General features: G+C 41.3%; 4 protein-coding genes across 7 annotated transcripts; 2 read left to right on the top strand and 2 right to left on the bottom strand.

Moving 5' to 3' along the window:
* Positions 1–10,467: 10,467 nt before the first annotated feature.
* On the bottom strand, positions 10,468–10,944 carry LOC110685265. The gene has a single exon (XM_021861763.1). The coding sequence runs from the start codon at positions 10,942–10,944 to the stop codon at positions 10,468–10,470; it is 477 nt and encodes a 158-aa protein (XP_021717455.1).
* Positions 10,945–18,928: 7,984 nt separating this feature from the next.
* Positions 18,929–19,695, top strand: LOC110685264. Its single transcript, XM_021861762.1, has 2 exons — positions 18,929–19,241; positions 19,337–19,695. The coding sequence occupies exons 1-2, from the start codon at positions 18,929–18,931 to the stop codon at positions 19,693–19,695; spliced, it is 672 nt and encodes a 223-aa protein (XP_021717454.1).
* A 22,860-nt stretch (positions 19,696–42,555) lies between these two features.
* LOC110685191 (farnesyl pyrophosphate synthase 2-like) lies at positions 42,556–47,810 on the bottom strand. The gene is made up of 7 exons (XM_021861670.1): positions 47,244–47,810; positions 46,429–46,453; positions 45,730–45,845; positions 45,536–45,622; positions 45,317–45,433; positions 43,950–44,255; positions 42,556–43,190 (listed from the first exon to the last, which is right to left on the bottom strand). Exons 2-6 carry the CDS (start codon positions 46,451–46,453, stop codon positions 44,145–44,147), a joined length of 456 nt encoding a protein of 151 aa, XP_021717362.1. The 5' UTR covers positions 47,244–47,810; the 3' UTR covers positions 42,556–43,190; positions 43,950–44,144.
* A 2,638-nt stretch (positions 47,811–50,448) lies between these two features.
* On the top strand, positions 50,449–67,405 carry LOC110685190. 4 transcript variants are annotated; one of them, XR_002503955.1, is made up of 6 exons: positions 50,449–50,713; positions 51,128–51,306; positions 51,392–51,638; positions 65,801–65,880; positions 66,024–66,107; positions 66,702–67,405. XR_002503955.1 is itself a non-coding variant. In XM_021861669.1 (4 exons), the coding sequence occupies exons 1-4, from the start codon at positions 65,250–65,252 to the stop codon at positions 66,847–66,849; spliced, it is 327 nt and encodes a 108-aa protein (XP_021717361.1). In that variant the 5' UTR covers positions 63,867–65,249; the 3' UTR covers positions 66,850–67,405. The 4 variants fall into 4 exon arrangements, 2 of the variants coding, with proteins under 2 accessions (XP_021717361.1, XP_021717360.1); XR_002503954.1 differs by lacking the exon at positions 50,449–50,713 and adding an exon at positions 50,946–51,043; XM_021861669.1 differs by lacking the exons at positions 50,449–50,713; positions 51,128–51,306; positions 51,392–51,638 and adding an exon at positions 63,867–65,264.
* The last annotated feature ends 4,199 nt before the right edge of the window (positions 67,406–71,604 follow it).

Below are 71,604 nucleotides of genomic sequence, written 5' to 3'. Positions count from 1 at the left end.
TTAATTAGCTCAAATTAATACACTTACTCCTTATGGTTCAACCCTAGCTTGCCACTTTCTTGTGTAAACTTGGTAGAGTAAGATTAGGAATATGAATTGTTAATTTGATCAAGGATAGTAGACACGACCTATTATCTGGCAATCACCTTATTCAGGTTTTATGTTTTTATAAGCCTAAAACCAATAGTGTGTTTAACACACAAGGAATCTTTATAGTTGGGTCCAAGTCTAAAACTTTTTTTAAACTGTATTTAGAAAAAAAGGGGTGTTCATTTCTTTTAAAACCTTTTATTCATTTTTATTATCTTTTTTAGCTTGTTAAAGAAAATTTTTTTTGCCCACAGTAATATTCCCTTTTTACCCCAGGAAATCCACCTAGACTCGTACAGGATCTAGGCTTGTCCGTCAAACCTCTTCTCACAGTTTACAATTCAATTCTGTAGCATTCTCCCTCGGTGACTCGATTCCAAGGGAAATTCATTCTCCACCACCGAGCAAAATGTCAAAGATTCCTAGTCGTGAAAGTTCGCTAAACCCTGATCTATCTAACGATCTTCGAGGAATGATGCAAGCTACCCTTGATCGTCAAGATACTATGGAACAAACAATATAGAGTTTGTTAAGACAGAGGGCAAGTGCCCCTCCTCCTCTTCATGATTCAGAGTTAGCTTCACCATTGCATTTAGGTGATGGAAATGGTGATAGAGTAACTCCTACCAAGATCGAGGAAGATGTTCCCAGGCTCCAGGAAGTACTAAAATGCATGACTAAGGCAAAACCATGGGTTGATATTCATGGATTAACTTTATTTTTGAAAGCATGGTTACCGTCTAGGTTTAAAATGCCGAATCTGACGAGGTTCGATGCTATGGAAAGTCCCACCAATTTCTTGAAACTTTACGTAGGGGCCATGAGTCCTTGGGGTATTGATGAACCCTTGATGGCACAACTGTTTCAACAATATTTAGATGGGGCTGCTGCTCATTGGTTTCTTAATCCGGAAAACTCAAAGAAATCTTTGTGGGCTGATATTGTGCGAGAATTTTCTAGCCAATACAAATATAATGAAGAAATTGATGTAACAAGGAGGGATTTGGAGGCTACTGCGCATAACCATAATGAGACATTTTCTGCCTTCATCACCAGGTGGAGAAATAAAGCTGCAGAGATGGTAAATAGGCTAAATGAAGAAGAATAATTACAGATGATTGTTAAGAATTTTCTTCCTGTTTATCAGGGATGAATGGCTTTCCTCAAGGCTCTCATATCAATAAGAGCCTTAGTGGATGATTTAATAAAAAAAGGGAGATATCAAGAAGGATGAGGGGAGCAGTAGTAACACCTCTTATAATCCTAAGTTTGGAGGCAATAGAAAAATCAATAACAATAACTCAATACTCTCAAAATCGGCAAACTTGTTACACAATATTGGTGTTGCTCCAGCATTCCAGCTCAGGCCACAGAGAAATTTTTCCCCTTTGAACATGACCTATGCTCAAGCCATCTCCAAACTAAAAAAGGCAAACCTTGTTCAACCTTTGAACCCAAGGCCACCCCAAGAAATCCTCCTCCCAATTACAACCTGAACCAGCTCTATGAATTCCATCAAGGGCTTGGGCATGATATTGAAAATTGTACGGCATTCAAGCACCGTATTTAAGACCTAGTGGATGGAGGAAGGCTTTTGGTTAGGGCATCCTCTGATAAATTTAAAAACAGCCAACCAAGCATCACTAACAATCCTCTTCCCGATCATAAACCTCCTTTCTGTATAAACACCATCTCCACCTATAGCAAGAATTTTGATCCAACATAACTAATGGTTTGTAATACTCCTCATATGTATGAAATGACATTGTTCGAAAACTATGTGTTTTTTTGTGTATGATCACTCCACTCAGCAAAGGGTCAAGGTTTTACCGTGCAAAGGTCCTAATTTTGTTTTCAGCAAAGACCTGCTCTCTGAGATGTGTGCCACCGTGGGTTATGATGGAGCATTTTGTCTAATAGACGACGATGAGGATGCTTCCTCTGTGTTGTCTATTGTTGAGAAGAACACCAGAGCACAATTTACTACTCCCTATAACATTCGACGTCCGACCTACCTTGATGATCTTAGTGATGATGAAGAAATACATATGGCTCTATTAACGCAAGTCGGTCGTCATTTCAAACCTTCATACCTTGAAGAGGAGAATCCTTTGGAAGCCTTGACAAGGAAATAAAAGGGAAAAGAGTTAGCGGAGGGGAGTAAGGAAGAAGATGACGCTATCATGCACATGAAGGAGGTTAATGCAAATGTTTCAATATGCAAGTTGTTAACCCATTAACAATCCCATCGAGTTGTCGTACTGAGACATCTTAATGAGGTTTTAATAAATCCATCCATAGCACCAGATCAAATGGTATGACTTATTCATGGGGTTGATCGCACTTTGATGTTTACCGAAAATGATCTCCCAAAGAGTGTCAACCATAATAACTCGCACATAACCGTAAAATGCAATGGATGGACAATACCTTGAGTGCTTATTGAAAATGGTTCTGCCATCAATGTATGTCCTTATCGAGTTATGTCAAAGCTCGGTTATCTAAAAGAAGATTTGACGCCATCAAGCCAGGTTGTTAAGGCTTACGACAATGCCAAAAGAGATGTTTTGGGATCAATTGAGCTACTTTTGGAATATGGGCCAGTGGCTAGAAATGTTGAATTCGTGATAATTGACATCGAAGCATGCTTTAATATTTTGTTGGGTAGACCATGGCTTCATGAGATCTAGGCGGTGGCCTCAACCTTACACCAAAATATGAAATTGCTCATGGATCATGGTGCAGTGACACTCGTGGGTAATCCAGAAGTTATGAATGTCTCAAGTATTGGAAAATCTACGCTCCACTTAGATGAAAGAGAAGGTAGTTGATTGGATGGATTCACTATTCATAATATTGGGTTTTATTCTATGGCTCATGGAAAGAAGAAGAAGAAACCGAAGAGGACTTGGAGGAAGAAGAAGAAACCGAAGAAGATTCGGAAGAAGAAGACAAGACATTGTGGAAGACCCAGAGGATGGATATCTTGAAGAAGAGCTTCTAGAAGATGACAATGACTTTGAGATTAATTCACGAGAAGATAGGGGTGGAACAAATGGTTCCGATGTATATAAGGCAAGAGAGGAGCCTAAAAATTTAAAATACAATGACCCTTCTTTTAAAGGAGAATCTTAGACAAGTAATTATTTTTAGACAGGGTCGTGATGAGGGATCTAAGAAAAGATCTAGGGATGAGGATATTGATTTGGATTTCGATGTTCTGTTCTATAGAAGGTTAGTGTACCCAGAAGAATTGATCCTTTACCCTAATTATAGGCATGAAGATCGTTACCATAATCTCCTACAATTTGAGAAATTCAATGGGTTGGGTGATCCCATTCTCCATTTATACAACTTTGTGAACACATTACATCCCTTACAAGTTCTAGAAGAGCATTTTCCCATGTTGTTCAACTGAAGTCTTGATGGACCGCATTATCTTGGTGTTATACTTAAGGACCAACAAGTAAAAGTTCCTGAGGAGAAGTTGCTCAAGCATCCAGTTATTGGGTACTTAAATTTCGACAGGCTGACAACCAAAAACTGAAGCTAGTGAATTGGAACTAAGTGACCGGGAACTATTTTCACATCTCTTTTCAAGATGCTCTTACATTCGGGCTCAACTTCGCTTTCCTATTACTAATCGAGAGTTCATGTTGATATTACTGAGGACGTTAAATGATTTTTATTATCGTCACATGGTCTCCGTCAAATACACCGACCTCTCTCACATGGAGAGACAGGGTTTCGAAATTGATGCCTATCGACTACAAGAAAGGAGACCTAAAGTGAACCCTCAAGGTGAAATGGCTAACAGGAGGATATTCACTCGAATTGACGAACCGTTGAGTGTGGTATATGATCGTTTGAGCAAAAAGGGTTTTCTTCTGGAAAAAAGCTACGTGTATTCATTACCACTACATGGAATCGACATGAGACAATATTGTAGCTATTGTCATCAATAAGGGCATAGAACAGATGTTTGTTATGACCTTAATTCTACAATCCTGGATCTCATCGATTGGGGAATCATCATTCCAGCCCACGCCAGGTTTAATCCACTAGAAACAAATCCGACGCAACCAGAAGGCTCTCAAGCTAATATGTTCCATTAACTGCTCGAGCAAGGTCTTATCAAACCAATTCCTCGCCGAGCAGGAGCTGATCATTTTGGGCTTAATCTCAACAAATATTTTCACTATCATCAGTTACATGGTCATGACACTAATGAGTGTCACGCCCTCCATTGATGCATGAAGCGCACAACTGGAATTTCTTGTCTAAATCAGAAAGAATCTATAAATTTCCTCTCCACTTCCACACACGAAGACGATCCCACTCTCTTGATTGTTCGTCACTATTCGAGGAAGATATCTCAACAAGATAATAAGAAAGGCTGCTCTGGGACCGTCGAAAACCTTGAAGCCTATGAAATATGTCTACTTGGGAAAGGAAACATCTGCAAATACTATAACAATATTGTGATATCTACCTTACCCTCCATAAAGAAAGATAAATTAGAGGGGTAGTAGGAACTATGTAAACCAGGCATTTTTTTTTTCTTCGTTCTTTATGTTTTCTTTTGGTACAAAGAACTACGTACAGCTTGATCCCCCAGAACACTATTTCATGATCATACACAAAAATTGTACTTGCACGCACATTGTTATTGGGGTACGTAGGCAACTCTAATTGAGTGCAGCTGTTTAAAAAAAAAAAAAAAACTTCCTCTATCATGAACTACGATGGGTCTGATTCTCCAAAAGTAAAAGGCAAAAAAAAAGTTTACAAGTACAAAATCTATCTTGGAGATACATAGACAACCTTATGGTGCAACCTGAAATAAATAAAAGAAATTTGTTTTAAGGAAATGAACACCCCCACTAACTTATCTAACTTAACAACGTTCACCGTATTATAAAGCCATTATTTAAAAAAAATATATGTGTATGTTTTCCCCGCATGCATTTTTTTCATTTATCATTTACATTTTTTTTAAAAAAAAAATAAAAAAGAAAAATAAAAAAATAAATAAAACGAGAGAGGAAATTCTGATCTAATATGTTTATTGTTTAGGTATCCTTTGCCAACCAATGACCAACCAAACTCAAAAGTCTAATCTACCTCCGGATTATATTAAAGAAATCCAAGACCTAATACCACAAACACTTACCAGAGGTCTCCAATTGATGTTAAAAATGGGTTACGTTCCAGGTACTGGTTTGGGACGAAATGGTGAAGGCATGAGACACCCCATCTCGATAACTGATAAGCGAAATCGCCATGGCTTGGGTTTTGATGACAAAATAAGTTCCCATGTCATGAAAAGGAAGCCTCTCACCTTGAAGGGGCAATTTGTGTTACAAAATGACACTGAGCCATTTTACGAGTTTCCCGAACCATGGTATGACTTGGATAAAGAACAAATCTCCCTGGTTTAGAGATTTTCTTTGTAGAGACAAGGAATGAGGAATTTATTAAGAAATGGTTTAAGAAAAAACCAACACTTAAAGAAGATATTGATTGGGCCGACCATTTGAAGCAAGGTGTTTTAAGACATCTATTTTCACCAATTTTTTTTATTATGAAGCCCAATTCGATACCACTGCTCTGATCACCCGAACAGAAACAAAAGTTGAAAACAATATCCAACCAAAAATTCAAGAATAGTTCCTTATAAATAATCAACAATATTTATCTTTCTCTAAACCGCATACCTTTCGATCCTCAACCTCAGACGACTATAAAGCTGATAGCTCGTCATCTAGCTAATCATTTATCCATACACTGCCCAGTATCTCATATCATGAAGATATCGAAAGAGTTTTTTATAAACATGTTTGCGTACAAGAAATTAAAAGAATATGTTGATGTGTTTGCATGGACTTATGCTGATATGCCTGGTGTTAATAATGATATTACTAAACATCGTATACCTCTTATAACACCCCGACCCCAAACAAATTAGGGAGGGGCCTATTGTCACGAAATGCGCATCAAGGACCAACAACTGTCATCACAGACCAACACAAGTCCTTCCGGCGCATTTTGTACTCACTCATGCGCACCCCAAGAAAACTTCCAAGGAGGTCACCCATCCCAAGGCTACACCCAGCCAAGCACGCTTAACTGTCGAGTATCTTAGCATATGAGCTCGCTAAAAGGAAGATGCACCTTGTTAGTATGAGTAGTATATTAAATCCTTTTAAAGAAATCATGAGGGGTATTACACCTCTCTACCCCAATAGTAAGTTAAAGCAACAAAAGCTTCGTAGAATGAAACCAAACTTCGCCATTTGATAAGTGGGTCTAAATGCGTTGTTAAATTCTTAAAACCTTATCAACAAATTTATAAACACTCGACCAATCCTAAACCACGAGGAATGGGAGGACGGTTACCATAGCCTAAGGTCAAGCTATTACGAAGAATAAGAAGGATGTTCAAAATGACTAACTATGGTCTCAAAAAACTAGACTAAAGAAGGAATTCAATATCAAAAGTACAAGGGATAGGATCCACATACAATCATGATGGTTATGACAATTAAGGGGAAATCAATTAACCAAATGTTGTAAAGGAGGACAGTAAATGCAATCAAGAGAATCAAAGGGTTATCTCCTAGAAGTCAAACTAGGTTTCCTCTATAAATGACTAGCAAGAAGAATCACAAACCAAATACAATCAATAATTGCAATCCCTAAATCAATGGTTCGGGTCATTAGAAATCACAATGCGATCTAGCTTGAAAATCAAGGTTCATCACTCCTTAACAATTCAACCACATGCACAATTCTAAGTAAATCGCAAACATCATCATCTTAAACTAAATCAAGGAGAAATTCAAAATCAATCAAACTATTACCCAAAAGATCAACAAGTCAAACAATCAATCATGAACCAAAAGCAAATTCAAGCAATGGAGAGGAATTAAAGGAAGAAAATCTCACTAATTATCATCGATTGAAGGAAAACCAAACTTGATTGAAGCAAATGTTGAAGTACAAATCAAAATCCAAGAGTTTATCTCTCTAAAATCTAAGAGCTCCCCAAAATAACTCCAAAAACTTCCCTTTCTAAAAATAGAAGGAAAACCTATATATTGTATAACTAACTAAGGAGAAATAAAGTGGACGTCCAAAAGAAACACATACAGGCACACCCTCTCTCCGGAATGCGCGGTCCCAAATAATGGGGTAGGGACAGAAAGATCAGGTGGCGTGCCCGCGCCACTGTAACAGGGTACTTCTTCCGTGCGTTCTTCAATGCATGAGGTGCGCTCCTCTTGATCGTCATTGGGGATGGAAGTCCCAAAAGGAGTTTATTGTGGGTTCAACACCATACTTTCATGTGAGCGCAGCATGAGGGCGCAAGCATCAAGTCTTGGAGTAAGACATCCCTTGCTTTGTGAGCTATATGAGAGCTTCCACCTTGCACTTGAGCATCTTCTAACCTGAAGAATCACCATAAAGGGCCTTGGACTTCACCTTAGATCTGAAAATAAAGAAAGGAAAACAAGTAAAAGGGATAAGATGATAAAATCCACGAAAAAACAAGAAAAAGGTATAATAGACTAGAATGAGACCAGCTAGAGAATAAAAGACTAAAACTAAGGGAAAAAGCATAAAGAAAGTAATTAAAGAAACTAAAATCATCCGAAAATAAAGCCATTTGAGTGCCATCAACGGCACTCATCAAACTCCCCCAAGCTAAACTTTTGCTCGTCTTCGAGCAAAAACAAAAGAAAGTAGGAGTAGGATGAAAGATTTATTTAAATAAAGGAAAAGGAAAAGAAGGGGACAAGAATATACACTAACTCACTTTCGTAGGAATCACGGTTTTGTTTTTAGCTACAACAAGCCCTTAAAACCCTAAAGTTGCCATTGAGGAAGAGTGAGGTCTCGTTAGGTTTTCCAAAGAGTTTAACCCATAACTCTAGTAACCCAAGTCAAGGCAAAGCAATAAAAATCAAGAAATCAAAAACGAAACGAGCTCTTGAGTTGGACAATTGAAAAGGAAGCAAATAACAATGAATGAGAGACGTCTTAGACAATATATGTATGCATGTTATAAAATGTCAATGGTTGATTGAACCATAGAACATACTAAGAATAGAGAACTATAGGAGACTCAATCCACCCTTGTCCGCACTAGTCTTACCGCGTTCTCTCCACTAGCTTCAAATCAACCCTTGAGTTAGCTCCTCATGATTCCTCGAAGGAACCGGAAAAATATAAGGAAATGAAAAACATGAGAAGGTTATACCAACGTCTTAGCTATACACATTCCTCTCTATAGGCTTGAAAACCATCTCCCTCCCCCAACTTGTGACTCAACCCTCTAAGGTCTAAAGGACTTTGAAAGGTTGTAATGTCATGGGTTAAGGTATAGGTGGGTGAAAAATAGAAAATTTGGTGGTAATTCCTAAGCGAAGCGAAAGAGTGGCCATCTCTCCAAAACAAACTTAAGAAGTCACCAATTATCAAATAAAAAAAAATTACATCTCCCCCAAGCTTATTAAACAAATACACCAAACTTTAACTCTTAAAAGAAAAGCAACTCTCCCCAGCTCCCCCAAGCTTAAACAAAGCATTATCCTTAATGCTTAAACTCGGAAAACGATCATAACAATGATATCATTGGTGTAATTCATGACATTTCACACTTATTGAACTATAACTTTTTTTTTACTTGTATAACACTCAAAAATAACCATTATGCACCCTTTATTTCACACTTCTTGTTCTTCTTGCATATATATCACAAACTTTCCATACATTCGAACTCAACCGCCATAAATTCAAACTATTGACAAACGAGTGTCCAACCAAAATAAGCTTCAAATTCAAACTAAGGGTAAAGGTCAATAGGCTTGTAATGTGGCTAGTAACCGAATAAATGGAAGTAAGCTCAAAGAGGTAGAAAGAGGGTGAATGTAAAAGAAAAACAGGAAAGTAACTAAATAAAAGGAACACAAAAGAACATGAAAAAAGCCTTTTTCCTCCCCTAAAGTGGCTCGGTCTCGATCTCGGGAGCTAGTGGACAAACCAAAGATTAAAATATGCATAGCCAAGGATCCAAAACGCCGCTCAACAAAGATGATGAAGGCTTGAACAATATACCTCTCAATGGATCTTTTAAAACAAATACTAACCCAAAGGTAACAAATCCACTATGAAAAGCAACACCATCTTACCACTTTTAGTGAACTAAGGCTTCATGGACCCTAAAGTTCTTAGACAGGCTACCTTAGCATGCAATATCCTAGAATCAACCACTAACACTCCAAATCATGCACACATGTACCACAAAGAAAGAAATCATTCAAATACACAAGACCAATGTTAACTGTCCAAACAAAGAGCGATAAAAAAACACATTTTGAAAAAACTACCTTGATTAAGGTTTCTTAAAAGAAAAAAGAGAAATAAAGAAGGAGTGAGAAGCTAAAAGGACATAAGCATGTGCAAGTAAATCCCAATCGACAAACAATGATCGTTTGACCACAATGTCAAAGATCCCAAACACACTAAGTGTTAATACCATACATCCTCGAACCGTTCAACTCCTCCTAAGCTAAAACTATCCTAAAGCAACCAATGAAAGAAAATAAAGAAGGGAAAATAGAAAAATCTCACCAAGGATCCAAGCTAAGCATAGAAAAGAAGCAAAGGGGAGCTCACACCTCCACGTAGCTCTAAGAAATCTACATTTGATCTACAAGACAAGATAAGGAAAAGAAATGAAAACAAACTATACTCAAAATACATATTAGTAACTTCAAAATGAAATCAAGTAATGAGAAAAGAAAGTTAGAAGGTCGGGTTGCCTCTCGGGAAGCGCTAATTTAAGGTCCCTAGCTTGACCTGCCCTCCAAATCACGGAGAGTCAAAGAAGACCACCTTGTCCAAAGTGGTGGAGAGGGTAAAGTCATTATTAATCTTGGGAAAAATCACATCACGAGACATATCATCTTGAATCATAGAAACCGGATCAAACTTGTTATGCTTCAATTTCTCTTTCGTTTTCTTGGGAACTCTCTTTTTCTTCCTTGATTTCTTCTTCCTTGGAGTTTGGAGCTCCACATGACCAACACTTGAAAAACTATTCTCGTCATCCTTCAAAGAAAGCTCAAACCAAGAAGGCATTTCAAACTCATTCTTAAGCTTTGAGGGCTCCTTAACTTCTTCACTAACAATCTTGCTTTCAACACATTTAGGAATATCATCACAAGATATAAGCATATCATTAGTAGAAGACACAAACATGTAAGCATCATCATTCAAGGGAAATGAATTAATGCACATAATTCCTTGCACATAGGATAGAGACTTATGCATCGACTTGAGTTTAAAACTTGACTTATCATTACCAACACACTAAGTAATAAGACCACCCTTCACATCAATCAAAGCCCCCAAAGTGGCTAAGAATGGTCTCCCTAAAATGATAGGAATATTGTCATCTTCCGCAATCTCTAGCACAATGAAGTCAACGGGGATACTGAATTCTCCTATCTTGAGGGGGATATCCTCAACTCTACCCTTGGGGAACTTAATAGAACGGTCGGCCAATTGTAGGGCCATGTTGGTTGGGAGGAGCTCACCTAACCTAAGCTTCTTGAAGACGGAATATGGCATGATGCTAACACTAGCACCAAGATCATAAAGAGCATTTTGGAACAATTTTCCATTAATATTGCAAGGGATGGAGATATTCCCCAGGTCTTTTATCTTTGGGGGTAGGTCATCATGGATAAGAGCACTACAACATTCCTCAACACTCACCGAATCAACCACATTGCACTCTCTCTTGCCACTAAATATTTCCTTAAGGAACTTAGAATAGTTTGACATTTGTTACAAAACTGAAAGGAATGGTGTCCTTCCAACAAGTGTATTCTTCCGATAGAGGGTTCAGAATTATTACAGAGCTAATTCTTCAATAAGGTCAAGTGATCGGAATGCCTAGGTGGAGGCTGCTTCCGATCAGTAATATCGAGGTACAATTGATATTACATCTTAATCTTAACTGAACCCTTCGGGTCGAACCCAATTGAATCACCGATCCGATACGACGAATTAATCCGAAAGGATTTAATGAGTCAGCAGAGTTTTACGAATATAGACGTCGAAAATCGAGCCTAGGGCGTCGAGACCGAACGTCGCAAAATCACCAGCAACAAGTATGAGCGTGGTCGTAGCTAGGCTAGGCTAGCTCGTCGCAAGCCTAGGCGCACCATGGTGTGCTAGGCACTATCGCAGCCTAGGCGCGGCCTGGCAGCCTATCGCAAGCAATAGGCGCACCTAGCAAGCCATCGCAGGTACCAAGCGCACCTAGCAACCCATCGCAAGCACCAGGCGCACCATCGCAGGCACTAGGTACTGCATGCGTGTGTGCCTGGCATGGCAGCACCATCGAAGGCACCAAGTGCTAGCATGGGTGCCTGCCTAGCACTGGCGCAGCATGAGTGCTGGCTTGTGTGCTAGCCTTTGCATGGCAGCACCAAGCATCGCATCATGCATATGCGAGGGCCTGGGCGCCAGCATAGTGCTAGGCCACGCATAGCAGCCCATCATCACCACGCACCAAGGCTGCTGTGTGATGCGATGGCGTGCGTGTGCGAGAGATGCTGCAAAGGTGTGTGCGTGGTGTGCGAGGCAAAGGGTACCAGCATGCGTGGCTCGCTAGCAGCACGCATGCTGGGTGTGCGAGCATGTGCGAAGGGTGAAGCGTGGATGCATGTGGTGCGTGGGATGCCAGGGGCAGCACCAGCGCCTAGCACTGGCACGCAACAGCGCCAAGCATCGCCCAGCACCAAGCAGCGCTGCTTGGCTGGGATGCGATGGCTGCTGATGGGCTGGTGCTAGCTAGGCTGGGCTGGCTGGCACATGCTAGCTGGCGTGCTAGCTGGCAGCAGCCCAGCACCCCTTTTAAGTGAGGTGGTTTTGTGAGGGTGGGGACCAAGGCTTTGGGAAAGCCTTGGGGAGCAAGGCAATGGTCCCCCCTACCCCTCCATGGTCCTCACCTAACCTTCTCTCTCCCTTTGACACTTGTTGCATTGTGATTGGATTTATTTATTAATTTATTTTAGAAATAAATTAATTAGCAAAATTATTCATTCTCCTACATTGGTTGGGGAATGAAGTTCAAGGGTTCATTTCCCTATAAATACTAAGCTTGGGTATTGGGAAATGAACAACCTTGAGTGGATTTAAAAAGGCAACTCTAAGAAAGAGTAAACCTTTGATTCGTAAAACTCATAGTTATTTTGTCCGGGTCTTGACTAACCTTCTAGACTTAGGACGCTCGGGTCGGGTCGAGGGTACGATCCGTCGGAGATCTCGTCTTTTCGGGGTTTTGAAGTAAGAGCTCTTTGGGAGCGAAGCACGCGTCAAAGGTATAATTCTTGTTCTTAATCTTGTTTGATTAAGTTTATTATGCTGGTTAATTGCTTTAATTAAGGGGCGGGTTTTGGTGGGTTTCTTTCCACGTAGTGTCGGGTCACTACGAAACGTTACAAAAACATCGATGAAAGGAATCGAAAGATGAATTTGCTTAAGCATCTCGATGAATTTCCTGAATTGTTCATCCAATTTGTGCCTCATGAACTTTTGGGGGTAGGGAAGTTTGGGTTTGATAACCTCATCTTGTATTATCTCTTTCTCCTTGCCATTCTCATTAGAACTCTTACTGTTCTTGCTAGGCACATCATGCTCATCATCACTAAATGAGTCACTCACCTTTTCCTTCTCTTGACTCCTTTTAGAAACTCTCTCCTCTAGCACTTTGCCACTTTTAGTGGTGAAAGAATAAACCGGTTCCTTGAGGTCAAGACCTTGGGAAGGTAAAAAAGAATGGCTTGCATTGTCTTTCAAAGAACTAACTAATTTGGATATTTGGTTCACTAACCGACATGTATGTGTTCAACAATTTGGTTTGAATTTCAATGATTTCCTCCAAATTAGACCTAGAAGAAGATGGTTGAGCATAAGAATTATCACCTTGACCTTGGGTCTTTGGAACAAAACCGGGTGGGGGACCCCTTTGAGCATTGTTTTGAAAGTTACCCCTATTTTTATTTTTGCCATAGCTTTGATTATGGTTACCATAACCTTGATTATGATGACCATAACCTTGGCTTTGATTTTGGCTACTATAACCTTGATGGTTATAGTTAACTCAGAAACCTTTGTTTCCATGGTTCCTGTAACCACCACCTTGGTTATAATTGTCAAAATCGCCTTGGTTGTAATAGTTCCTAATCCAATTGCCTCTTTGGTTATCAAACTTTGGACCATTGTTATTATTAGACACGGAATTCACATGCTCATTCTCATTACAATCAAAATCATCACATCCATCCGAAAAAGCATGAGGGAAATTAAAAGCATCATGATCATATGAACCACATACATCACAAAACAAGCATCCACTTGGAATGTTATTAGAGGAGGAAGGGGAATTAGAGTTAGAAGATGTACTTCTCCCCTTAAATTGGGAGGGAAGAATAGGTTGAAAGGAATGGTGTCCTTCCAACTAGTGTATTATTCCGGTAGAGGGTTCAGAATTATTAGAAAGCTAATTCTTCAGTAAGGTCAAGTGATCGGAATGCCTAGGCGGAGGCCGCTTCCGATCAAAAATAGTAATGTACAATTAATATTACAGCTTAATATTGACTGAACCCTTCGATTCGAACCCAATCGAATGACCGATCCGAGACGACAAATCAATCAGAAGGATTTGATGGGTCGTTAGAGTTTTACGAACAAAGTCGTCGGATATCGAGCTTAGAGCATCGAGACCGAGGGTCGTAAGTCGAGTCGAATTTAGAATTCAACGAAACGTGAAATCAATCAAGTTACAATTTCGAGTTAGGCCGTAGCCTCGCATTGGCCTAGCCATGCGAGGAGTAGGCTATCTCGAGCTAGCATGTGCATCACAATGCTAGCCACAAGCCTAGCATGCTAGGCGTGTTAAGCCCATGCATGCTAGCTAGCTAGCGCAAGCATCGCAGCCTTGCGTGTGTGCTAGCATGCCTTGCGCCCAGCCATCACAAGGCTAGGCCTTGCTAGCATGCTAGGCACTGGCGCACAACTAGCCCAGCAACCATCTCAAGGCTAGGCCTTGCTAGCATGCTAGGCGCTGGCGTACAACTAGCCCAGCACACATCGCAAGGCTAGGCCTTGCTAGCATGCTAGGCGCTTGCGCACAGCTAGCCCAGCAAGCATCGCAAGGCTAGGCCTCGCTAGCATGATAGGCGCTGGCAGCTGTAGCATAGCATAGCACCACGCACCAGTCAGCAGCGTGCTGGGCATGCTGGGTTGTGCGTGTGCTTCGTGTAGCAGCGCCTAGCATTGACGCACCAAGCAGCATACTATGCCTCGCCTAGTAGCAGCGCCCAGTATGCGTGGCTCACTAGCAGCACGCATGCACTGGCTGGCTACGTATGCTTCCGGCTGGCTGTGCGTGTGTGCTGGTTGGCTGGCCAGGCTGCCCAGCCTTGGTGCTAGGCACCAGCTGGCAGCCTTGACAGCCAAGGCAGGTTATCAGCCAGCCACTTGGAGGGGAGGGCTGAGTTTACTTATGGGGACCAAGGGTTGAAGCTCTGCCTTGGGGAGCAAGGCAATGATCCCCCCCCCCCTAGAAATGGTCTTCACCTAATCTCTCATCCTCCTTATGCCACTTGTAACTTATTGATTGAATCGCAATTTTATTTTTGTTTTGGTAAAAATAAAATGGGAAAATTGCAAATCTCCCACATTGATTGTGAATGGGAAATCAAGGTTCATTTCCCTGTAAATACCAAGGTTTTGGGATTTGGGAAGAACACTCCTTAGAAATGTGAGAAAACCATAAGTTTGTAAAACTCTAGTTTTTATTGGTTGGGTCCCGCCTAACCTTTGGGACTTAGACCGTTCGGGTTAGGTTCGTGGGTACGAGCCGTCGGAGACCTTCGCATTTGCGGGGTTTTAGTTTTGAAGTAAGAGCTTGGGATTCGAGCGAAGCACGCGCCAATGGTAAGATTGTATTTTCCTTCTCTCTCTTAATTGTTGTTTAATTTGTGATTGCATGCTTAGTTGCCTTAATTAGTGGGCGGGTCTTGGGCGGGTTTCTCTTCCGTGTAGAGTCGGACTCTAGGAAACCCAACATAGGTGCTAGAGACGAAGCACTCTCTAATTTGGCCTTGATAAAAGTCATCTCCTTCCCTAAATTTGAGATTTGTGACGACAAGTTGTTGATGGCATTAAGATGATCAACCGAGTACACCGAAGAGTTACTCCTGCTAGTTGACTATTTTTCACCGTCTTGCCAATCCATGTAGTGCCTCACTACATCTTCAATAACGTCCAGAACTTCCTCTTCCGTTTTGTTCATTATGGGCCCTTTGGCTCCCGCATCAAGACAAGACTTCCCTTGAGGGCTTAGGACACCATAAAAGATTTGAATGATTCAGTAGGTAGGAATTCCGTGGTGAGGACACTCTCTTCGATAATCCTTGTACCTTTCCCAAGCTTCATAGAGGCCTTCATTGGATCTTTGCTTGAAACTTTAGATAAGTGCTCTTGCCTTCGCCGTTTTCTTTTGGGAGTAAAACCGGGATAGAAATTCCTTGGTAACCACATCCCATGTCCTTAATGAGTTTAGCTTGACTTCTTTATCCAACCATTCCAAGGCACGTCCTATGAGAGAAAAGGGGAAAAGCTTCAAACGAAATGAACTCTTGTGAAACTCCGTTCACTTTGATAGTGTCGCAATACTTTTCAAATTCTTTGAGGTGGTTTAAAGGACTCTCATGCTTGTCCCCACTAAATTGTCGCCTCTCTATCAAAGTAATCATTTTCCGGTCTAATTTCAGAATCATTCGCCGGTGTTATAGGTGAAGCAATCCCGCTCTCGAACCTATATGCACCCGGAATTCTCAATTCCTTCAACGCCACTCTTGGGTTTTCTCCAATTCTTTCTTGTTCTTCTTCTTGTCTTAGAGCACTTGAGGAACGCCTAGTAACTCTTATCTTCGTAATTGTCCTCTCTATTTTCGGATCAAATGGCACTAGAGAGCGACCACGTGCTCTATGCATACCATCTCAAAAAAACTATTAGTAGCACGGCTACAAATGTAGCCAAAAAGGGAAAAATATTTTTGTGTTTTTCAAATATAATGAAATACACTCAACAACTATAGCAAAAAACTATGCCATTCCTTGGCAACGGCGCCATTTTATAAGTGGGTCTAAACACGTCGTTAAATTCTCAAAACTTTATCAACAAATTTATAAACACTCGACCAATCCTAAACCAAGTATAAGGTAAGTCAAAGGTCGAACCACGTGGAATGGGAGGAGGGTTACTATTGCATAAGGTCAAGCTATTTTGAAGAATAAGAAGGATGTTGAATATGACTAACTATGGTTTCAAACAAATTAATAAAAGAGGGAATTCAATATCAAAAGCACTAGGGATAGGATCCACATACAATCATGATGGTTATGCCAATTAAGGGGAAATCAATCAACCATATGTTGTAAAGGAGGACAATAATTGCAATCAAGAGAACTCAAAGGGTTATCTCCTAGAAGTCAAACTAGGTTTCCTCTATGAATGACTAGCAAGATGAATCACAAATCAAATTCAATCAATAATTGCAATCCTTAAATCAATGGTTCGTGTCATTAGAAATCACAATGCAATCTAGCTTGAAAATCAAGGTTGATCACTCCTTAACAATTCAACCACATGCACACTTCTATCAACTAAATTAATCACAACATTCAATCAATCAAAATCCATCAATTAGCATAATCCATCATTCATGCATGTTTCACCATCTCCCTAGCAAAGAGTCTACTCACTAAGCATATTGAAATTGAAGAACAAAACTAAGTAAATCGCAAACATCATCATCTTAAACTAAATCAAGGAGAAATTCAAAATCAATTAAACTATTACCCAAAAGATCAACAAGTCAAAATATCAGTCATGAACCAAAAGCAAATTCATGCAATGGAGAGGAATTAAAGGAAGAAAATCTCACTAATTATCATTGATTGAAGGAAATCCAAACTTGATTGAAGCAAATGTTGAAGTACAAATCAAAATCCAAGAGTTTCTCTCTCTAAAATCTAAGAGCTCCCCAAACTAACTCCGAAACCTTTCCTCTCTAAAAATAGAAGGAAAACCTATATTTAGTATAACTTACTAAGGAGAAATAAATTGGACGTCCAAAAGAAACACGTACAAGCATGCGCTCTCTCCAGAATGCGCGGTCGCAAAAAATGGCGTAGGGAATAGAGAGCTCAAGTGGCGTGCCCGCGCCAGCACCCTGCGCGCCCGCACCCGATGAATGCGCGCCCGCGCCATTGTAATAGGGAACTTCCTTCGTGCCTTCTTCAATGCAAGAGGTGCGCTCCTCTTGATTGTCATTGGGGATGGCAGTCCCAAAATGAGTATACGGTGGATTCAACACCATCCTTTCATGTGAGCGCAACATGAGGGCGCAAGCATCAAGTCCTGGAGTAAGCCTTCCTTTACTTTGTGAGCTATATGAGAGCTTCCACCTTGCACTTGAGCATATTCTAACCCGAGGAATCACCATGAAGGGCCTTGGACTTCACCTTAGACCTGAAAATAAAGAAAGGGAAACTAGTAAAAGGGAAAAGATGATAAAATCCACGAAAATACAAGAAAAAGGTAGAAAAGACTAGAATGAGACCAACTAGAGAATAAAAGACTAAAACTAAGGGAAAAATAATAAAGAACGCTATTAAAGCAACTAAAATCATCCCTAAATAATGCCAATTGAGTGCCATAAATTGCACTCATCAGTTAATCTCAAAGTTAAAGAAGAAATTCAAAAGCAACTTGATGTTGACTTCATTAAACCAATCAAGCATCCAAAATGGTTGGCAAATGTGGTGGTAGATCCCAAGAAAGACGGAAGGGTCTAAGTGTACATTGGTTTTAGGGATTTGAATTCAGCATCACCAAAAGACTATTTTTCGTTGCCCCATATTGTTGTTCTGGTTGATAACACTGCCGGACACGCCATGTTCTCATTCAAGGACGGATTATCAGGGTACAACCAGATACTCATGTCAGAAGAGGATATGTTAAAAACTTCTTTTATCACCTCATGGGGGACCTTTTGTTATAGAGCAATGCCCTTCGGATTATAGAATGTTGGGGCCACCTATCAACGGGCTGTAACGACAATTTTGCATGTGCTCATCCATGATATAGTAGAGGTCTATATTGATGACATGATTGTCAAAAGTCATGATCGTGATTAAACACATATCGATGCTTTAAAATCATTTTTTTATAGAATTAGAAAATATAATCTGAGGATAAATCCTAAAAAATGCGTATTTAGAGTAACTTATGGGTTTTTTTGTGAGTCAACACAGAACTAAGGTAGACTCTGACAAGGTAAAGGCTATACAAGAGCTTACCCCACCAAGAACAAAAAAGGAGATTCGGGGATTTATTGTTAGAATCCAATATATTAGTAGGTTCATATCTCAATTGACAACCCGGTGTGAACCTATATTTAAGCTACTTAAGTGAAATGTTCCTATAAAATAAAATGATGAATGTCAAGCTTCTTTCGATTCAATGAAAGAATACCTCTCCAATCCTCCGGTTTTAATGTCGTCGAACGTGGGGCAACCCTTAATATTATATCTTACTACCACAGAAACGGCCATGGGAGCTTTTTTAGCACAATACCAATAGGGTACCAGGAAGGAAATAGCTATCTACTACCTCAGCAATAAGTTCCTTGAATATGAAACTAGATACACTTCATTAGAAAGATCTTACATTGCCCTTATTTACGTAATGAAGAAGCTTCGACATTATCTACAAGCACATACTACTTATCTAGTTTTGAGGTTTGATCCAATCAAGTACATCTTTGAGAAACCGATCTTAAGTGAAAGAATAACAAGGTGGCATGAAATATTGTCAAAATTTGACATTAAGTGTGTGAACCAAAATTCTGTCAAAGGGAGGGCTATATCTGAAGCATTACCTGATGGACCAATATCAGGTGATGAATTTGATGGTGATTTTCTAGATAAAAATATCATCTGTCTTAGTACGTCACAATGGAAAATGCACTTTGACGAAGCCTCCAACAGAAGGAGCAATGGTACAGGAGTATTTTAATTGATCCCAATGGAGTACATATTCCATTCTCTATGAAACTTAGTTTCCCAACGACGAATAACACGATTGAATATGAAGCTTGCATCTACGGAATTAAAGCTGCTTTAGGAGCTGGTGCAAAACATCTCATGGTATACGATGATTCTTATCTCAAAATTTCCCAGACAATTAAAGTTTGGAAAGTTCGGGACGAAAGGTTGCAAATGTACACAGAGTATCTTCAGCAATTTATCCCATACTTTGAAGAAATAGAGTTCAAGCATCTCCCCCGTGAGCAAAACAGCTTCACCGATGCTTTGGCAAACCTTGCGGTGAATTTGACTTGGGATGATGATATAAAGGTAAAGTCGGTAATGATTGTAGAAAAAGAAATTCTGGTGGTTAATTTTGAACCAACAATTGCTCTGTTAACCAAGGAAGATAATGAGGATGCTTAGTATACTGATATTAAGAAGTATTTAATCGATGGAGAGTATCATGAGGGAAGCCACAAGAAAGATCGGTTGGTTATTCGAAGTCTAGCTTCTCATTTCACGACATTAAAAGGTTTGCTATATCATAAAAGTTTTGATGGAAGCTTGCAATTATGCATTGATTGGGAACTGACACAAAGGATCATGGAAGAAGTACATGGGGGAGAATATGGACCTCATATGAATTGAAGGATTCTTACTCAAAAGATTCTTCGAGAATGGTATTATTGGACCACCTTGGAAAGTGATTGTATCCAATTCGTACGAACATGCAAAAAATGTCAGATATTTGCAAATCTTAATTACATGCTGCCTGTTAGTTTGAATAATTTTACTTCACCATGGCCCTTTTCCAGTTGAGGCATAGATATTATGAGGCAAATACATCCCAAAGCTTCGAACGAGCATCAATATATTTTGGCGTACATGTTGACTATTTTTTGAAATAGGTGGTAGCGTCATTATATTCAAATCTAGGGGTGAAATAAGTCTCAAAATTCGTGATTAATAACATCATATGTCGGTATGGGGTACCTTTTGAAATTATCTCCGACAATGGTTCGCTATTCGAAGGACATCTTAAAAAGACCCTTGAAAAGTACAAAATCAGGCATCACCAATCATCGATGTATCGTCCTCAAACCAACGGAGCTATTGAAGCAGCTAACAAAACCATCAAGACGATAATCGCCAAGATGACAGATAAGGCTAGATAATGGCCCGATAAACTTCCATATGTACTTTGGGGGTATAGAATATCCATTTGAACACTAACTAGGACTACTCCGTCTTCTTTGATATGGAATGGACCCACTTCTTCCAGTCGAGACAGAGATTTAATCACTCTGCGTAATGAATGAAAGTGAGATATCTGAATAACAATGTTTTACAGAACGATATGATGAACTTTTCCTAGCAAGTGAACGAAGGTTACAAGCCCTTCATAATATTAAACTCTATCAAAGACACATTGTGCAGGCTTTTATTAAATAGGTCAGGGAAAGGAATATTCATGGAGACTTGGTAATTAAAAAAAATCGAGAACCAATTCACGATCCAAGTGGAAAATTTAAGCCAAACTGGTCAGGTCCATTTCTAGTTAAACACCTTACCCTAGCAGGAGTTGTAAAATTAATGGATCTTGATGGAAATGAGTTCGTTCAGTCACCAACCTTGATCAATTAAAAAAGTATTATGCTTGATTTTCATCAATACAATGCTATATTTATGAGATTCGCAGAAAAAAAAAACAAAAACAAAAACAAAAAAAAAAAAACCCATGAAAATCCTACTGGTTTTGGATTGGCATATGTGTATCATGTTAGAGTTTAGATTTCATTCATATTTGAATTGCATGCCTAAGAGTCATATAGAAAAATTCATTTTATTAAAAGATCATGATCTAGTCGATATCTAACAAAATATGAATACACCAAACAAATGGACATTTTTATTTCATTCAAACATAACACAAACTCCCTCGCTTTTTGGCGAGATTACAATTACATTTTTCTCTTTTTTTGAACCATAAAAACAACGACCACATACACCACACTTAAGAGAAACTTTTATCCCTAAAAAACCAATGCCTTCAGATATTGTCTTTTCTTTTGGAAAAAAAAAACATACACACAAGGGAAATACGAGTACAAAACTGAAATATAATAGGAAAAAACCCTTGTAAGGATTTGTTTAAGCATCATCCTTGAGGTCCTCCAACAACCATGTTGTGTAAAACACGGATGGAACATCATCTTCAAGAACTGCAAGTGTTGGGAACATTTGTGCAAATTGTCGTACACACAATGATGCTATAAGAGCTTGCACACTACCAATAACATAGGTAGTGCATGGTAACGCTGGAAGCTCATAGAGTTCAAGGAGTCGTTGAAGTTGGCCTGCTTGCCTCAAACATCTCCAAGGAAGGTAGAAAGTGACACGACACAATCCTGGAAGTTGAACCCCTCTACACCTACTAGAGCTAATTGTTATAGAACTTATATTAAGAAATGAAGTAATCCATTCCACATCTGCTTCAGAAAAAAGATTTGTCCATGCACCCTTGTTGCAACGTTGACGGAATATAAGAAAAAAAAACCTCTCTCTCGAATATGTCAATGAAAGGAATGGTGTCCTTCCAACAAGTGTATTATTCCGATAGAGGTTCAGAATTATTAGAAGGCTAATCCTTCAGTAAGGTGAAGGGATCGAATGCGTAGGTGGAGGCCGCATCCAATCAGTAATATTAATGTGTAATTAATATTACAGCTTAATCTTGACTAAACCCTTCGGGTCACACCCAATCGAGTAACCGATCCGAGATGACGAATTAATCCAAGGATTAAATGAGTCGTTAGAGTATTACGAACAAAGACATCAGATATCGAGTTTAGAGCGTCGAGACCAAGCGTCACAAGTCGCGACGAATTTAGAATTCGACGAGACGTGGAATCAAGAAAGCGACAAGTTCTAGCCAAGCCGTAGCCTCGCATTGGCCTAGCCATGCGAGTGCTAGGCTAGGCAAGGTCACCATCCGATGCGTGCCTAGCATCGCCTAGCACACGCACATCGCATGGCACTAGCATCGTAAGATGCGTGCCATGCGTGCATGCGCTATGGTTGTGCATGCGTGGGCTAGCGTGGTTGCTAGCATAGAAGCACCAGCCATCGCATCATGCTGGGCATGGCTAAGCACAGCCCGCAAGCGTTGCAAGGCCAGCAGCACACAAGTGCTTGCTGGGCCTCGCTACCGCAAGCAGGCAGCACATAGCACACACACCGCAGCTCGCTATGCGTGCTTGTGCTATGGGCTATGCGTGCTAGGCAATGGCATGCACCAAGCACCCCTAGTCCTCGCCTATCTTACAACATCACGCACCAAGCAGTAGCGTAGTAGGCATGCTAGGTTGTGCGTGTGTGTGCTAGCAAGCCACACCGAGCAGCAGCGTGCTAGGCATGCTAGGTTGTCCGTGTGTTCTAGCGAGCAGCACCAAGCACCACGCCACTCGCACAGGAGCACGCACCTGGAAGCAGCCCATGCGTATGCTAGCTAGCTGTGTGTACTGGCTGGCTGTGCATGTGCATGGGCAGGATAGCCAACAGCTCAGCCTTTGTGCTAGGCACCAGCTGGCAGCCTTGGCAGCCAAGGCAGGCTGGTAGCTAGCCAAAGTGGCGAGGTGGTCCGGTTTTGTGTGGGGACCAAGGGTTGGTGCTTGGCTTAGGGAGCAAGGTTATTTGATCCCCCCCTTTGGTGATCCTCACCTACTCTATCCCTCCATGTGACACTTGGAGCTTGTTGACTGCCTTGCATTTTATTTTGTTTTTGATTAAAATAAAATAGAGGAAACTGCAAATCTCCCACATTGATGGGAGAATGGAGATCAAGTCTCCATTCTTTATAAATACCCAAGTTTTGGGTTTGGGAAAAATCACTTGAGTTGAACTCAATGAGGCATCTCCCTATAGGTGAGAAAACATTTAAGTTCATAATACTCTAGTCTTTTCATGGTCTAGCCCCGACTAACCTTCGAGGGAGAGGCCGTTCGAGTCGGGTCTCGAGGTTGGACTCCGTCGGAGGCTCTCGCGCTTGCGGAGCTAAGGCTTTTAAGTCCGAGCTCTATAGGAGCGAAGCACGCGTCAAGGGTAAGAATGTCTTTTCGCTCTCTCTCTCTCTCTCTTATGTTGTTAATTATGTGATTGCATGTTTAGTTGCTTTAATTAGTAAGCGGGTCTTGGGCGGGTTTCTCTTCCGCGTAGCGTTGGACACTACGAAACCCAACAGCGGTATCGGAGTCGCGCTCATTTTAATTATTGTAACGAATAATTAATTGAGGTGATTTAAAATGGATTCTGGTTTTGCTTTCTAATTAGATTAGAAGCTCGTTTTAATTAGTTTTGATCACGTATTTTACTCATTTTGGCCTCCGAACCCAGATTTCGACTTTAAAATAGTGTTTTTTCGGTGGAATCGATGTTCTAAATTGTTTTTGACTCTCTTTGAAGACTGTCCATAAGCCAAAATCCACCTAAAAACATGATTTTCGAAGGGTTTTTCGTTTTTGAAGAAAAAATTTAAAATCTTAAACCTTGATTAATTATAGCATGTTAAATGCTGATTAAATGTTGGTTGCATCACTAATCTACTGCAATTATAAACCTTGTTAAGCATGTTATGAAGTCATAATTAGTGCTTAATTTGTTGAGTTCATTTTTCACATAAACTTGAAATTTTCACATTTTTGCAAATAAATTGCTTCAAGTGTGAATGTTTATGGTGAATTTGTAATTTTAAAGTCCCTAATATGTTAAAGATCCGATCTTTAATTGTTTGTTTGGTTGGAACTTTGATTGCTAAATTCCATGTTGAACTAATTCTTGGATTTAATCATTTGAGTTGATTAAAGTCCTAAAAGTTCAAAACTTGTTATTGAAATTTAATTAACTTGTTCAAAACACACAAGTTACTGTTGGAAGGGGTTTAATTTTCCAACCCCTTTAATTTTGTCAAACCTCATTATTAATTTATATTTGGTAAAATTAATTATGAGTATAGCCCTTCAACTTTGTAGCATCAAGATAGACCTAAATTAATTTAAAGAATGGTTCTTGAATAATTTATGCTTGTGCACTATTAAAATTGAATTTAATTAAGTTGGACTTGTTTTATTTTCATTTTGGTCTAAATTGGTTCTAAAATAAATTTAGAATTAATTTTTTTATCACACATAAATCGGGAATTAAAATCCCGAGGCAAGTGCACGCAAATCTAGGCAAAATCGCCTAAGCCACGCCCTTAGGCTAGCAGGACTACTCAAGCGGCTCACATGTGGCTGCCAAGGTGCGTGATAGGCTACCTTACCTCGTAGATGCGCTAGTGTGTGCAAGTGTGGTGCATGGTGCTACGATGTGTGTGTGTGCAAGGTTGTGCTTGGTGCAATGGTTGTGCGAGGATGACATGTGTGCTGTGTGAAGGTGCCTGCATGCTGCTGGGTAGCAAGGCAGCAAGCCCCAACAAGCCCAGCACACGCTGCCAACACCAGCATGCACGCAAGCATGTGTAGCTTGCTGCGGTGCGTGTGGTGCCGGCAAGCATGGCGGTTTCTTAGCTAGGCAGGCAGACCAACACGCTCAGCCACGGCACCTAGAGGCTGCAAGGCAGCCATGGTGCACAGCCCAACACCCTAGGCAAGCAGCCACGGCCTTAGTACCTAGCAAGCCTACCCTCGTGGCTTTGATGCTAGGCACTTAGGGCATGTTGTGGGCTATTGTTTTGCGTAATAGGGGTCGTTTTAATTATTTTAACGAGGCTAGGCCTCGGTTCTTCCGACTCTTGCAAAAATATTTTTAAAAAAATTTGGGTTAACCGACTTAGTTAATTGGATTAATTAAGTTGGATGCGAAATTTAGTGCGAGCTTCGTTAATTGCTTGAACTAATTGCGTTTTAATCACATAAAATATTTAACAACTTTGACTAGTTTTAATTAGGCGTGTTAATTGGATTAACAACCTAAGTTAGTTACTAGTTTGCGCGTGTTGTGCATTGTTACTTGTTTATCATTGAAAATGCATGGGCCATTCACATATAGTGAATGGATGAATGGAATCTATATTGTTTCACAGGTTTTGTGAAAATGGAAACTAATGGGGCCCGAATAGGATAGTAAATTCAGGCTGCGATCCGTTATGAATTTTTGTAAATCTAAATACGGTCTGCATACCGTTGCGTATTTTTTGTATCTTAATATTTAGATTATTCCTAGTCGTAGTAGCTAGTAGTTGTTTAGTTGGAGGAGATGTCTCAAAGACGACATTTCTAAGATGATAAGCCAAAGAAGTTGCACCGGAGACCCTTGAAGATTTGAAGATTTAAAGGGGTCATGCTAGTTGTCAAATGCATCTTATACTTATGAATTATATATATTGTGTTTGTATATGATTGAATTGTATGATAGATGCATGTTTAGGATTTCAAATGTTGCGATGATTAATTAAGTTCACTTAAATCAACCAACATAGAAACCCTAGGTCCCTATAATATTGAACCAAATTTGTCATTCCAAGAACGACACTTACCGAACTAATGTGAGTGGTGATGGGCTACGCCAAAGCGAGGCATCACTGCTTCCCTAGGAACGTAAGGTATACTAGGTATGCAAGTCGTCTTGGTTAAGCTCCACGATATGAGTATGGAGTCCTTAGATGTCAAGGCAATGGAGATAAAATGTCAAGGAAGCATTAGATGTGACGTTTTATCGAACCAAGAGTAGCTTAGGGCTATTAGCAATTGAATTGCTTACCTTAAAATATTAAGTGTTAAGACAAGCCAAAGAATGCTTTATCACTTTCTGATTTTTGGGATCTTGGAATCGTTTTATTCTCGCCTAGAAGGAACAAATTTTAAAGCGTGGATAAGAGGCGTAATAAGATTGAAAGTTTGCATGTATGCTTTGAATTTCAAACTTATTATGTTATGAACTTGATAAATGGTTATACTTTTCACTTATATTTGTGGAATTCTAAATCAAATTATATTGTTTTCAATGATTGGTAAAGGAAATCTTTTGAGAATGGTTCTCAAATAATGGAAAGTCATTTCTAAAATATAACCTCTCATAATTGACTATTATGACTTAAGTCCGAAAGGACAGTTGGATATCATGTATTCAAAATATTAGGTAGCTTTGATAAACATGAAATATTGATTTGAAAAACTCAAATTGTCAATAGTTGACAACCAACATATCTTTTCGCTTCATACACTAATGAGTAGGACTCATTGATGTAGTAATTCAAGTACGAATTATAAGAAAAGATAGAACTTTGTTTCACGGCGCATTAGATGACCAAAAAAGTGTAAGAGTCAGGGTACTTTAAGAATAATTCTTAAAGTTATGAGATGATGTATGATAAGAAATATAGGAAACAAGGAACAAAGGAAAGGAATAAGAATCCTTTTCTAACCATAAGTTCATGTTATTATGGTCAACTTAGCATATCGTTATCTTCATAAGTATTGGACATTGCTTGAGTGTTCCACTTTGAAAGTGACCTCAAACCATTGAAGACAAGATAAGTTATTGACTTACAAGCTTAGAATGAAGCAAGTAGTGCTACATTAGTTGTAAGGTCATTTGTTTTGTTTAAAGTCCTTTTGAGCCAAGGTTGGAACGAATAATGGTTACTGTCTTCCATAATTAGCAAACGATCCGTTTACACACGGAAAGACTCATATTCAAAGTAAAAGAGCAATAGTTACGGGTTTTATTTGAATAGCATGGTTTTCTAAACCACAAGTCAAGAATGGTAGATTATAAACAAACATTCCCTAACATAAAAACTCACAAGGTTCAAGTCATGGACATGATTTGCGTTCCAAACATCTTTAGCAATGTCACATCAACAAGAACGTACTCAAGGCTCTATTAGATAGACTCTTGATAGTAGATCAATTCAGAATCGTTCTAAGACAAGCAAGTCTTACTTGTTGAAATCGACAAAGAAAGGAACTGTTGTGCTTGGCATAGACAATTGACTCCAAAAGCTAAAGAGGATTCCATTACTTCAACATCTCACAAGAATTTGAAAGAATGTGGCTACTTTCATCAAATGTGAACAAAGTAGACCTTGAGTAGCTCAAATGTTCAGTGAAGTATAAAATCGACTTGGCAAGATATCAAAATGTCTAGATTAGATCAAGCAATGTTTGCTTGAGCCAAGAGTGATCATATCAAAGTTACGAAATTGAAATTTCATAATGATTTCCACAAAGAATATAATATGTCTTGACGGAGACCTCGATGCCATTTGGAAATGACTCGAATAATGATGGATCACATCCTTTCTTATAAAGTTCTTAAAGATTTGCACAAAATGACTAGTGTTACACTAAACAGAAAAATTGTCGAAGCTATGAAAGGACACCATATTCAGTTATGGATAGAAATAGTTTCTAGTGTCTTTTCAAGTATATGTCTAGGGCTCTTAGCTCAGTGGGAGTTCATTAACTCAGTGGGAGCTAAGTAGATCAATAAGGTCCAAGGTAGCTCGAGAAGGAGCTAACTGTTTATTTCATAACGAACTTTTACTGAAAGACAGTATACATGTCTCTTTGTGAGACTACGGGCATTACTTCCACAACCTAATTAAGAACATAGTATTTGTTGCTCTAAGTGGCGTCTTTCTGGAAAGTAACACATTTCCAAAACGACAAGCAGGAGGAAAATGAACTCGATGACCATCAAGATTAGCAACAAACTTAGACTCAGAATCTCCGAAGATTTTAGAAGGGCTTCATGAGAATGGTTGATCAAGAATACTCAAAGGACTTTACAAGTGCCTTAAATGAGAATTCAATACTCACAAAACCTTAGAAATGGTGGAGTAAGATCAATATAATCAAAGGGCTTTAAAAGCACCTTGAATCTTAGTGTTTGATGCAATTACCCCGTATAGGTATAAAATTCACCAAAGGCTTGGATTGAATTAATTTACAAGCACACTATTTACCATTAGGTGGTAATGGAATAGTGTCCTGTAAATTAGCTACGAGAAATACAAATTCCGAATAATGGTTAGAGGCCAAAAAATCCGAAATAGACTCCATGTTTGTAAATCATGTTTGGAACTTGATTCATTTGCATGAAGAGTGAAAGACCCATCAATCGCAAATAAGTTTTTCTGGAGAAAACTGACAAATGTGAAATGCATAATGTATACATAGCTAGATTGGTTGAGAAGGATACAATTAATTCACGGCGTTGATTTTAATAAAAACCTATTCACCAATCGGAACGCTTAAGTCTTTTTGTGATTATTCTAGCAAAATTGCGCATATGAAATATGGCAAAATAGATAACGAAACCGCCTTCCTAAAATGGGATCTTAAGAAGAGACTATGGAAATAGTCTGAAGGTTTTGTAATTCTAATTTATGCTAGATTTTAAAGCAAACACAAGAAATCCATTGTGGGATTAAGTGAAGCATTGCATGTAGGAATTGGAACATGTATTCTCATAAAATTAATAAAAAGTTTGGGTTATGGAGAATCATAGAAATTCTTATGAACAAGAAGTTTAGTGGGAGCAAGAGTCAATGTTGTATGGTCCAACAAGAAGTTTACGAACTCTATTGTGAAATGACTGTCAAATGCTAAAATGCTTAGATTTGAAAGGATTTTGGCAATGGACCAAACAAAAGGCGATACTTAATACATAGTGGGAATTAAGATCTATTGGTGTAGGGTTTCGTAGTGACCCGACACTACGCGGAAGGAAACCCACCAAGACCCGCCCCTTAATTAAAGCAATTAAACAAGCATAATAAACTTAATCAAACAAGATTAAGGACAAGAATTATACCTTTAACGCGTGCTTCGCTCCCAAAGAGCTCTTACTTCAAAATCCTGAAAAGACGAGATCTCTGACGGATCGTACCCTCGACCCGACCCGAGCGTCCTAAGTCTTGAAGGTTAGTCAAGACCCGGACAAAATAACTATGAGTTTTACGAATCAAAGGTTTACTCTTTTCAAGAGTTGCCTTTTTAATTCCACTCAAGGTTGTCTCAAATCCCAATACCAAGTTTGATATTTATAGGGAAATGATCCCTTGATTTTTCATCCTCCACCAATGTGGGAGAATGTATTTTTCTAATTAATTTATTTCTAAAATAAATTATTAAACAAAACTAATCACAATGCAACAAGTGTCAAATAGAGAGAGAAGGTTAGCTGAGGACCATGAATGGGTGGGGGGGGGGACCATTGCCTTGCTCCTCAAGGCCTTGCCCAAGATTGGTCCCCACCCCTTCACCTAAACCGTCACTACATGTTCAGCTGGGCTGGCAGCCTGCCTTGGCTGCCAAGGCTGCCAGCTGGCACCTAGCACCAAGGCTGGGCAGCCAGCCGGCTTGGTATGCTAGCAGGCAGTGCTAGCATGCACTGGCCTAGCACGCATCAGCCCTATCACGCTGAGAGCTGCTGGGCGCTGATGCTGCTAGCCTAGCGCTGCTTCTACCTAGCATTCTTTCTCGCATCGCATCGCTAGCACAGCCAGTGCTAGCTAGGCATCGCTGGCGCTGGCCTCGCATGCTATGTACTGGCTGGTCGCATATGTATCACGCACCAGCCATGCGCCACGCACTACGCACATGCTCGCGTCCATTGCTGCACCTCACGCATTGCTAGCCCACACATTACTGTCCCACACGCACATGTACACACTCGCACTAGCCAGTGCCTAGCACTGCTTGTGCTTGGTGCGAGGCAAGCGAACACGCACACGCACATGCATGCGTGGTGCTGCTGCCTAGCACCTAGCCAGCCATTGCACGCACACGCACCAGCCCACACGCATTAGAGCGGCTGCTGTGCGAGGCAGTGTGCGAGGCTGCAAGGCACACACGCACACACACGCATGCCCCTGGCATTGCGATGGTGCTTGTGCGTGGTGACAGGCCTTGCGATGGTGCCTAGCAAGGCCTGTGCGCTGCGATAGGGCACCACATGCACCCAGGCACCACGCTAGCATGCTGCTAGCTTCTATGGGCTGTCTGGTGCCTTTGTGGCCTGCGATGGCTGTCATGCGCACCTAGGCACCCATGCTAGCATGCTGCTAGCTTGCGATGGGCTGCCATGGTGCGCCTATGCTGCGATGGTGCCTAGCACACCATGGTGCGCCTAGAACACACATGGTGCACCTAGGCATGCTATGTGCTAGCCTAGCCTAGCTACGGCTACGCTCATACTTGTTGCTTGTGATTTTGCGACGCTCGGTATCGACGCCCTGGGCTCGATTTCCGATGTCTGTATTCGTAAAACTCTGTCTACTCATTAAATCCTTTTGGATTAATTCGACGTCTCGGATCGGAGATTCGATTGCGTTCGACCCGAAGGGTTCAGTTAAGATTAAGCTGTAATATCAATTGTACCTTGATATTACTGATCGGAAGCGGCCTCCACCTAGGAATTCCGATCACTTGACCTTACTGAAGAATTAGCTCTGTAATAATTCTGAACCCTCTATCGGAGTAATACACTTGTTGAAAGGACACCATTCCTTTCAATCTCCCACTTGTCCTTCCGGACAAGTGTGCATATTGTGTATAGCTCATTTCCTTTGTCTCTTAATGTTTCTTCGTGAACTATAAGGTAAGATTCTTTGTCATCCTTATTACGTTCAGAAGTGTTTCTCGATCTTCGAGTTCGACTGTCAATAAGCAGATGATTTCTAAAATCCATCTGAGCATGGCAATGCATTTTACAGTCTCACTCTTCGAGCGACCTTTTAAACAACAAAACATTTTCCCTATTATTAGTAGGGGGACAATCCCAGTCTCGTATTGTAAGTTCTTCTTACTAAGAGGACATAGACTCCCGAGTGTTCCCGTTATGATCCTCAGTTACGGCAGACGTTTGGAAACATCAAAGAGCCTAGTACTCAAACAAGAAAACTTCACAGTACTCATGGTCTGAGGAAATAAGTTCCGATAGCCATAATGAGAAATGTACTTATGACAAAATTTAAATTTTCTTAAAGTACTCTCATAGGTCTTATCCAGTACAATTCTAAACCGTACCTGTGCAAATGATTTATGACTGTCACGTCCTCGCAGCACAAGAAACGGTGCTGTAAATCATACTACACACTAATCTATGGCGGTCATCAATCATCCATCTGTTAGATGACCTCGATTAGGGATACTTTTCGATTTAATATTCAATGTTCACTTAACAGGTGTTTCTTTATACAAGACATGGTCTTGATACCCTGTTTTGAATATTCCGTAAATCGAATGGACTCATTATTTAATTCTAAACCACAATTAAATAGTAATGGAGTGAATGATAATTTTGCACAAAAATTAATTACTCCATTAATGAATGGTTTTAGTACAGTGTCTTACATTAAATCAACCCTGTTTAATTAAAACACTTGTACAGGGAATATCAAAGCCAATCTCCTATGTGCTTGATTCTCATTGCCTCAACGTGTTTGTTGTGTTTCACTTGAGGCAAAGGTTTAGTCAAAGGATCGGCCACATTATCATCCGTGCCGATCTTACAAATTCTGATTTCACCTTCGGATTTCCATTCCCTTATCATGTGAAATCGCCTTTGCACGTGTTTGACCTTCTAGTGTTCTCTCGGCTCTCTGGCATGAGCGATAGCTCCACTATTATCACAATAGAGGTCTATCGGTCCCTTGATTGAGGGTACAACACCAAGTTCACTGATGAACTTGCGAATCCAAACAGCTTCCTTGGCAGCTTCCGAAGCGGCCAAGTACTCGGCTTCAGTTGTAGAGTCTGCAGTGGTGCTCTACTTGGCACTCTTCCAGCTGAACGCTCCTCCATTCAGACAGAATATATACCCCGACTGTGACTTGAAGTCGTCTCTGTCAGTCTGGAAGCTAGCGTCGGTGTAACCTTCAACAACCAGTTCTTTGTGGCCTCCATACACCAGGAATTTATCCTTGTTCCTTTTCAGGTACTTAAGGATTTTTTGGCCGCAGTCCAATGCGCCTCTCCTGGGTTCGATTGGTATCGACTCGTTGCACTCAGGGCATACGATACATCCGGCCTTGTACATATCATGGCATACATGATCGATCAGATTAACGAAGCATATGGGATCTGATTCATTCTTTCTCGCTCAACAAGTGTCTGTGGACACTGTTTCTTGCTGAGAGTTATGCCATGGGACATGGGTAAATGCCCTCTTTTGGCATTTTCCATGTTGAATCGAGCCAGTACCTTATCAATGTAATTACTCTAGCTTAATCTAATCATCCTCTTAGATCTATCCCTGTAGATCTTGATGCCCAATATGTACTGTGCCTCTCCTAAGTCCTTCATTGAAAAGCACTTTCCCAACCAGCTCTTTACGGACTCCAACAATTTTGTGGTGTTTCCAATTAGCAGTATGTCATCTACATACAGGACTAGGAATGCAATATCACTCCCACTGACCTTCTTGTATACACAAGACTCATTTGGATTCTTGATTAAACCAAACTTGCTGATGGCTTCATCAAATCGCAGATTCCAACTTCTGTTGGCTTGCTGTAGTCCATAAATGGACTTCTTCAACTTGCAAACCTTTCCAGCATTGCCTGGATCGACAAAACCCTCTGGTTGTGTCATATACACAGTTTCTTCCAAAATCCCATTAAGGAAGGAGATTTTGACATCCATTTTCCATATTTCGTAATCGTAATATGCAGCAATCGCTAGGATGATCCGGACGGACTTTAGCATTGCAACTGGTGAAAAGGTTTCATCATAGTCAATCCCGTGGACTTGTCTATAACCTTTTGCCACCAGTCTAGCTTTGTATATCGATACATTTCCATCTTTGTCTGTCTTCACTTTGAAGATCCATTTGCAACCAATGGGTGTATAACCCTCGGGCAAATTCACCAAGTCCCAGACTTGATTTTCAGACGTGGAGTCCATCTAAGATTTCATGGCCTCTTGCCATTTTGCAGAGTCGGGGCTCGTCATAGCTTGCTTGTATGTCGCCGGCTCATCACCATCCATAACTAGGATGTCCTGATCATCAGTTAAGACAATACCGAGGTATCTGTCTGGTTGAGATCTCTGTCGTTGCGACCTACGTAGGGTAATCGGTTAAGCATTTACATTGTCTGTTTGACTCTGACCAATCTTCTCAGATGCTTCCAAAGTATCTAGATTGTCAGTTTTTTCAGGTTGACTTTGTTGCTCGTCCTCTCGAACTTCGTCGAGTTCGATTTTCCTCTCACTTGTCATTTTGGAAAGGTGATCCTTCTCCAAAAAGACACCATCACGAGCAACAAACACTTTGTTCTCGGATTTATTGTAGAAGTAATACCCTTTGGTTTCTTTTGGATATCCCACAAAGAAACACTTTATCCGATTTGGGGTGAAGTTTGTCAGAAATTTATCGCTTGACATATGCTTCGCATCCCCAAATCTTGAGAAAAGACAACCTGGGAGGTTTCTTAGTCCATAATTCATATGGAGTCTTTTCAACAGCTTTTGACGGAGCTCTATTCAGTGTTAGTGCTGTTGTTTGTAGCGCATGTCCCCAGAACGACATAGGGAGTTCACTAAGACCCATCATTGACCGAACCATGTCTAACAAGGTCCGATTCCTCCGTTCGGACACTCCATTCCATTGAGGAGTTCCGGGAGGTGTCAACTCTGAAAGAATGCCACATTCTTTCAAGTGATCGTCGAATTCATGGCTCAAATATTCGCCACCTCGATCAGATCGAAGTGCTTTAATTTTATTGCCAAGTTGATTTTCAACCTCTTTCTGAAATTCTTTGAAATTTTCAAAGGATTCAGATTTATTCGACATTAAGTAGATATAGCCATATCTACTATAATCGTCGGTGAAGGTGATGAAATATCGGTAACCTTGCCTTGCGGGTGTGCTCATAGGTCCACATACATCCGTGTGTATTAGACCTAATAAGTCACTTGCCCTTTCTCCCAACTTGGAGAATGGTTGTTTGATCATCTTGCCTAATAAGCATCCTTCGCAATTTTCAAATGACTCTAAGTCAAATGAGTCAAGAACACCTTCTTGAAGAAGTTTCTTGATGCGTTTGATGTTAATGTGGCCAAGACGACAATGTCACAAGTAGGTTTGATTCGACTCGATGGTCTTAGCTTAGTGGTATCAACTTTTGTCATATGTAAAACATGAAATTTAATTGAACATAAATTTGTAAACTTGAAACAACTATTGTTAAAAGTTTTACATTTGAAATTCCTAGGTGTCCAACACCATGGATCATAGTATGTTCAAAGCATGGTAAAACTAGAAATAGTTTAATTACATGTCATAGACAAAATGGTGCATGCAAGCACGACCGAAAAACCATCTTCGTCGTCTTTTTGTCCATGCACCAACACTTGATAAGCTTCTCACTTGGTCCCTGAAAAGGCAACATTAAGTGAGTCATACTTGGTATCCAATACCTTATGATAAGCTTAATCCAAAAGTGTTAAGGAAGATACCTGAGGTGGTCGGAGTGATCCCCTCTTCCTTGATGAGCATGCATTCCCTCTTGTAATGGCCTTGCATGCCACAATGGAAGCATCTCATCTTTGCCTTGACTTTCTTGGACTCCTTCTTCTTAGCTCTCAAGGGCCTTTTGGTCATTCCATAGGCAGTGGCTTGGCTGAGTAGTTGCACCACCTCCTTGAGGGAGTGTGTCTCCTTTCCCGCAGCGATATGCACTCTAAGTGCATCATAGCTCGAGTGGAGTGAAGCAAGCAAGATATGCCCGCCATCTCATCTTCCAATGGAATTCCGAGAAGCTGCATGTGCTTGAAGAGCCTAGTCATACCAAGCACATGAGGTCGGAGGGGCATGCCTGGTCTCAATTTAGCATTGTAGACCTTGGTCCAAAGCCGTCGCCTTTCCTTAGCAAGACACCCACATTTGGTGGCTTAATTCTCATGTTTGAAAGTGACCTGGTCAAGTCAAACACGAGTCCATCAAAGTTGCCATTGTCACTCTTGGTGACTCTTACATTGACAACGTCCTCAAGTGCTTTGAGGAACATGTCCGGAAGGTAGGAGGAAAGAGTTTCCTTCCAGTCTTCCGGGATGGAGTTTGTCATGAGTCGTGAGACCCTTTTGCAATTGGAAGACCATTCTTCATGAGCCTTGTCGGTCATGATCCCTTTAGCAAAGAAGCTTGGAATGGGAGTATCAAGAGTATACTCCAAGGAACAATTCCGGAGAGTTCTCCTGAGTTCCTCTTCCCATTCCTTGAAGTTGACAAAGTTTAAGGGAAAGGCTAACTTTTCGGGGAGTTCCGGGCACATATGGTTGTTGTTCGAGTTACTTGCAGACATGATTCTACAATTGAAAGAATTTGAAGTGAAAAACCATTCATACATCAATAAGTTGAAATTTAAAGCGTTCATGCACTTATTCACACTTATTGAACATTTTATCCACGCATTTTAAGATTGTCCCTTATGGGCGAGAATAAAATGATTCCGAGATTCCAAAGATCAAGAAATGGATAAGCATGCTTTGGCTTGTCTTAACCATTAAATATCTTAAGGTAAGCAATCTAATTGCTAATAGCTCCAAGCTACTCTCGGTTTGATAAAATGTCGCATCTAATGCATACTTGACATTTTATCTCTTTTGCCACGACATCTAAGGACTCCTTACTGATATCGTTGAGCTTAACCAAGACAACTTGTATACCTAGTATACCTTACGTTCCTAGGGAAGTAGTGATGCCTCGCTTTGGCGTAATCCATCACGTACGCGCATTAGTTTGGTAAGTGTTGTTCTTGGAATGGCAAATTTTAGCTCAATATTATTAAGGGACCTAGGGTTTCTATGTTGGTTGATTTAAGTGAACTTAACTAATCATCGCAACATCATAGAAATTCTAGACATCCATCTAGCAATCATATATAACAATATATAAGGCATAAAATAGATGCATTTGGCAACTAGCATGACCCCTTGAAATCTTCAATTTCCATGGGTCTTCATCTTGGCTTGTCATCGTCGAAACGCCGTCTTGAGACTTCTTGGCCAAAATGAAATAAAAGAAGCTAGCTAGAACGGCTAAGATTAATCTAAATAGTACAAAAATACTTAACGGTTCGCAGACCGTATTTAGATTTACAAAATTACATAACGGAACGCAGTCCGTATTTTCTATCCTAGTCGGGCCCCACTAGTTGCCATTTTCAAACAACCTGTTTTGAAAGCAATTTTTCATTCACCCGTTCACTATTTGTGAACGGCCCATGCAATTTTACGAAATACATAATTAAACACGCAAAACTAGTAACTAACTTAGGTCGTTAATCCAATTAACGCGCCTAATTAAAACTAGTCAAAGTGGTTTAATCCATTATTTCTAAACGTAAAATGCTAACGCATTTAATTAAGCTCCCACTAAATTCCTCATACGTACTTAATTAATCCGATTAATTAAGTCGGCATAACCCATAATTTGTCAAAATTTTGCAAAATCGAAAATCGAGGTTTTTAGCCTCGTTAAAATAATTAAAATTATTAATACGGGAAAAAACGCAAAATCATAGCTCAACGTTAAGCAAAATCACCCAACAAAGCCCTTGGTGGGTGCGCACCATGGCTGCTAGGCAGCCCATGGCATGGAGCCATGGTGCGTGGTTGAGGCCTACTGTGCCTAGCAAGCAGCGCCTCAAGCCCAGCTGCCTGCTAGCATGCTTCGCATGCCTGCTAGCACGCTGGTGCCTGCGAGCATCTGGCCTGCTGGGGAGGCGCATCATGATGCTCGTGGTGCGCTGGCTGATGCTTGCTGCCCTGCTGCCCAGCAGCATGCGAAGCAAGCCAGCCCAGCCACCCCACACACCCCAGCCATGCATCCCAGCCACACACACATAGCGCATAGTAGCATTCAAGGCTCGCCCTTGTGCGCACCACAGGCAGCCACATGTGGGCTGCTAGGCAGCCCGGCTAGCCTTGGTGGCACTTGGGTGTGTTGCCTTGATTTGCGTGCCATGACTCGGGATTTTAATCCAGATTTGCGTGTGACATGAATTAATTCCAAATTATATTTTAGAATTAATTTTAGGGAAAATAAAATAAAACAACCATTAAGTCTAACTTAAACAAATTTTATTTTAATTGGTGCACAAGCCTAAATTTATCCAAAATTTCAATTTTTTTTTTTAACAAAATTAGGTCAAAATTATGCTTAAAATAAAATGAGCTATGTCCAAAATTAATCTTGCCAATATGCAAATTAATCATGGATTTGACAAAAAAGGGAGTTGGAAAAAATAAATTAACCATCCAATGATAAAAATTTTCCAACTTGCATACTTGTGTAAAATACCAAGATTACATCTTCCAATATGAAGATTAATCAAATTTTACTCACAAGTAATTGAACTTAATGGATTTTAATCAACCAAAATATGAAAAAATCTAAACTTGGTTCAACATGGAATTTAGGGTTAGGGTTCCAATCATTTAAACACTTAAAGATTAGAACTTTAACAATACTTGGGAACTTAAAAGTACAAAATCACAACAAGTTTTCACACCTTATTGCAATTTATTTGCAAAATTGTGAAAAACAAGTTTATGTGATAGCTTGGTATATCAACTTAAGCACTAATAAAAACTCCATTATTATGCTCAAGGATATTTTAAAACCAGTAGATTAGTGATGCAAATGTGCATTTAATCTAACCTTGTAATGCTTGCTTTAATCAAGGCTTAAAAAGAATTAAAACTTTCGTTGAAAAACGAAAAACTCCAGAAAAATTGGGTTTCTGGTTCGAATTTGGCTTTTGGACAACCCTAAAAGGATTGAAACAGTTCCAGAATGTCGATTCCACCCAAAAATCACTATTTTTGAGCCAAAATCTGGGTTCGACAGCCAATCGATAATAAAATAGAGTTTTAAAAATTAATTAAAACGAGCATCTAATCTAATTAGATGAACATGAACCAGAAAAATAAATTCCTTAAAACACCTTAATTAAACAATAATTGCAAAAATTAAAAGGAGCGTGGCTCCGATACCGCTGTAGGGTTTCGTAGTGACCCGACACTACGCGGAAGGAAACCCACCAAGACCCGCCCCTTAATTAAAGCAATTAAACAAGCATAATAAACTTAATCAAACAAGATTAAGGACAAGAATTATACTTTGACGCGTGTTTCGCTCCCAAAGAGCTCTTACTTCAAAATCCCGAAAAGACGAGATCTCCGACGGATCGTACCCTCGACTCGACCCGAGCGTCCTAAGTCTTGAAGGTTAGTCAAGACCCGGACAAAATAACTATGAGTTTTACGAATCAAAGGTTTACTCTTTTCAAGAGTGGCCTTTTTAATTCCACTCAAGGTTGTCTCAAATCCCAATACCAAGTTTGATATTTATAGGGAAATGATCCCTTGATTTTTCATCCTCCACCAATGTGGGAGAATGTATTTTGCTAATTAATTTATTTCTAAAATAAATTATTAAACAAAACTAATCACAATGCAACAAGTGTCAAATAGAGAGAGAAGGTTAGCTGAGGACCATGAATGGGTGGGGGGGGGACCATTGCCTTGCTCCTCAAGGCCTTGCCCAAGATTGGTCCCCACCCCTTCACCTAAACCGCCACTACATGTTCAGCTGGGCTGGCAGCCTGCCTTGGCTGCCAAGGCTGCCAGCTGGCACCTAGCACCAAGGCTGGGCAGCCAGCCAGCTTGGTATGCTAGCAGGCAGTGCTAGCATGCACTGGCCAAGCACGCATCAGCCCTAGCACGCTGCGAGCTGCTGGGCGCTGATGCTGCTAGCCTAGCGCTGCTGTTGCCTAGCATTCTCTCTCGCATCGCATCGCTAGCACAGCCAGTGCTAGCTGGGCATCGCTGGCGCTGGCCTCGCATGCTACGCACTGGCTGGTCGCATATGCATCACGCACCAGCCATGCGCCACACACCACGCACATGCTCGCGTCCATCGCTGCACCTCACGCATTGCTAACCCACACATTGCTATCCCACACGCACATGTACACATTCGCACTAGCCAGTGCCTAGCACTGCTTGTGCTTGGTGCGAGGCAAGCGCACACGCACATGCATGCGTGGTGGTGCTGCCTAGCACCTAGCCAGCCATTGCACGCACACGCACCAGCCCACACGCATTAGCGCGGCTGCTGTGCGAGGTAGTGTGCGAGGCTGCAAGGGACACACGCACACACACGCATGCCCCTAGCATTGCGATGGTGCTTGTGCGTGGTGCCAGGCCTTGCGATGGTGCCTAGCAAGGCCTGTGCGCTGCGATAGGGCACCACATGCACCCAGGCACCACGCTAGCATGCTGCTAGCTGCTATGGGCTGCCTGGTGCCTTTGTGGCCTGCGATGGCTGCCATGCGCACCTAGGCACCCATGCTAGCATGCTGCTAGCTTGCGATGGGCTTCCAGGGTGCGCCTAGGCTGCGATGGTGCCTAGCACACCATGGTGCGCCTAGCACACACATGGTGCACCTAGGCATGCTATGAGCTAGCCTAGCCTAGCTACGGCTACGCTCAAACTTGTTGCTTGTGATTTTGCGACGCTCGGTATCGACACCCTGGGCTCGATTTTCGACGTCTGTATTCGTAAAACTCTGTCGACTCATTAAATCCTTTCGGATTAATTCGACGTCTCGGATCGGAGATTCGATTGGGTTCGACCCGAAGGGTTCAGTTAAGATTAAGCTGTAATATCAATTGTACCTTGATATTACTGATCGAAAGCGGCCTCCACCTAGGCATTCCGATCACTTGACCTTACTGAAGAATTAGCTCTGTAATAATTCTGAACCCTCTATCGGAATAATACACTTGTTGGAAGGACACCATTCCTTTCAATTGGATAGACTTAATGAAATGTTTAAACGAGTAGAGGAATTTACCTTGTTAAACATGAAGGACTTTGAAAGGCTTTCAACCCATGTGTATAAAACTAAGTAGATGTTTGAACTAAGTATAAGCTAGGCTAATACTAAATCAAACAAGAAAGGATCTAGGAGAGACTTTCAACCGTATCATATAGCAAATAATTTAGCAAGACTCGGTGAAATTGGATGAGCTAAAAGGTCACATGAAAGGAATAAATTGGGAATAATTCTGCAATTGAAACCATCATGTGTTCTATGATATGGAGTCGTCACTCAACTTACATGCTTAGAGCATGAGAAGTATCAAATACCAATCAATTTAAATCTCAGTAATGGATCAAGAACATCCAAAGTACTTGGATAAGTAGAAGAGATGAGTTCTTGACGTATTGAAACAAATGTAATTTGAAAATTGATGTTGCAAGCACATCCTTAGCAAGGATTAGATCCCTAATAAGGAAGCCGTTTATAAGCACGAGCTAGAATGTGTCGTGGTTTGAGAATGGTAATATGGACGCGCATCCATGTATAATGTGCGGAAATTTAAGTAAATTTCCATAACCACAAGTGATTAGGGTCTCCCAAATCATTGTGAGCCATTTGGAATGAAATCCGAACAAAGCACCATCAGAATGTCTACTGAAATATATGTTGAGAATATTGTTGCCCGGAAGGCAATAATAAGAAAGTGTTCAATGGAAAGTTCATTATCGAATATTGATTGTTGGTTGTCAAGTTGAAAGATCTCAAGTCATGAAAATGAATGGGAGCCATCACTTGGACAATAAATCCTAAATCACATATGATCCATAACACTCTCAAAATTTTATCATCTTATTATGAAATTGTTCGATATGAAGATGCTAAGATTTGCAAAGTAATAATAGCTAAACCTATACAATAAGTGAACAACAACATTCACGAGAATTGCATGAAAGAAATCTAGCATAATATATATGGGTGTGATTTCTATAAATGTTTTGTGAAGAGTGTTACTCTTAAAACATTTGGGGAAAACCATTTATCATAAGATGAAACATTTGGAAGTTTCACAGTGGAATAAAATTTTACTAATAAAATTCCACAAACTATTTAATTGTGGTTTAGAATTAAATAACGAGTCCATTCGATTTTAAAGAATATTCAAAACAGGATATCAAGACCATGTCTTGGATAAAGAAACACCTGTTAAGTGAACATTGAATATTTCAATCAAAAATTATCCCTAATCAAGGTCATTTAAATGATGGACGATTAATGACCACTTGAGATTAGTGTGTAGTATGATTTATAGCACCGTTTCTTGTGCTACGAGGACATGATTGTCATAAATCATTTGCATAGGTATTGGTTTAGAACTATACCGGATCGACCTATGAGAATACTTTAAGAGATTTAAAAATCGTCATAAGTATATTTCTCATTATAGCCATCGAAACCTTTTTCCTCGACCATGGGTATTATAAGTTCTCTTGTTTGAGTACTTGTCCGTTTTGATGTTGTTAAACGTTTGCCGTAAATGGGGATTATAACAGCAACACTCGGGCGGCTAGGTCCTCTTAGTAAGGGAAGCTAACAATGCAAGACTGGGAATGTCCCCACTACAGACAATAGGGAATATTTCTTTGTTGTTTACAAGGCCTCTCGAAGAGCGAGACTGTGAAAATGCATGGCCATGCTCAGATGGATTTTAGAAATCAACTGCTTGTTGACAGTCAAACTTGGGAATCGAGAAACACTTCTGGACGTAATAACGATGACGAAGAATCTTACCTAATAGTTCATGAAGAGACATTAAGTGACATATTTCACACTTGTCCAGAAGGACAAGTGGGAGATTGAAAGGAATGATGTCCTTCCAACAAGTGTGTTATTCCGATAAAGGGTTCATAATTATTAGAAGGTTAATTCTTTAGTAAGGTCAAGTGATCGGAATGCCTAGGGGGAGGCTGCTTCCGATCAATAATATTAATGTGTAATTAATATTACAGCTTAAGCTTGACTGAACCCTTCGGGTCACGCCCAATCAATTAGCCAATCCGAGACGACGAATTAATCCGAAGAACACTAGGCGAAAAACCCCAATCCCCACCGGTTCAAACCACATATTCCCCACTGGTTTTGAACCGGTTTTGATTTGGGGGGTGCTAAATCCCAAAAGATTTGCCACCGGTTCAAAATCGGTGGCCAAAACAACTTTTCCCACCGGTTTTGGAGTGAACCGGTGGCAAAACCATGAGATTTCCCACCGGTTTACACATTGAACCGGTGCCAAAAGTGGCAAAAAAATTATAAAAAAACTTTTAGCACCGGTTCTGTTCAAAACCGGTGCCAAAAGTGCCCAAAATTTTATTTTATTTTTTTTGCATTTTTTTCACTTAAATTGTACCAAATACTTGTATATAATCATAATATACATAAAACACATATTTTCTTCAATAAATTGTAATATTACACTTAAAAAAACTAAAATAAAAAATGGCGATACAATTATCTGAGGAATTGTTCAAGTTTGAGTTTGTCTGCATTTGCCAGTTTGAGGAGTTGTTAATGAGCTTTACTCAGCCAAACACATACCTGTCTTTGCAACTGTTCAAGTCTAAGTTTCTCTGTATTTGCCAGCTCATATTCACCATTTTCCAAGTGTCTCTAATCTGGCCTAAGCCTCGAGTCAGTTGGTGGCAGCTTCTCTTGCAAACCAGGAGTCAGTTGATTGGTTTCCTATCGCACCAGCAGCTACATTTGATGTAATTGTAGGGCAATCTTTTGCCCAGTGCCCTTCCAGGCCGCATTTGAAGCAGGATGAACCACTTTTCATGCCATAGCTTCTGTTGTCAGTGGCTTCGAACTTCTGGTTTTCTATCGCACCAGCAGCTACGTTGGATGTAGTAGTTGGGCAATATTTTGCCCAGTGCCCTTCCTGGCCACATTTAAAGCAGGACGAACCACTTTTCATGCCATAGCTTTTGTTGTCAGTGGCTTCGAACTTCTAACCATAACTGGTGTTTGGAGCAGTAGTTCCTTTATCAAAGTCGTTCCATGATCTTGTAAACCCATAAGCTGCCTGCGAAAATATTTTTGACTGACCACATTAATAAACTTGAAAAGCAAGTCAGAAGTTTTATTTTACACACAACATATTTTTAGGTGACCGCAAAATATAGTAGAATTTAAGTACTAATACTCAAATATATTGCCAGAAGATGAATATTCCTTGGATGGCACCAAACAAAATCAGCAACCCCCCCCCCCCCCTTCTCTTCCGTACCGTAGTCTAGAGGACAACAGGACATCCATCAAACCCAAAATATGCAGCTTTAAAACCAAGCAGAACGACAAAATTACAAACTGTATTTCACGCAAATCCAAATCTTGAAATGAAGTTTTTATAGAATCCAATTGGAAATCCTTAAATAATGACCAGCACAACAAAGTTCATGACGTCTATATAAATAATCTAGTTTCCTAAACAGAATCCATAGATATTTAGCATTCACATGCTAGAATAATGATACACTTTAATACTCCATAAAAGTGATGTAGAGGATCCATTGTTATTGTTAACTTATAAATGATCAAGTAGAGATTTTAACTACTACATTACCTCAAAAGAAAGAATTAATTCTAGAAAATGAAAAGGAATACAAGGTAGGTAGTTAACCAGAGAAGGGAGGGGAAGGCAAGTACATCTGAGTAACCAAACTGAGATTGCAAAGGCACTAGGAAGCTATCATACGAATAAAAAAAAGGTAAAAGACATAGCTACATGCCTACATTACTGAAGTCATTAATCTAATGCCACATTATCATAGCCCAAAAGTACCTGGTTAGGCTGGTTAGTACGGCGCTGGTAGAATTGCTGCTGCCCTCCATTCTTCCAAGCCTTATCTGCTGATACTTAAGATGGCATGATGGGTACTTAAGCGACTGTGATGTGATGAAAGAACAGGCGCAGCAACAGTTGGAGAATGCACTGCTTGAAATTGAAACTTTGACTACCAATGTCTCAGAAGCTCAGTCAGCTATCAAGCCGCTTGAAGATGCACTGGCAGTTGCAGAAGAGAAAAGTTCTCAACCTGCAGAGTGCTAGAGCCTCCAGACTACAGATATGTTCTGTCCTAAATTTGTGCTGGTCTCAAGAGAGAACAATAAAAATTAAAATGTTGCAGCTATATTTCACAAGTTGGAACAACTAAATGCAAAAATAAAAGCTGAGCGCCATAAAATAAAAGTTGCTGGTTCCCGTAAAATTAAAATGTTGCAGTTATATTCATCAGCAATTTAAAGAGCTCCTGTTTTATTGATCTTTACTTGAAAACCTGAGCGCCGTAAAATAAAAGTTGCTGGTTCCCAGTGATTAAATGAATCCAATTGCTTGACAAGCAATACAAAAATATGTATCACTTCACAGTCTATAAGCCTTAAAAATGTTATAAATACAACATGAATTGGTCAGATATGATTAGAAGGCATAGACAATGTATTTCCAGCATGAAGTAATTTCTTTTCCTTTATTGTATACATTGGGTATATTAATATATTTCTAAAAAAAATGGCTAGATCACCTCAGATCCTATTCAAAATCAACACAAATAGAAGCCACCCCTTACCTAAATGGTCACTTGAATAAATTACCTCATGTGTCGTCCAATAAAACTTCATCCTGATTTTTCAAATTTTTCTCTACTGTGGTTATTTACTTTTCAGCTAGAATATATTAAAGATCAATCTCTACGTAGAGGAAAAATAAGTTGTTCTGCACAGAAGCCTTTATTTAAAAAAAGAATAAAAAGAAAAAAGAATTTAAATCATTCTTTCCTTCCAAATTTCACCAATGCAACAGAAAGTGTGAAACAAGAATTTTACAGGGACTTTCATATTAGTATTTTCCTTCCCTTCCAATACTTATGTATAGTTCAATCCAAACAAGGAAGAATTATATGATTTTATCAGCAATTATAAAGCTTGAGAAATCAACCCTCAAATCGGGTCAACTATCCCTAGGGACCAAGATATCTAACATTTCATCCTCTTTCCCACTTGTTTAAAGCTTTAAGGGGGCCGGCAATCAAGTCTAGAGCCTATATCTCCATAATGGATTATGCAAAGATTTTAAAACAAAAGGCAATGTTCTTGGGTCGTGAAAAGATAATTAAGGTGAAAAGAGAACCCTTTACAAAGCATCGTTACCTCATTAAACAGATCCAACAAGTCAACATAGTACTTCTTGTCCTTAAAATGCTTCCTGAGAATTCTTGGGATTTGGTTTCGAAGTATTATTCCATCATTGACAGCAATCATCCCAACCTGACAGGATAAAATTTTCATTAAATACTGATTTTGCAAGCTTATAATGCAGTATAAATAAAATACTATTTTTAAAGGCTCATTTTCACAACAGAAGCAAACCTTAGGAACTCTGAACCAGCAAGGTTTACCACGCCTTGTATGAGAGTTATCCATGATGTCATCAAGAACGAGAAAATATGCTTCAAGCTGTTAGAGAGAGGGACCAGAAATAGAAAAATCCTGTTAGTGATATCCCTAAAAGATCAAAATAAGGGACTGCTACATAACTTCAGTGAAAATTCATATCTATATACCCATTCAATGCACCACCTCAGGGCAGAAGCAAGAAAGACTTCATCATCAGTCAGCTCTTCTCCTTCCTTTAACAGTTTGTAGCTGTCAATAACAGAAAGCCCGCGATTTAGCTTCCCTGCAAGACACAAAATCAGCACCAAAATGTAACGTAAATTAACTTGTGGAATTCCAAAAAAAATTGGGTTAAGGCTTGCGTTGTTTGTATATAGGTGTCTTAAGCTTCTGAAATTAGATATTCTACTTGTTCCTTATGACATTAATATCTTCAATATCTTGTTCTTCTGAAAGTTAAGCTACATAAATTTCAAAGTATACAAGGAAGAAGGACATATTTTAAACTTTTACTGCCTTTTGAATTTCAAATTTTCATAACCATCACATCATTCGGTGAAATTTTTTAAAATGATACATCATAAATCTAGTAGAGGAACTTATTATTATCTTTATTTTTGTTTATTCTTGTCACTCATAAGATATACTTCGTATAAAACAATTATTTCCTCAATATCAAAAAAAAAATAAAGTAAAATAAAAAAATCAAGGTGACCATAAAACATTTTAAACAATTTTTTTTTCTTCCAAAAGAACAAACACAAGATAGAGCAGAGAATCAAATGCCAAACATCCTTCATATTCCAAACATGGCCCAGTATTTATTTTTAAAATGAGTAAATTGTAAAAGGACAGAACTTCCTCACCTCCTGGAACATTATAATCTAGCATCTGCAGGGGAAAAATAAACCAAAAAAGAGCATGTAAGAAAAATATATACGACACCGTAATATTATTTCAAAAAACAAAAAAGGCGGTTTAAAATTCAATGATTTTACAGAGTTATTTTTACTTCTTTATTCACAATTAGGCACAAAAAGGAATTTAGTAATTGCATTCAAACTTTAATTACCAAAACTCTAAAACCCAAGAACCCCACTTTATATCTTATGATTTCCTATGCAAATAGTCTCACATTCTTGATTCAATAGCATCAGCACTTGAAATTGCTAGAAGACATGATTAAATACATAGAGAAGTCTAACTAAAATCATCTTAAGAGACGATAACATAATTCTACGATATCTCTTAACAATAATCGTTCTAATTATACCATCTTCCCATCAATTAAATTATTTAATCATTTATAATGAAAAACAAACATAAACCATCACAATTTCATGCATCACAACAACTTTTTCCGAAAATCCAAAATCGGTTCATGTAATGTGGTTCCATAACAGGATTTATCAAATTAAAATTCAAAACCCCATAAAAATCATACAAGAACACCAATTCAGAACAATTCAACTACAGGATAAATATCCAAGTGTTAACATGCTAATTGCCATTTAGGCTGCTAAAAAAGGAATGCTAAAATGCTAATTACAGGGGACAGAGAACATTTCAACCAAGTTTAAGGAGTTTAGGTAAAGAAAATTCAAGTCCGTCCATTATAGTCCTTTTTATTAGAGATTATCATGGTTCATCAGGCAAACTAAAGGTAAAACCATCATCTTACCTCGAAGCTGGTTCAATGGAGGTGAGAAAGCTCAGAATCGGTGGAGGTGTAGCCGTGACAAGGAGGCCGTTAGAGTGGAGGTGTAGCCGTGCGCGCTTCAATGACAAACCCTATATTACCACAACCCTAAAATTACTAAATTGAACAGAAAATCAACGACAAACCCTAGATTGCCAAAAGATAATCAATGAATTCGCACAACCACAAGAAAAATCTTATCTCGAAGTGAGTTCAATGGAGGCCAGAGCTGGTTCAATGGAGGTGCTGCTTCAATGGAGTGAGAAAGCGCGTAAACAAATTCAATGGAGAGAGAGCGAGCTGCTTCAATGGAGTGCAGAAGGAGATGCGAAAACGAGAGGAAGATGCGAAAACGGGGAGGGAAAGCTGGGAGGAAGAGCAGGAGACGCGTAAATGGGAGGGAGAGAGAAGAGCAGAACGAAGAGGGAAAGCAGGGGGAAAAAGAAAGAAGAAGAAAGAAAGACTTAAACCGGTTTTTTTTAACATTTCGCACCGGTTTTGGTTAGAACCGGTGGCAAATCCCTTTACTCCCTTTTTTTCGTTTGTAATTCGCACCGGTTTAATAGGAACCGGTGCGAAAAGTCATTTAGCTTATCCCGCCCATTTCTTTTGCCACCGGTTTTCAAGAACCGGTGCGAAAGGTGCGGTGTCTAATTCATTTTTTCTACTAGTGGGATTAAATGAGTCGTTAGAGTATTAGGAACAAAGACGTCGAATATCGAGCTTAGAGCGTCGAGACCGAGCGTCGCAAGTCGAGTCGAATTTGGAATTCGAGAAGACGTGAAATCAAGCAAGCGACAAGTTCGAGCCAAGCCATAGCCTCGCATTGGCCTAGTCATGCGAGTGCTAGGCTAGGCAAGGTCACCATCCCATGCGATCCTAGCATCGCCTCGCACACGCACATCGCAAGGCACTAGCATCGCAAGATGCGTGCCATGCGTGCATGTGCTGTGGCTATGCATGTGTGGCTAGGCGTGCTTGCTAGCATACAAGCACAGCCATCGCATCATGATAGGCATGGCTAAGCACAGCCCGCAAGTATCGCAAGGCCAGTAGCACGCAAGTGCTTGCTGGGCCTTGCTACCGCAACCAGGAAGCACATAGCACACGCACCGCAGCTCGCTATGCATGCTTGTGCTATGGGCTATGCGTGCTAGGCAATGGCACGCACTAAGCATTCCTAGGCCTCGCCTATCGCACAGCGTCACGCACCAAGCAGCAGCGTGTTAGGCATGCTAGGTTGTGCGTGTGTGTGCTAGCAAGCCGCACCAAGTAGCTGCGTGCTATGCATGCTGGGCTGTGTGTGCGCGCTAGCGAGCAGCACCAATCACCATGCCACTCGCACAACAACACGCACCAGGCAGCAGCGCATGCGTGTGCTAGCTGGCTGTGTGTGCTGGCTTGCTGCGCATGTGCGCGGGCAGGCTGGCTAGCAGCCCAGCCTTAGTGCTAGGCACCAGCTGGCAGCCTTGGCAGCCAAGGCAGGCTGGCAGCTAGCCAAGTGGCGAGGTGGTCCGATTTTGTGTGGGGACTAAGGGTTGGTGCTTAGCTTGGGGAGCAAGGTTATTTGGTCCCCGCCTTTGGTTGTCCTCACCTACTCTCTCCCTCCATGTGACACTTGGACCTTGTTGATTGCCTTGCATCTTATTTTGTTTTTGATCAAAATAAAAATAGAGAAAAATACAAATCTCCCACATTGATGGGAGAATGGAGATCAAGTCTCCATTCCCTATAAAAACCCAAGTTTTGGGTTTGGAAAAAATCACTTGAATTGAACTCAATAAGGTGTTTCCCTATAGATGAGGAAACCTTTAAGTTCGTAATACTCTAGTCTTTTCTTGGTCTAGCCCTGACTAACCTTCGGGGTAGAGGCCATTCGGGTCGGGTCTCGAGGGAGGACTCCGTCGGAGGCTCTCACGCTTGCGGAGCTAAGGCTTTGAAGTTTGAGCTTTATGGGAGCGAAGCACGCGTCAAGGGTAAGAATGTCTTTTCTCTTTCTTTTTCTTATGTTGTTAATTATGTGATTGCATGTTTAATTACTTTAATTAGGGAGCGGGTCTTGGGCGAGTTTTTCTTCCGCGTAGCGTTGGACGCTACGAAACCCAACAGTTGGGTTTGGTAAGGAATTCGAGTAAGCGGCCTAGATAGCTTGAATTTCTCACATAGCCAAAGTTGAAGCACAATTTGACATCCTTTGACAAAATCCCCAGGGTTTTGCTTCAAATGGTCAAGCCCCATCATGAGCTCGCCCAGGATGAAAGGCCCTAACTGGCTCCTTGACTCAATTTATAAAGAGAAAGTTGTAAGAAAATTCTCTAGCATCAAAATAACAAGCAGGTGCTAATTGCTTACCATATTGCATGGTATGCCTAGTAAATCCCTCATAACTGCATCATTTCCCCTTGGGTCAGTAGGAGTAATCACACGGCCTCGTTTAGGGAGACCTAATAAACCCTCCACTTCTTCTAGAAGAGGGGTCATTTTTGTCTCTCCGAAGCGAAAAACATGGCGTTCTTCATCCCAAAATTCAACAGCAGCATGAATCATATCATACCGAGGTTGAATATACAAAAGGGGAGTGATGGTTTTGGTAAAGTCACTAGTATAAGGAGAAAGACGTGGTGGAGAAATATTTTCTACCACCTCTTTCAGTTGGAGCTTTCTAGCTCCACTAATTTCATTAATTTCTTGATACATTTCATTCATTTTTTTTAGAGGGAAAAGATGGAGGAAAGAAGGAGAAAGAATAGGAAAGGGAGGAGAAAGGATGGTTTGGTGTGGAAATGAATGAACACCACCACCCTTTATATAGGGGGGGTGGTGATAATGGCTCCAAAAAAACGAAGCCAAAAGAGTTTGCTTTTCCGCAAACTCAATACTAACCATCTGATGTTTCACTAGTAGAAAAAACTAAATAGGCACCCCCCTATAGCACCGGTTCTTGAAAACCGGTGCCAAAATAAATGGGCGGGGCTTAAAAATTCAGAGTTGGCACCGGTTCTAACCAAAACCAGTGCCAAGCATTTAATTAGCACCAGTTCAAACTGGTGCCAACTTATGAAAAAAAAAAAAAAGTATGGGAAAGAGTTGGCACCGGTTCTCCTTAAACCGGTGCCAACTATGGTATTTAGCATCGGTTTAAACCGGTGCCATTTTTGAAAAAAAAAACCGGGCGAAATAAAAAAAAAAAAAATCGGGGTATTCATTTCTCTGCTTCTTCTTCTTTCTTTCTTTCCCCCCTGCATTTCATTTTCGTTATCCCTAACTCTCGTTTTCGCCTTTCTCTTAGCTTCGACCACCTTTCTCCATATTTCTCCTCCATTACGCGTGCTCGTAGTTCTCCATTGAAGCGCATTCTGAGCTTTGTCCATATCACTCCTCCACTACGCGTACTGTTAATTCTCCATTGAAGCGGATTCGAGCTTTCTCACCTTCATTGAAGCAGCTTCGAGGTAAAAATTTGTTTTTGTCCTTTTGTTTTCGCAATCTAGGGTTTGTCGTTTATTTGATTATCGAATTTAGGGTTAGTTCTTGTAAATTAGGGTTAGTTTACTACTGCAACCCTCTTAATTTCGATTAGGGTTCTCTGGGTTTGGGTTTCACTTTGGGGTTTTTCTGGATTTGACTTTCTTTTAGGTAGTCAATGGGGAGGCAGTTTTGTGGGGGGTTTAGGGGTTTCTTGGGTGCTCAGGGTGGCTGCGGTGGTCGATTTTGACAGTTCAGATTACATTGATTATGGCACATCTGGTAAAATAGCAGGCTTCATTGCTGAAACAATTCAGGTTTACCTGTCTCTTTGTTTCGTGCTTCAAAAGTTACTTGTTTTTAGTTACTGTAACTCAATGGTACTTGTTATTTATGTTTAGGGTGTTGGAGGAGCAGTTGAATTAGCTCCTGGATATTTGAAGCTGGTGTATGATATGGTACGTAAGGATGGAGGAGTCTGCATTGCTGATGAAGTTCAGACTGGATTTGGTAGAACAAGGAGCAAGTATTGGGGCTTTGAAACACAAGGCGTTATTCCTGATATAGTGACAATGCAAAGGTCTTTTAGTATACTCTAGCTGTAGTACTTATTTTGATTTAACATAATGTCTTTTATCTGACCAGAACTTAACATAATGTTGCAGGGTATCGGCAATGGCCTACCCCTTGGAGCAGTGGTGACCACACCTGAGATTGCTAGCGTATTGGCTCAGAAAATTCAATTTAATACTTACGGAGGAAACCCGGTGTGCTCTGCAGGTGGTCTTGCAGTCCTGAGGGTAATTGACAAGGAAAAACGTCAACAACACTGTTCTGATGTAGGGACCCGCCGCCACTCACCCTGCGCCGGCCACCCTCCGTTCAATTTCGTAATTTACTCATGCTTCAACTGTATTACCTTCTTTTCATTCTCTAATTCCTTGTTTACATTTCACTTTAGCATTTCTGAACATTTTATTCTGGAATTTTGGTCAGGTTGAAATTATCTTAATTGTGATGAATTTATTGACTTACATTTTAGGTTAATTGTTTAGCATCGTTGAAAAATAAGGACGGGAAATTTTATATTTTAGGTTGATTTTGTGCGCTTTGTTCTTTCTGAATCTTAGTTTTGATTCTGATCATAGTTTGGGTTATTTATGTAACTTGGACTCTTCATTTCACCTCGGGTTCTCTTGTCGGATCCTCAGCATTGGAAATTTTTGGAAACTTGGAAACTTACCTGAATCCGAGTAACCTAGGTATCCAGTTGTAATAAATTTATGAACTGCGAGAAGTGTTTTGATTTTTTGTTGCGAATTTGAAAATTTTCGGGCTGACATGTATGTGCGAAGTAACGTCATGTATGATCTTGGTGATTGTTTCGGGGTTTTCTGATGTCCTGCGGGAGAGTTACAATTCCGAGACTGGAACCGGACGCCTGTACCTGCAAAATAACGGAGACTCCTGGGAGCTCCGCCTCCAACGGTCAAGTTAGTACCTGATTAAGGAGAAATTAATGCGGAAATTAAAGTGATTTGGTCTCTCTAGGTTAGAGTGTTTAAGGTAGGTAATCTGCTTTGTTAGCGAGATCAGCCGCTTATTACTGTGTGTAATTAATGTGTTTTTTCCGTAATGTTTCTGTTCTCTCCCTTAATGAGGATTAAGGGAGGTATTTATAACCTTGGAAAACGTGCCCATCCTAGGTTTAGGTAAACCTAGGGTCGATTGGGCTTCCCTCGAAAGTTGGGCCTGGGTGGCCGGTTTCTCCATTAGGCATGGAGTATGCCACATGTCTTGACATAACAGGTCCAAGGTGGACGAATAAGCGCGTGCCACGTGGGAAGCCCTGACTGTTCCAAATGGGGGACACTTGGCAGGACCTGATTGGTCCACGTGGCGCATTCCGATTGGTGGGAGCAAAATCCCCTAATCATTTGCCCCTCACAGGTGGCACGTGATTGGTCACGTGTTACCTGTGACACGTGTCGCACTGTAACAGGCGACGGCCTGCTACAGGTGTCAGTCGGCGAAAGGACGAGAGATTTTCCCGCCCAAATTTTGAATTCTGAAAGTGACCCTTCGCCTTCTCACTTCGCCTATATAAGGGAGAGTTGTCTTGAGTCATTTTCACACTTTGAGAACTTTTTGAGAACATTCGGACCCCTGAACTTGCTCTGACATTTTGGACCTTTTCTGCCTACCGCCTACTCTGACAAGCCGACTGCACAGGATTTTCAGAACTTCATCAACCGTCACTCGTTCAGGTAACTCAGTTCTCTTACTCTTAATTTTCTTTTTATTTTCTGAAATGGCACCACGGAAGCACACGACACGACCTAGGTTAGTGATCAGCCGGTCACCGGGGACGGCTGAATCTAGGACTAGGAGTGCCGCCTGCCCTTTTCCGGACCCATCTTTGCCCTTTATACAAAGTCCGACTGTATCTGTGTCTATGCAGAGCAGGATGGCCAGAACGAAAAAGACAGCTAGGATCTCAAATTCAGACGGCTCCTCCCACAGGGTGCCGCTTAGTGAAACATCTGACCAGGCGCCGGCGCCAGATGTGGAAGTGAAACAAGGCGGCCTGGATGCCGGCAATTCTGTGGGGGGAGTCATAGTGACCCCTTCCCATTTAACAGTTAACAAATCTGCTCCTTTTCAAAGAGAGGAGGCGGGCCCCTCCGGGAGAGGGGAGGAGTCGTCCTCTTCGGACTCGTCGGAGGACGATTCCGAGTCAAGCTCTTCTGGCCATGCTTCTTTGGGTACAGAAGAGAAAAACAGCCGCCTGCAAGAGGCAAGACTTTCTCACGCAGTTGAGAAGGGGGACAATTGGGCGGAACCATCCGCCTCTTACCGAGAGCTAAATACCCCCTACTACTGCACGGTACCTCGGGGCCGAATCACAGCCATGCAAGAGAAAGTGGAGAGCTTTATTGCAAACCACACCATGGGCCCCGATTTTCTAGTGTTTGTGCCGGATCCAGAAGACACAGTCGTCTGGCCGGCTGGTTCCAGTTATGATAGCGCCTGCTGTGGCTGCTACGAGGCGGCCATCAAGGCAGGGCTTCGCTTCCCATTACATCCGGCTATTCAGCGGATTTTGGATGGGTATGAGTTGGGGTTATGGCAGTTAGCCCCAAACTCCTGGGTCAACGTACTCGGCTATGTGGCCGGGTGCGAACTGCACGGGGTGGAGCCGAGCTTCGAGGCTTTCAACCATATGAACTATCTCAGCCGGACCCCTAAGACAGGCGGTACCGGCTGGTATCAATTGACAAGCCACAGGGGCTACCTCATGACAAGAGGTAAAGCAAACAAGTGGAAGGACTGGCGGAGCACCTTCCTCATCATTGAGAGTTCAGACATTGAGCTGAACAAGCGCTTCAATAGGTGGAACAGGAATCCGCCCCTTCTTGCAGGCGGCCGTAGCATGCCGCCTGTTCCCCCCAAGGCTAAGAAAGAGATCCTTGATAAAGGACTCTTTAAAGTAGAGTGGAGGGTCGACTCTACTTCAGGGGTACGAGAGCAAGTACCCCTGCACTGCGTCCCGAGCTTCAAGTGGCTCTATGACGAGTACTTTTTGGCCGCCTGCGGCCTCAGCTGTCGGTGCTCAAGAGGTAGTCGGCCTGTCGAATACTCTGTTGTTCCATACATTTGTTGTTTATCTTTTATTAACTTTGCTGTTTGTTTTTGCAGCTGACGCCATGAGCAAAATTACCGCCTCCAAGACTGCGGCGGCCATGTTGCGGGCCTCTATTATGCAACAAGCTTCAACCGACTCCCCCAAAAAGGGGGCACCCTTGGTGAGCTCCGAACCTTTCACCCTCTTTTTGGAGTGTTTATGCATATACTGACTTTTTTCTTCTGTTTTAGACGGGTGCTCCAAGAGCTTCATCTTCCCAACAGCCGGACCCCAAGGCCCGGAAGACGACTGTTGGGAGCTCTCCTGGTTCTGCCAGGAAACAGGTGGCGGCTGAGAAACAGCCGACCACTTCTTCTAAAACTCCAACTGGGCCGCCTAGAGGTATGAAGTTGTCCTTGTAAATTTTAGACTTGCTCCCTTTTTTACCAAGTCTAATCCGTTTGTTTATGCTTGATGCAGCCGGCCCCCAGGAGCCTGACTTGGTAGAGATGGCCAAGTCTATGATCAGGGCAGTTCCTCCAGCTGAAAGGGAGGCGGTCAGGGGTGTCGGCACCCTTGACCTTGACGGGATTGCAGGGGTCCTTGCTGAGGTATACTTAGCATATTTTTGAGTATTTGAATTTCTGGACGCCTGTTTTCTTTTTTGTTTGGAAACTGACGCCTGTTTCTTTGTACTTAGGCCCTGCTCCGAGTGAACGGCCTTCGCAAGCCGCTTGATCGGAAGAACAAAGAGGTAAAGGCTGCAAAAGCTATGGCCGCCTCTGACTGTGATAAGGCAATGTTTCAAATTGCCCAAAATGAAGTACTGACCATTGATATTCTTTATTATCAGGCGCAGGCTACCGCCGCTGTTCGGGCTCAGTTAGAGGTGGCCCAGAAGAAGAATGACGAGCTGGAGGCGACCATCACAAATCTCAAGGCCGAGCTGAAACCTCTTCGCCTGAAAATGTACTCTTACGAAGCCATGGAGAAATCCTTGGCCAGCGTAAAGGAACGCCTGGTGACCCAGGAGAAGAGTCTTACCCAAGAGCTCTCGGAAAAGGCCGAGCAAGAGAAGAAAGAGCTGGTCCGGGAGATGATGGAAGACTCCGCTCAAATCCAGCGCATGACCTGGGGCCGCCTCTTCCCCAGTGCCGACTTTGCCTCTTGGGAAAGAACGTACCGCCAGTGTTCGGATACATATAATCAAGAGATTCTGGCGGCTGCTGAAGAAGAGGCGTTGGAGGAAGCTTTGGAGGAGGAGGAGCCGGTAGTGGCGCTTGTGCCGCTTGGGGGTAAGGCATCAAAAAAGGATGCAGCTGAAGCCGAGTCCATCAAGAAGAGTGCTGACCAGGCGGCAGCTGCTAATACTGAACTGCCCCCTTCTTAAGCTTTATGTATTCTTTCCACGGCCTGCGTGCCGTTTGCATTGTATTTACCCGGCCAGGGGGCCGGGGCTTTGAATATTTTGCTGGTCTTTAATGACCGGCTTATTTTTAATGAATTTTTGTTTTGCCTTAAATTTGTCTAAGTATTGAATATTCCAATATCCAATTGTTCACTAGACCGACTGTTTTACATGGCCGATAGTTGCAGACAGGTACGGAAAGTTAGTCACGCCGCCTATGCCCCTGGACGACTGGTTGTCTGTTTCCAGGATAGACGATCAGTCGACCATTTATCCAATCAGTATTCGAACTATTTTAAAGACTGGATCCTTTTTTTTTTTAGGCAGGCGGTCCTGTCTTTTGTAAATTTAACCAAGTAGGAAAGTGGTCTGACCAAGTAAACATGAGTGTTACCTAGTCGCCAAAGTAGTTGAGATAACAAGCGGCGGGTACCGGTTGTTTCCCTCTATTCAATATTTGTTGGCTTTTAACTCGTAATTTGTTAACTTAGCAGGAGTAGTGGTTGAGAGCCCCTGTTTGATAAAAACAAGCGGACGACTCATACCTTTTAGGCTCCATACTAAGTTTGAGGGAGTGACTATAAGTTAACATAGGAGTTACTTAGTCTCCGTCACACTTGATTGAGTAGTAGAGGTTCCAGGCGGCAGAGGCCGGCTGATCCCCTTGATTCGCCAATGTTTGTTGGCTATTAACTCAATAGGTTACCTAGTAGGAATAGGGGTTTGAGTGCCCCTGTTTGCCAAAAAACAGGCGGTCTACTCAAACCTTTTAGGTTCCATACCAAATTTGAGGGAGTGACTATGAGTTAACATTGGAGTTACTCAATCGCCGTCACTCTTGCTTGAGAAGTAGAGGTACCAGGCGGCGGAGGACGGCTAGACCCCTTAATTCGCCAATGTTTGTTGGCTATTAACTCAAGAGGTACCCCCTGCATTTATCCCAAGTAATACAGGCGGTCATCTGACTCAGATGTCAACTGCTACCACTGGTTTGGTTAGTGATAGAGTTATCCTTGTCTCAAAAACGGCTACGTGGTTGCCCTTGGGGACAGTCGTATAGGTGCCGTGTAATTAGTTTATAGAGCAATGTTCCACCCACAAGGGAGCTGCTCTCTGCGACGAATTTCATCCGGAGGGATGCCGCCGGACGCCTGCTATGATGTTGGGACATGTCGTATTAGTTTTGTAGATTTGATCAGTTGGCTTGGCGCCTGGTCTGATCATTTGGCCTGTGGCCTTGGTAAGTTCTTGGTGAACGTAGATGCTAAAAGAAGGGTAGCCGCCTGATAGGCACAGGGTCGGCCAGGCCCTAATCTTTTTTTTTTTTTTTTTTAGCTAAGTATTAGTGGGGTGGCTATGTGTTTGGAACCAGTAGGCCATCTTCTTATGGAGAGTAGCCGACTATATGTCCAGACGACATGCCCCTATTGTGAGTAAAATACTCAATGGAGAGTAGCCGACTGTAAAGGTACAGACGGCATGCCCCTCCGAAGATAGAGTGAAAAACTCAATGGAGAGTAGCCGACTGTAAAGGTACAGACGGCATGCCCCTCTGAAGAGAGTAAAAATACTCAATGGAGAGTAGCCGACTGTAAAGGTACAGACGGCATGCCCCTCTTAAGTAAGAATAAAAATTAAACATGGAGAGTAGCCGACTATTTGTTAGTAGGCGTGCCCCTCTTAGTACAAAATTGAATAGTAAGTGCAAACTTTTATTAAGTAGCTCTTGACTTTACATCATTCAAAAGAAATATTTCTTAAGATTATCTACATTCCAAGTTCGAGGCAACGGTTGTCCGTCTGGTGTTTCCAGACGGTAGGTACCGTCCCTGACTTCCTCATAGATTCGGTAGGGTCCTTCCCAGTTGGGAGTTAGTTTGCCAGACTCATTAGCCCTACCAACTGCTTCCATTTTTCTAAGTACAAAGTCCCCTACTTTGAGTGGACGCCTGTGTACTTTTTTGTTGTATGATCTAGTCATTCTCAAGCGATAGATCTCATGGCGCAAGACAGCATTGCCCCTCTTTTCAGGAAGTGAGTCTAATGCCAGGCGCATGGCTTCCCAGTTTGCCTCTTCGTCATATAGCATTACTCGAAGAGTCGGCTCGTAGTGTTCTATTGGAAGAACAGCTTCCGCACCGTAAGTTAGGAGGAATGGAGTTTCTCCAGTCGCCCCTTTTTCAGTCGTCCTAATGGCCCAGAGAACATGTGGTAGTTCATCCGCCCATAGGCCGCCTGCACGTTCAATCTTTTTCTTGAGACCGTCTGAGATGATTTTATTAAAGGCTTCTACCTGGCCGTTTGCTTGTGGACGGCCGACAGATGCAAAGTAGTTTGCAATTCCTTGGTCACCCAACCAGCTTTTGAGAACAGGCGTCTCAAATTGGGGACCATTATCAAAAACCATAGACATGGGAACCCCGAACCGAGTGATGACATTTTTCCAAATGAATGAAATTACATCTTTTGTCTTGATTCCCTTTACAGCCTCCGCCTCTACCCATTTAGTGAAGTAGTTGACGGCAACAAGTATGTACCTCCTTCCGCCGGTAGCAGGCGTATATGGACCCAGAATGTCCATGCCCCACTTAGCAAACGGTAGTGGGCTGTGAATGGTAGTGAGGTCAGTAGCCGGACGGTGAATTAGTTTGCCAAACCTTTGGCACTTGTCACATTTTTTCACCATCTCCATTGCATCTGCTTCCAAAGTAGGCCAAAAGTAGCCCTGCCGCCTTGCCCTTTGAGCAAGCATCCTACCACCTATATGAGAAGCACAGTAACCAGAGTGAAGATCGTCTAGTATCTCTCGTCCCTTTTCTGGAGTAACACACTTTAAGAAGGGTTGAAGGTACCCCTTTTTGTGAAGTTCTCCCTTTATCATTTCAAAACAGGTGGCTCGTTTTTTCAGTGCTGCCGCCTGTTGAGTATCATCCGGCAGTGTACCGTTTGTCAGATATGCCCTGATTGAATCCATCCAGGTTGAGCTTCTGTCTAGGATTCCAATAGGGTTTTCCTCTATGCTTCTCTTCTCCATTACTTCCCAAAAAACAGTTCGAGGAGTATCAGAGGAGGCGGATGATGCTAATTTTGACAGTGCATCCGCCTGGTTGTTTTCTGATCTCGGCACTTGGATCAGATGGAAATCCTCAAGGGAGCCGACTGCTTGTCGGACCGCCTGTAAATACTTGATCATGGCCGGATGGGTTGCTTCGTATTCGCCATTGTACTGACTCACTATCAATTGTGAATCGGAACAGGCGTCTATTTTTCTTGCCCCTGCCGCCTTGCACATGCGGATCCCGGCTAGTAAAGCTTCATATTCTGCCTCATTGTTTGAAGCCTGAAAACTGAAGCGTAGAGCATACTCGTACCTGTCGCCCTCTGGCGACTGACATATGACGCCTGCTCCACAACCATTTGAAGTAGAGCTTCCGTCCACATATACCTTCCATACTTGGTCTGGAACTTGAGAGTCAGGAGGACGAGTCATCACTACAATAAAATCAGCAAAGGCTTGCCCCTTCACTGCTTTTCTAGGCTCGAATGTAACTTCGAGGCTCTGTATTTCTATGGCCCATTTGATCATTCGGCCTGACGACTCCATGATGGTAAGTGGCCGCTTGATAGGTTGGTCTGTATACACGACGACTGCATGTGCCAAAAAGTAGGGCTTCAATTTTTTAACAGCCATGAAGAGTGCAAGACCAAATTTCTCCACTAGGGGATACCTCAACTCGGCATTTTTCAGTACGTGACTGACAAAGTAGACCGGGAGCTGACAGCCGTCTCTTTCAGCAAGGAGCACAGCGCTTAACGCATGATCAGAGACGGCCAGGTACATGTAGAGAACCTCTTTGGGCAAAGGGCTGACCAGCCTCGGCAAGGAATGCAAGTGAACTTTTAATTTCTGGAAGGCGGCCTCAGCATCCGGCCCCCATTCAAACCTTGCCTTTTTCTTAATTGCCTGGAAAAAGTATAGGCATTTGTCGCCTGATCGGCTTAGAAATCTTCCCAAAGCCGCCAGACAACCTGTTAACTTCTGAACCTCTCGGATGGTACGAGGCGACTGCATGTCAATGACCGCCTGCACCTTCTCAGGGTTCGCCTCTATTCCTCTCTGATTGATAAGGAATCCGAGAAATTTCCCAGACTCAACTCCAAATACACATTTCTTGGGATTGAGCATGACATGGTGCCGCCTGAGTGTGGCGAAAGTTTCTCGGAGGTCCGACAGATGATCTTTCTGAAGTTTAGTCTTGACAATCATATCATCAATGTATGCCTCGACGTTTCTCCCAATCTGATCAAAGAACACAGTGTTTATCATTCGTTGGAAGGTAGTCGGGGCATTCTTAAGACCAAACGGCATGACCGTGTAACAGTATAACCCCTGATCAGTGACGAAGGCCGTCTTCTCCTGATCTTTCTTCCATAAAGGAATTTGATGGAAACCAGAATAGGCGTCCATAAAACTCATCAAGGCATGGCCGGCTGTTGAGTCGACTTGGTTATCAATTTTAGGCAGAGGGTAACTGTCTTTGGGGCACGCCTTGTTTAAGTCTGTGTAGTCTACACACATTCGCCAGGTGCCATTCGGCTTTTTAACAAGCACCACATTTGCAACCCAGTCTGGGAAGTAACATTGCCGAATGAACCCTGCATCAAGTAATTTTTTAACTTCGGCGGCTGCCGCCTGACTTCTTTCTTCGCCATGGTTCCGCTTCTTTTGCCGTACCGGCTTCTTTTTCGGATCCACAGCTAGTTTATGTACCGCCAGATCAGGACTAATGCCTGGCATTTCATGGACTTCGAATGCAAAGATGTCCTTGTATTCTTTCAATAGTTTGTGAAAGTTGTCACCAAGGTTTCTCAGAGCAGTCGTCCCAACTTTGACTGTTCGGTCAGGACGTGAGTCGTCTAAGATCAGGTCCGCATGCTCACCAGCCGGCTGAGGGCGGAACTCATCCGGCCGCTCCTCTGCCAATGATTGCTATTTTCTTGCTTTTCTTGCGGCCCCTGTCTGGGATGCCTTTCTCTTTTTGCCGCCTGCTTCTTGAACAGGCGCACTCTCCTTGTCAAGGTCTGTTTTTTCACCGCTTGACCCAGTAGCCATAACAGTGGGCTTGACATCCGAGAGATAGCACTCTCGGGCCATCCTCTGATCTCCCCTTAGGGAGCCGACTGTTCCATTATCCCTCTCAAACTTGAGCAACATAAGAGATGGGATTATAACAGCCTTGGAATTATTCAGGGTAGGTCGACCCAGAATCATGTTGTAGGCCGAGAGTTCCTCTACTACCAGGAACCGGACTACCATGTGTCGTCCTTCCCCTTTTTCGCCCAGGCGGATGGGTAAATCTACTCGTCCCAGTGGGTGGACGACTCCTCCTCCAAACCCTACTAAAGGGTGGGAGGCCGGATGTATGCAATCAGTCTGATATTTTAGTTTCGACAGACATTTGCTACTGATGAGATCTGAGGAGCTTCCGGTATCTATGAGGATTCGGCCAACTCTCTGGTTGGCCACTTTACATTCAATAACGAGAGGGTCGTCATGCGGCCCCCTTACCCCTCCTAGATCTTCTTCAGTGATGACAATCTCAGGAAATGAATATTTGGACGACCGTTCTTGGTGAACGGAATTTACATCTAACCGCCTGATATTGTCTTTGTTGCCCCTAATAGTGGGGCCGCCTCCTGAGAAGCCGCCTGCAATGGTGTAGACGACTGCATCATCTGTATCGGAGCTGTCGGCCTGCTGATTCTTTTTGGCCGACTGCTTTTTTGAGGAAGTGTTCCCCGTAGATTTCTTGACATAAGTGTCAAGATCACCTTGCTCAGCCAGGCGGTCTAGGTATCGCATGAGACTGATGCAGTCATTGGTGTGATGACCAACATCATCATGATAAGCACATAATTTATCTTGGTTCCGGTTGTTTGCAGAACCCTTCATGGGGACCGGCTTCTCAATTGAGATCCGTCCCTTGATTTCTTTTAGGATAAACTGGTTATCCTTGTTAAACGCATACTTTGGGGAGTATGGTTTGAATTCTTTTTTCTTTTTCTGGGCCGGCTGTTTAGAGGAATCAGCCGCCCAGACCTCTTTTCTTTTCTCATCTTTGTTAGACGACTGTTTCTGTCGTCCTTCTCTTTTGTCGAACCTTTTCCCGTCCGACTGTTTTATCGTACAAAGATCAGTCGCCTGTATATAGGCTTCTGCTTCAATCAAGGCCTCTTGAAGAGTCGCCACCCTTTTTCGAACCAAATCAAATTTGAAGGTAGACCCGTCTTTGAGACCTCTGAAAAAGTCAGTATAAGCTACCTCATCCGGTAACCCTTGAATCTGTATTCTCATCAGGTTAAATCGCCTGATGTAAGAACGAAGCCCCTCCTTCTCGCCCTGCTGAATTGTTCCCAAATCAAGGGTCGTTTTCTTCGCAGGGATGTTCATGGCGAAGTTAGAGGCAAATAAGTAAGCAAGCGTCCTGAAGCTATTTACACAACCAGTCGGCAGGTTGCCGAACCATTGCTGTGCGATTACTTTGAGAGTCGCTGGGAAACACTTGCACCAAGTGGGATCATCCAACCCTTGAAGGTACATCAGGTTGGTGAATGCCATCAGATGGTCTTCTAGGTTAGTAGTGCCGTCATAGGCGCCTACTAGTACATTTTTCACTTTGGCCGGCTGAGCGGCTTCAGTAATTTCCTTGGAGAAGGCCGACGGCTGTTCACCAAGTCTAAGCAACCGTAGCTGCCAGTCCATAGGTTGGACGTTTTTTGCTGCAGGTCCACCAAACGGAGGTGGCTGCAAAAAATACTGTTGTTGCGGCACAAATGGTAAGTTTGGTACCGTCTGGTCACTATGAAAGCCGGACTGACGGGAGGTGCCGCCTGACTGACTCTCATGGTACGACTGAGTATGCCTCATCGAGGCATTTCGCAAACTGTCTTGAAAGTTTGAAGTAGAGGCCGACTCTGACAATCGGTCACTCTTCTTCTGCTCTAGCAGTAGCCGAGCATCTGTGAATGTTTGCTTCGACCCGTCCGCCTGAATATGACGAACAGGTTTCCTATTTCCTGTAGGATAACGGAATTTTGTGAAATCAAGGGCAGGTGGCTCCCGCTTCCTAGATTTAGGATGAGGAGTCGCCTCTCGCCCTTGAACTGGCTTACTCTTCAGTGAAGTGGAGGGTTTCTTGGCCGACTGCTCCTTGACTGGAGCAGGCGGCTTCTTGTTGATCAACTCTTGAATCTCTCCCTTGAAGTCCCTCATGAAGGTCATGAGTTCGTTCCTTGTGATGGGAGCAGACCCATCAGTCGGCTGTTGCCGAACAGGCGGTGCGCCTGCTGGCTCGCTTCCTGTTTGAAGATGCTCCCGTTCCCTCCTTTCGGTATGACGGGTACGTCGGGCCCTTAGGGTCCCGTCTGAAGCTGTATGAGCTTCAACTTCAAATTCACTTTCGGTATCATGGTCCGACTGAACTTGAGGGTCGTCTAGGGGACGCCTCTCTTCAGGAGTCGGTACAGACTTGGATGCCATCTCAGAAGTACTCTCCCCACAGACGGCGCCAAATGTTTCGGGGTTTCTGATGTCCTGCGGGAAAGTTACAATTCCGAGACTGGAACCGGACGCCTGTACCTGCAAAATAACGGAGACTCCTGGGAGCTCCGCCTCCAACGGTCAAGTTAGTACCTGATTAAGGAGAAATTAATGCGGAAATTAAAGTGATTTGGTCTCTCTAGGTGAGAGTGTTTAAGGTAGGTAATCTGCTTTGTTAGCGAGATCAGCCGCTTATTACTGTGTGTAATTAATGTGTTTTTTCCGTAATGTTTCTGTTCTCTCCCTTAATGAGGATTAAGGGAGGCATTTATAACCTTGGAAAACGTGCCCATCCTAGGTTTAGGTAAACCTAGGGCCGATTGGGCTTCCCTCGGAAGTTGGGCCTGGGTGGCCGGTTTCTCCATTAGGCATGGAGTATGCCACATGTCTTGACATAACGGGTCCAAGGTGGACGAATAAGCGCGTGCCACGTGGGAAGCCCTGACTGTTCCAACTGGGGGACACTTGGCAGGACCTGATTGGTCCACGTGGCGCATTCCGATTGGTGGGAGCAAAATCCCCTAATCAGTGATCATTACTCAAACTTTGACATCTTACTTATCTTCCACTTCTAGTCACTCTACCATATTCTAAGAAGTGCAAGTATTATTTAGGCTGCATCATTTACATTACTAAGGAGTTGTATTTAGTGTGGATTTTTACTGGAGCTTTTCTTCATTGTGACATGCTTGGAAAATCTAAAAGAAAATATCCCGGTGCAGAATTTTTGTATCTGGTCTGTCCATATAGGTTCTTCTAAGATTTTCTGTCACTCAGTTGGGTTCTATATATATATTCACTTAAACATGAATTGTGCTGGTAGTTAAGGTAAACACTTTGCTCCTTAATTTTTTTTTTTTTTTTTTTTTTTTTTTTTTTTTTGTGTTAGCAATTTAAACAACTTTTTTTTTGTGACAAATTAGAGCTATTATAATTAGTTTGAAATAGTAGGAGCCCCTATTTTGACGAGCTCAGCACCAACTTTTTGTTTGTTGATCTCTCAAACTTGTGTACGGTTTTGACCAACTTTTGATGATTGGTTCATATGCAGTTTCACGTGATGATGTTTATAGTTAGGAATGCAGTAGTCTTGAATCCTTAGCATTCTTATGTATTTCTCATCCAGAAAAGTAAAAAGGAAAAGGCTCTTTTCTTTCGTTTCTACATGCTGCAGATTTCTGTTTAAATATATAGTGTTGGGATTCTTGTGAGGGAGTAAGATGTTTAAGTCATTTAGTCATGCTTATCCTCCTACCTGTGGTGCTGGTTTAAAAGTGTGAATTGTTTCTTTGGAAGATTTGTAATTTAACGTAATTGTTGAAAGAAAAATTAGCCGTCTCTCTGACCTTTCAGCAATGTCAGACTTATTTGAAATATATGACACATATTTAGAAAGTTTCTTAAAGTATTTCAATTAGCATTTTAAGTATTTTGAGGGATCATACCAATAAATATACAAGTATCTGTTTGAGATTTTAGATGCACTGCCAGACATGGGAGTCGTGGTAGTTGGAGAGTTAATGTCAGAAAATATTCTCAATAATCTGGTGTTCTAGTCCCTTAACCTTTTCTATGCATGTCAGCATGTGTGTGTACTTAACTTGCAACTAATCCTTTCTTCAGATCTTAATTACTTCGTACTACCTTAGCGCTATATGAATTTTGTTTACTTGCCCTATTTTAACTTTGTTCTGGTGGTACTATATTTTGTAATTGTAATTGGGAAGAAAAACTAAAGACAACTCACTTTCCTGAGATGATATTTAGAAACAGTTCTTTAATTCTTAAGCATTTAGCTAGTGGCACTAAAATTCATTTCAATGCATTTGATGCTTTAATCGGCTGGAAGCAAGAAGCCTTACCACCAGTAGAAGTTCCTGCTGCAGCAAAATGGAAATTCAGAAGGTTAGCTGAATTATTAAAATTAAGATCTCATGTATCTTTAAATGGCAAAAGACATAACAGTTCAATTTAACATGCCCAGTAAATTATGAGCAATCATAGCACACCTCAACCCAACTTTTGAATAGGTGCTGACTGCTGAGTATATCTGGGCATCTTTTGAATTGTTTGGAATTTTTTTCTTCCTATTTTCTGGTTAAGGAAAAACATTATGATCATCGTGTTGCTTCTACTTGAGTATCCTCTTCTGTATTCCTGCTGTCATTGGGCTCTCTTGTATTCAGGACTTGTGGTTGCCATTGGTCTATTGCTTTTGCACTTTGCCCCTGTCATATATTCACTTCTTATAATAAGAATGTTATATTTAAATAAATCAAGAAGCAGATTACAACTCTAAACCACATGTCTTCCTCCAAAACTATCTGTGTGAAATAACTCACAGGTTTTACATGATGTAAGGAACCCTCATGTTAATGCTCATAATGGCTACATCTCTTTTATTGCATTGTAATTGAATGCATATTTTATTCCTTCTGCAGGTTATGGGGAAAGGCATGTTGGTTATCATTTCCGATTCTAGAAAGCTCTCTTTTCTAACATTTTGTAATGAAATGCACAGGTTCTACTCTCATCTAGAGCCTTCCTCTATGAATTCTCCTCTGCTTTTTAATAGAAAAATTGGATGTATTTATAGTTTCTCGTTGTGTGAACTAATTATGGTTTAGTTGGTGACTTGTATTTGTGCTTCCGCTGACTGATTAGGTTCTTTCCAGTGACTCATGTTCAACTTTCAATCCCTGGCAACTCAAGACACCAGATTGGTAGAATGCTTGCTGTTGATGCCTTGTAAGTATAATTCCGATGTTTTGCCACTTTTATATCATTGGTTTACAGAGTTTTTATCATGAAAACAAATTTGGGAGGGAACGCACAGGCTGACTATGAGAAATTGAGATATTTTTCTTGACTTTTGGTGTTGATTTTAACAGTATCTCATATCTAATTGGATGAGCATGAGTCTTTCTAATTCCATTGTTAGCTTTGTTTAGTGAAGGTTTTTAAGACAAATTTCTGTATCCATTTGCTTTTTCATTCAATTCATTTTGCCACTGTTTGTTTTCTTTTTCTTTAATTACCCTCAATATATTTCAAATGAGCTATAAAACATAGAATAGTTGAAAACTTATATTTCAGTAAACAGTAATTTATGTTATACTCCGTAGCATTTAGCAAACTAGCAGTTCTCAAGTAGCATATAGCTTTCTGAATGTATCAAATGTCACATAGGCTGGATCTATGTTATTTGAATTGTAGTACAACATATATAACTGATATATACTTGGTGCATGTGTACTTGTTAATTTGTTATTGACATAAATTTATTCTTGGATGTGTGTTGCTGACTTTTTGAGTTGCTGGGTTGCTGCGCTCCTGATGCAGGCTGGGTGCAGTGCTAGGGCTGTGTTGCTGCGTTTCTGTGCAGCAGGGTGTGCTTGCCTTTGTTTTTATTGTTTTGCTGGCTGGTTCTGTCTCTGTCAGGGCCTGTAGGGAGTTTCTGTCTCTGTCAGGGCCTGTAGGAAGTTTCTGACCTGATGCTGTGCTTTCGTTTTTTCTGGGTTGCATTGCTGTGTGTTGCTGTGTTGTGTCTTGGAGCTGCTGCGTTCTTGTGATGCTGAGTTCTTGTTTTCTGGGGGCTGCTGTGTTTTTGTTCATCCTGATTATGAAGTGTTGTGTGTTGCTTTGATGTGGATTGGAGCTGTTGTGTTCCTGTGTAGCTGAGTTCTTGTGATGCTGGTTTACTAGGGTGCTGGTGCAGGCTGTGTTCCCAGTCCTGTGCTGACTTTGTTTGCTGATGCTTTTGATTAGCTGGCTGTGCATGGTCCTGCTCAAATGGCTGCTGCTGTTTTTTGTCATGTTTTGCTGGGTGTTGGTTTTTATTTGCTGTGTTTCGTTTGGTGTTTGTTTACAAGCTGTTTTTTTAGGAGGTCGTTGTGTTTTAGTTGAGTTGGTCTTGCTGTTTACCTATTTTGTTTTAGTTGAGTTGGTCTTGCTGTTTGTGTATGAAAGTTAACAGAAAAAATGAAAAAATGTAACTTTATATATATGTTAATGTTTCTATATCAATTTAAGTGAAAAAAATGCAAAAAAATAAATTTTTTTATTTTTTATTTTTTTGGGGTATTTTTGGCACCGGTTTTGACCAGAACCGGTGCCAAAAGTTATTTAAATTTTTTTTTTACACTTTTGGCACGGGTTCTTGCTTTGAACCGGTGCCAATAGTATTGAAAAAAAAAAACGCGCCATAGTAGTTGGCACCGGTTAACCGGTGCCAAAACATGTAGCTGGCACCGGTTAACCGGTACCAAAGCATGTAGTTGGCACCGGTTAACCGGTGCCAAATGCTTTAGTTGGCACCGGTTTTGAATCGGTGCCAAATTTTCATGGATTTGGCATCCCTCAAATACCCAACGATTCAAAACCGGTGCCAAAGGGGGGGTTTGAACCGGTGCATTTTTATCTTTTTCGTCTAGTGTTTTTGTATCCGAATTCCATAGATTATGTTATGTTCTTTCAATAATAATTGTTTCTATTCTTCAAATTCATGCGATCTGGGATTTTGATCTTTGCCTTAGAGAATCCAATATACATCCATCGAAATTTAGACATATGGGATTTTTCTTCTAAAATCGGTAGTTAATTGATACAAGGTTAAGCTTGTTTTTCAACTGCACCTAAGCTAACATTTGTGTTGCAATTGAGTGAGAATTTCACTCTCTTTTTAAGCCAGTTTTTCAACTGCACCAAAGCCAACGTTTAAGTTGTAAATTAATTAAAAATCAACTGGGATTTTCTTTCTTTTTAAAAAAAGCATGCATCTCATTGATCAAAATTTTTTATGATTTTAGGCCTTAATTCGTAGTTTTAGTTGTTTTTCTTTTAATATAGATTTTATAGTTTTAGTTTTGCTTTTATTTTCATTTCATTTCATTTTCCTTTCCTTTATTTTCTTTTCTTTTTATGTTGATTTCTTTCGTTCTTTTCGTTTTCATTTTATTTCTATTACTTTTGTTTGTTATGTTTAGTTTTACTTTACTTCATTTTTTCGTGAATATTCTAAGTTCAATTCTTCTTTACGCTCGCAAAACTGCGTTCTCAAGCCGGGTGGTGTTGAACCCACCGTAAACTCATTTTGGGACTGCCTGTTCGAGTGGGTAGCACGAGCTTGCTATGAGGATGATGCTCGTGCCCACCAACTATACTCACTGCAACACTCGGCCAGCCACGCTTCACACCACCAACTCCCCTCTCACGCATTTCCTTTGCTCCCGCAACAATAAACACACATCAGCCCAGCCCCTGCACTCCAGTTTATCTAAGCAACCACCTCTCCAACACCACACTCCACACCGCAATACAAACAACAACACGTAACAGAACACCACCAATTCAAGCCCCCGCAACAACCACCAACTCCCACCAGCAATAGCCACGCAACACCAACAATTACAAACCGACCAGACACAACCACCAATCAGCCACCATTCTTCCGCACCAACACAAGCGCACCAACAATAGCAATTAATCGCAGAACAGCCGCACAAATCAGCCACTGCAACGACAATCCTGGTCCACCAATCCGCCACCCGCAATCATGAATTCAACCCCCTCAATCACCATTTCAGCCACCAATTACAACAATCAATCACCACCACAACCAACCAAGACCCGCGTCAAACCGCCGAGCCACTTCATTCCATTACGGCAACTGTCGACAGCTCATTCGACCACCAAGACCCAGATAGTGCGCGCGCGAAGACCCATTGATGTGTGTACACGGTCTGATGTTTTTGAGCCGTTGATTTTAATGGAGCTTGATGATCGAACGGTTGTGATGGTGTATGTTAGTGAAGTGCGAAACAGGGAATATTTCCTAATTAAGAGCAGCCAAAATCAAGTCCACTGCCTTCCCAAGTTGTTGCAATCGTGATGATTACTTGTTGATCCCTATTCCCTAGTGTTTCATTTGTTTGCTTCTTTGTTTTGGTAGTTGATTAGTATTAGTTACTCTATTCTTCACCCTTGACTTCGATCTAGTTTAGGCGCATATTGGAAACACTTAAACATAACCGTTCCTAGCTTAGTGGTTTGACCCTTGACTTACCTCTATACTTGTATTTAGGTTTGTTAAGTGAATATAAATTTTGTTTGACACTAGGACGATTAGTCAACGACCTAGTTTTCCCTACGTCATCCTACTATTGTGATTATTTATTATTATTATTATTATTATTATTATTATTATTATTATTATTATTATTATTATTATTATTATTATTATCATCATTAATATTTTTATTTTTATTTTTATTTTATAATTGTTATTTTTACAACAATTATTATTATTTTGCTATCGTTTTTTTTAATTATTTGGTAATAACACAAGTATATGCTAAAATATTTTTTATAAACTTAATCACAATATTTAAGCTATTTAAGACGAAAAACACGAGTAATAATAATATTTTTTAACCATAATTTCCAAAATGCATGTTACAATTCGTACTTCTACACTCCTAAATTACAAAAATCGAAGTATGGCTGACACCATATGCATTTTTCCTGTGCTCCACCGAAGTAATTTCAGGCTTCACTTGTTAATTAGTAAGTAAATTAATGCACCCATCATGAGGACCATTAACCCCACAATGTACCTGAAGTACACCCTTATCATTCTCATGTCTTCTTCGAAAGTGAAGATAAGTTGATCTTCTTGGTTATTTTGGAATATTGTGGCCGAATTAATGGAGATTTTCTTGGTCTTTTTCGGTTAAGAAGGAAGGTAGAAGGAGATAAGAAATAAGTGGTGAGTGGAGATTTGGATAAGGGTAATCTCCTTTTATATAGTAAAAAGTGTATACCGTATTATTATGCATATATGTATGACAATCGTATAGTATAAAAATACGACATTTTGTCTCCTTAGGAAAATGTGTCATTTTTTTATGGAGCTATAAACAAACATTGTTTGACCCTCCAAAGTACAATAAGTGTATTAGTCTTTTCATTTAGAGTGTTAGAGTAATTTTTTACCTAATTAGGGGATAAATAGACATTGTTTGACCTGATTAGGGGATTTTTACCCTGCCACGTGGACCAATCAAGACCTTCCACGTGTCATCCACGTGGACCAACCAGAATCTGCCACGTGTCACTTAGTGAAGAGTCCAAAGTGGACCAATCAGGGCACGACACATGGCAGACAGGTATCCAACTAGGAATGGCTGCCTTCAAGGCCCAAACTCCTAGGCAGCCCAATCAGTCCTAGGTTTCCGTAACCTAAGACTAGGCACATAATTCAAGACCTTATAAAAGGGAGATGTTCCCACCTGGGGAACGATATAAAAAAACAAACACTCAGTGAGACCATTAATTGCAGAATTAAACACACTTAAGAGTTTACACTCGGATATTGAGGTTGTTTGCCATAGTCGGATGATCATTATTCTCGTAAGAGGAACCTGAACCCATTTATATTCGGCGCTTTTTACATCTGAACACGTTCTAACTTGATCGTCGGAGGCGGAACTCCCACCAACCGGAGTCTCTGGTGTTTTGCAGGTATAGGCGCCCAGAGTCCAGTCTTGGAATTGTAACTCTTCTGAAGGACACAGAAAACCCCAAAACATTTGGCGCCGTCTGTGGGGAGATTACTTCTGAGATGGCTTCGCATGGGTCTTTACCACATCCTAGTGAGAAACGACCTATGGCCGGCGCTCAGGTCTATACGGACCAAGACATTGATGACGACTTTGTAGTCGAAACATATATGGCTGCCGACGGTTCACTCAGAACAAGACGCACTCGTCCCATAGAAGGAAGGGAATAGGGTGATGATCAAACAGGTCCAAGTCAGCCATCCGGACAGCCGTCTGGATAACCCTAGGTGGCCAAAAGCACAACCCTAGTCACTCGAGATAAACTCATGTGATTCATGACAAGTTTCAAGGGGGAGATAAAGGACCTCATCGATAAAAAGTCAGCTGGCTCTAACAAGGAGCAGTCGGCCAAGAACCCTTCCCATTATGTGAGGAACAAGTCTGTCAAGGACTGAGAACCCACCCCGCATCCTAAATCAAAGGAGGGGAAGCGACCCTTGATCGATCTTACAAAGATCTGATTCCCTGAGACAGGGATGAGGAAGGCTAATTCAGCACGTTTAGCTGGATAACACAAAGAAGACTTATTCTGATGCCCGGATGTTAATCCAGCAGAAGAAGAGTCAACATGTTTCTGAGTCGGCTTCAACGTCGATTTACCAAGACAGCTTTCAGAATACCTCAGT

The sequence above is a fragment of the Chenopodium quinoa genome, unplaced genomic scaffold (genome assembly GCF_001683475.1).
Source record: "Chenopodium quinoa cultivar QQ74 unplaced genomic scaffold, ASM168347v1, whole genome shotgun sequence".
Taxonomy (NCBI): Eukaryota; Viridiplantae; Streptophyta; class Magnoliopsida; order Caryophyllales; family Amaranthaceae; genus Chenopodium; species Chenopodium quinoa.
This window is presented reverse-complemented; position numbering and strand designations above follow the sequence as displayed.

Excerpts from the sequence above, each read along its gene's own strand:
- LOC110685265 (XM_021861763.1), bottom strand. The coding sequence starts at position 10,944 with ATGTCAAACTATTCTAAGTTCCTTAAGGAAATATTTAGTGGCAAGAGA.
- LOC110685264 (XM_021861762.1), top strand. The coding sequence starts at position 18,929 with ATGAAGAAGCTTCGACATTATCTACAAGCACATACTACTTATCTAGTT. Across the intron at positions 19,242-19,336 it reads CTCCAACAGAAGGAGCAATG|CTTGCATCTACGGAATTAAA; the intron begins GTACAGGAGTAT and ends TTGAATATGAAG.
- LOC110685191 (XM_021861670.1), bottom strand. The coding sequence starts at position 46,453 with ATGCTAGATTATAATGTTCCAGGAG. Across the intron at positions 45,846-46,428 it reads AGATTATAATGTTCCAGGAG|GGAAGCTAAATCGCGGGCTT; the intron begins GTGAGGAAGTTC and ends TGTGTCTTGCAG. Across the intron at positions 44,256-45,316 it reads TGTTGGATCTGTTTAATGAG|CACAAATTTAGGACAGAACA; the intron begins GTAACGATGCTT and ends TCTTGAGACCAG.
- LOC110685190 (XM_021861668.1), top strand. The coding sequence starts at position 65,116 with ATGATATTTAGAAACAGTTCTTTAATTCTTAAGCATTTAGCTAGTGGC. Across the intron at positions 65,265-66,023 it reads GCAAAATGGAAATTCAGAAG|GTTCTTTCCAGTGACTCATG; the intron begins GTTAGCTGAATT and ends CTGACTGATTAG. Across the intron at positions 66,108-66,701 it reads ATGCTTGCTGTTGATGCCTT|GCTGGGTGCAGTGCTAGGGC; the intron begins GTAAGTATAATT and ends CTCCTGATGCAG.